General features: G+C 53.5%; 2 protein-coding genes across 10 annotated transcripts; one reads left to right on the top strand and one right to left on the bottom strand.

The window, feature by feature from the left end:
• Positions 1-1,332: 1,332 nt before the first annotated feature.
• On the top strand, positions 1,333-29,299 carry BRPF3 (bromodomain and PHD finger containing 3). Of its 7 annotated transcripts, none has more exons than XM_067310727.1 (13): positions 1,333-1,378; positions 5,851-7,253; positions 8,283-8,439; positions 9,952-10,083; positions 12,093-12,221; positions 12,598-12,910; positions 14,667-14,933; positions 15,579-16,079; positions 17,865-17,958; positions 20,007-20,104; positions 22,022-22,119; positions 24,007-24,161; positions 26,914-29,299. In XM_067310727.1, exons 2-13 carry the CDS (start codon positions 5,869-5,871, stop codon positions 27,095-27,097), a joined length of 3,513 nt encoding a protein of 1,170 aa, XP_067166828.1. In that variant the 5' UTR covers positions 1,333-1,378; positions 5,851-5,868; the 3' UTR covers positions 27,098-29,299. The 7 variants fall into 7 exon arrangements, with proteins under 7 accessions (XP_067166828.1, XP_067166827.1, XP_067166826.1 ...); XM_067310726.1 differs by lacking the exon at positions 1,333-1,378 and adding an exon at positions 1,430-1,541; XM_067310725.1 differs by lacking the exon at positions 1,333-1,378 and adding an exon at positions 4,717-5,079.
• Positions 29,300-30,617: 1,318 nt separating this feature from the next.
• Positions 30,618-53,074, bottom strand: TBC1D22B (TBC1 domain family member 22B). Of its 3 annotated transcripts, XM_067310628.1 has the most exons (13): positions 52,929-53,074; positions 47,724-47,780; positions 46,172-46,479; positions 45,173-45,352; positions 44,597-44,667; positions 44,011-44,139; positions 43,522-43,587; positions 42,409-42,523; positions 34,112-34,218; positions 33,660-33,735; positions 33,165-33,292; positions 32,835-32,930; positions 30,618-32,372 (listed from the first exon to the last, which is right to left on the bottom strand). In XM_067310628.1, exons 1-13 carry the CDS (start codon positions 52,982-52,984, stop codon positions 32,244-32,246), a joined length of 1,518 nt encoding a protein of 505 aa, XP_067166729.1. In that variant the 5' UTR covers positions 52,985-53,074; the 3' UTR covers positions 30,618-32,243. The 3 variants fall into 3 exon arrangements, with proteins under 3 accessions (XP_067166729.1, XP_067166730.1, XP_067166731.1); XM_067310629.1 differs by lacking the exon at positions 32,835-32,930; XM_067310630.1 differs by lacking the exons at positions 47,724-47,780; positions 52,929-53,074 and adding an exon at positions 46,830-47,004.
• Positions 53,075-59,024: the final 5,950 nt, after the last annotated feature.

Below are 59,024 nucleotides of genomic sequence, written 5' to 3'. Positions count from 1 at the left end.
ATGATAGATTATTTTTCATGCAGGACAAAGAATATGATTAATACACATTTTTTTTGACTTCTGATGTATTAGCACTAGCTTCTTTAAAAAGCATACGCTGAAAGGATTACTTAGAGGTTGACATGTTAAATCTGTTACATTCTCAACCTTCAGCATTAAGTAACATGTTTTCCCATGGTTTTAGAGCTTCAACAAGCTCCTGTCCAACTTGAGTACTTTGCAAAACTGACTTGTCACAGATTGCTTGGCTGCTCTCAGATTCCACAGTTAGCATACGTTAAAAGACAAAAATCTGTAGTTGGCCTGCAAATGAGGAAAGAAAATAACACAATTTTTTTTTTCCTTTGAAAACAATTCAGTTAGTTAATTCTACAAATTCAGGCAGCAATATTATGCAATACTCTGCATGATCATGAGTGGGAGGTGAAGTGTACATATGCACAAGTGTGTGGTACGCTCTATAAAAAACAAGTGTAGGAGCCTCTGCAGCTCCCGTCTCATCATTTATCGCAGTTGCAAACATAACTCCATCCTCGCTCAATCCTCTCGGTGCCTCTCGTGCTGTCCTTCCACCCCGCGACACCTACGCGTGTTAGGAGGCCATTTGTACGAGAAATGCCACGCGAGGAAAATAAATACGGCTTCTGCGGCTCTGGTCGCGTGCTTGATGCCGACGGTTTCGGGGAACGCGGGCACAGACGAGCCCCTGGGCTCCCTGGGGGTGCGGCCGGGATGGAGGCCGCGTTTTCGGGGACCCCCGGGGCTGCGAGTGCAAAAAAGGGGGTGCGCGGCCCCCTAACGAGCCCGGGACCAAGATCCAGGCCGCCAGGCGCAGGGCCCCCCCCCCCCCCGCCGTGCCCGAGCCCCCAAGGCGGGGGGGGGGGGGGCGACACCGTCCCCTCCGGCCGCGGGGCCATCGCGGAGGGACCCCCCCAGCCCCCGGGGGCCTCCCGCTCGGCGCGGCCCGGGGGTGGGAAGGGACCGGGGAGGGGCGGGCGGTCCCTGCCCGCGGGGGGGAGCGAAGCGCGGCAGCCCCCTCCCCCGCCTGCCCGCTGGCTGCCGCCTTCCCTCGCCGCTCGGCCGGGCTGCGCTGCCGCCGCCACCGCCGCCTCCATCTTGTGCGTGTGTCCCCTGCTTTCCCCCCCCCCCTTCTCCACACAGCACCGGGAGCGGCGGGGGCGCTGGAGCGAGCGGGGCCCCGGGCGCCGGGAGGGGGGGGGGGAGAGAAGGGTGGTGGGGGGCGAAGCGGCACCGGGGCCGGAGCGGCAGCGGCGGGAGCAGCGGCGGCAGCGGCATGAGGAGGCGGCGCTGAGGAGGCGGCGGTAGCCGGAGCGGACGGAGCCGACATCTTGTGCCCTCCCCTCCCGCCGCCGGCTGGGTGAGCCCGTCCGCCCTAAGGGGGAGGGGAGGGGAGGGGGGGGGGGGAAGGCGGAAAGATAGAACAGGGTTTAAAAAAAAAACAAAAAAAACACCCCCAAAAAACCAAAGGAGGCGGCGGCAACGGCGGAGACCCGCCGCGGCGGCGGCGCTGAGGCGGCCAGGTAAAGCGCTAAGCGGGAGGCCGCGACACCCTTCCCTCAGGGGGTCTCTCCTCCCTCGCACACCCCCGCTCCGGGGTCGCGGGAAGGTGACCGGGCGGGAGGGAAGGAGCCGGGGGTGGCCGGTGTGCGGTGCCTGCTGCCCCCCCCGCCCCCACCCGCGCACAGGCAGGGCCCCCGCACGGCGGGAACGGCCCGCGGCCCTTCGCCGAGGAGCGGCCGGCGGCGGCGGGCGCCTGGAGAAGGGGAACGGGCAGCACCGTATCAACCGGCCCCCCCCTTGTCGCCATCTTGGCCCCCCTCTTCACGGCCGCCCTGGGGGCCCCGCCCACCTTCTCCCGCGCTATTGGTCCAGGCGGGGCTGAGCGGTTCCCTCCCCTTTTTACCGGCAGGGGCCTTGCTTTGCTATTGGTGGTGGAGGTGGGATGGACGGCGGGGGCAGCCAATAGCCGCGGGGCACTGGCTGCACTCTCTCTCGCTCTCCCGTTCGGTCCCTCTCTCCTTGGGGACTTTTTTCGCTCCCCGGGGGGCGGGCGGCCCGGCTGATGCGCCGGAGCAGCGCCCCGTGCTGAGGGCTGGCACAACTCATCGCATGCACCCGCGGTACCTTCTCCGCCCCCAGGCGCTCCTTTATTTTTGGCTGGGTCCCTGCTGTGTCTTGACCCAGATCACTGGCTGCTCGGGGGGCTCCCCGCAGGGATCCTGTGGCCCTTGCTGCACACTGCTGCTCCCCTGAGAGGAGCTCCCAGCTGCCGCCTCACAGCTCGTGACATGCAGCGCTTCCCTCGGAGCGTTGCTGCTGAGGACTGGCACAGCTCGTGACATGCAGTGCTTCCCTCAGAGCATTGCTGCTGAGGGCTGACACAGATCATGACATGCAGTGCTTCCTTGCAGGTAGAGCTGCTGAGGGCTGACACAGCTCATGGCACGTACCATCTGTTGCTGAGTCCAGAGTTCATTTTAAACAGCATCCTGTTTGTTGCCTGCCAAAGCGCGTTGCATCCTCCCTGCTGCAGCAGGAGCGCCGCGCCTGAGGCCTGGCGCAATCATGGCACGTACCATAACTTCATTTGACCACAAAACGCTGTGGGATTGATAAAGATCTGTGCGTGCGTGGGGGCGAACCCAGGCTCTGCGGCACCCCGTGGTCCCTGCTGAGCACTGGCGCAGGTCGTTGTGTGCTCCGGTGCAGCCACGAGGAGTCTGAGCCTTGGGCGAGGCTTTTTCCCGATACCTGGATGCTGCCGGTTTCCTCAGCGGAGCCACAGGTCCCTTTGGAATGAGGTTAATTCTCCCGCCTCCGCGCTTGTTTTTCTTGGTCGCCTTTTGCAGACCCCAGGCGCCAGCGGGCGTAAAAGCTGCCGCTCGCAGGAACTGAGCCGTTGCTGAGCGGCCCCGCGGGGTGCGATGAAGTTAAGCTCCGGCGGCCGCGCACGTTGTAGCCGGGTTATTTGTTCGCTTGTGCTCTCTAGGAACCTGCTCCTGGCACAAATCCCAGCGGAAGCGGCTTGGGGGAGGTTGGGGAGAGCCGCGAGCGATGGGACGACCCTTTGCGCTTGCTGCTCTCCCATCAGCAACCTTTGGCCGTGGTGGGACAGAAAGAGCCGGGACCCAACTAGCATTTAACCCTGCAGCAGTCGAGTCTGATCAGTGTTTCAGCATGTGTGCCTGCCGTTTGCCGGGAGTTTCTTTTCCACGTGTGGCCGGGAGGTGTTTTCAAGCGCGCTAAGAAGATCAAAAAATTCCTACATTGCTCCTTAGAAGCGTCTCTTTGCAAACAAGGTCGCGGCGCTGAGCTCCATCTGTCTGAGCTCGCTTTGCCGCCGCTTCCAAGGCATTTTGGAGGTGGGTCGCCACGTCTCTCCTGGCACATCTTTTCCCGGGCGCTCGGCTCTCACCAGCAGCAACTTCCGTACCGCTTTCGACGCTTCTGCCTAGCGTTAAGTCATTGTACGCTGTACAAATGGGCTGTTTTATGGCAGTCGGTTGCTGTGGTGGAGAGCCCGCTTTGAGTAATTTTGCTAGGCAAGCTAGTGATTTCTTCGCTAAAGCAGCAAGAACACGGTACCCTCGTTTTCCCCATCGATTTTCCCGTCGACAGGTCAAATAACCTTTCCTGGAGTGCTCTGTTTCTCCGAAATTTGCCCGTTTCTCATCACTTTCAGCAGTGAGCGCCCTGTTTTTCCTGAACACCGTATTAATAATGCTTGTGGTCGGCTCACACTAATTACCTTATCCTCCAGTGTCTTTTTGTACTTATCTTTGCTTACATCAGCCTGAATTTTAAGAGGAGTTGTTTGTCATCAGGATTTTGGCATGTTTTCATTTGTTGATCAGGCTGCCTTCATACCCTTACTTTAAAATTCCTTTTTCCTGCTGATTGAAGCAGTCTCGGCCAGGATGAGAGCAGTCGGATGCTCCGCAAGCCGATGAGCAAGCGGCTCATTAGCGTTGTAAGACAAAGACACGGAAAATCACGGTCTCTTCATTTGCAAGTGGGAGTTGTTGCCCTGTATTTTGCCTCTGAAATTGAATTGTGCCCACAGGCTCCGTAGATACGGGGATGCTTATGGAAACCGGCACCTGTGACTTATTTCCAGGGATGCAAAGGGGACCTCGGAAACTTTTCCCAAATCCTGTTTGTTTCTGAGGATACAGCATCAGTCATTGCTTAATTTTGTGTTTCGTAGAGCCGGTACTTTCAAGAGAAAAGTGTCATTCCTGGAATTAGTTTTCTCCTCTCTGGAATAAGCCCCTGACTTCTTGTGGGTCCTGGTCCTGTAAGGTGCTGCTTGCTCTGACTCATGCGATTGAGGCTTTGTAGTGTTATGTCCATCACAGAGCAGAAATAAGGCAACAGCTTAAACACAATTTACATTTCTGCAGCGGTTTTCCATGTCTGCAGGTCCCATGGAAAGGGGCTGAAGGTGTGGAGCGCTCTGACCGTGGGTGAGGCACTGGGGCAGGCCCTTCTCGTGCCCTCTGCGGAGCAGCAGATAAGCCCTGGGCTCACGTATCTTCTCAGGGAGGTTTTGCATTTGCTTTTCTTCTTCTCCTCGCGCTCTTTCCTTGGGCTGTTTCTTCCTCAGCACGTCTCTTCCCGTAACTCGTGTTCCCGTCCCTGACGCTGCCCTTCTCTCTTGCGTTATTCACTGGGCCTCCTTCCCACTTTCCCTCCTTGCCGTTTCCCTCCCTCGCCCTCGGCTCGCCAGGCTGCCGCCGCCTTTCGTTCCTCCCCCCTAGCCGGCTCCGGGCTCCTGCTTCGCTCCCCCTTGATCGGCACCTCCTTAACGTCAGCAGCCGACTCGCAATCATCTGGGTTGCCGATTAGCCGTTTGCGAGGGCAGAGCTGGCTCAGGCGTTCAGTTAAGGCTCTGTGTGGATACAGTTGTACCGTTCCCAGGACGGCTTGGTCCAGGAGCCGCCTAGCTGCTTTCCTGCTAATTACGCCGTGGATCCCATGCGCAGACCCGGCTCGGATGCCCGAACACGGCATTCCCGCGATTGTAGCTCCAGGGGGGCTAATGCTGAGCCAGAGCTAGTAAGTCCACCTGGATCCATGCTGCTCGTTCCCAGCTACGCCTGTAAGAAAGAAGCTGGAGGACAGGTTTCATTGCAGCCACAGCTCCATTGCTTTGAGGATTTTTTGCATCCGTGGCATGGAAAAGGAGGAAGAGGCAGCGGCAGCCCTGAGGTGCGAAGCGACGTTTGGCAGGGCTGAGGGAGTACTGGTAGTTTTCTCGCATGGAGCTCAGCTACAAAAAAAAATTGGGAACTGCTTGCCATAGGGCAGGAACAGTGCTTTCCTTTAGGTCTGGAAAACATCCAGCACATTGTGTGCGCTACTGGGGATAAAAAAGAGTAGTTACAGGCAAAAGAACACGGAGGAAAATTCTTTCGCCTGTGTGAACTTAGTATGTGAGTTGTGAGCAGGTGTAATAAGTGTAACTTGATTTTCCAGGGATCTGAAAGGTTTGCTGAGACAAAGTCACGGTGGAGCGTTTAATTCAGTCTAAGATGCTATACAACTCATTTCAGCTCTTCTCGTCTGGTGGTATGGGGGTATATACATCTCCTGGCATGCAAATAGAGAAGGTTGGGGGGTGCTGTGCATTGCTGTGATATACACCACGAGAAACGGGTAATATGTCCAATACCTGTTTGTATCTAAGAAGGTGAAGGTGCTTCAGCAAGCCTGAGATTGACGGAGCCTTTAGTAGAAATGTTGCTATGCTGTGACACCGAGTAAGTTTTTGATTCCCTTTTGCCCGTCTCGCTGGCTTACGCTGTGGTCTGGCTTGCTTTGTTACAGGGTCTCTGGACTGCAGCGATGAGGAAGCCTCGGAGGAGGTCACGGCAGAACTTCGAGGGGAGGCGCTCGCCCTCGCCCTACAGTCTCAAGTGCTCCCCGACCCGGGAGACGCTCACGTACGCTCAGGCCCAGCGGATAGTGGAAGTAGATATTGATGGGCGGCTTCATCGCATCAGCATCTATGATCCCTTAAAAATCATCACCGAGGACGAGCTGACCGCCCAGGACATCACAGAATGCAACAGCAACAAGGAAAACAGTGAGCAGCCCCTTTTCCCTTCCAAATCCAAGAAAACACCTTCCAAAGGCAAGAAGAAGGAGTCATGCTCCAAACATGCGCCAGGGACATCTTTACACTTACCCCAGCCCAACTTCCGTGTAGTGGACTCCTTTAGCCAGCTGGATGCCCCTCCTCTCCCTGCTGCCTACTACCGATACTTTGAAAAGCCTCCTGAGGACCTCGATGTAGAGGTGGAGTATGACATGGATGAGGAGGATCTGGCTTGGCTAGAAATGGTCAATGAGAAGAGAAGGGACGATGGCTATGGGACAGTTTCTGCTGACACTTTTGAGCTGCTGGTGGACCGGCTGGAAAAGGAGTCATACCTCGAGAGCCGGAACAAAGGGGCTCAGCAGTCCCTGATCGATGAGGACGCCTTCTGCTGTGTCTGCATGGACGATGAGTGTCACAACAGCAATGTCATCCTGTTCTGTGATATCTGTAATTTGGCCGTGCACCAGGAGTGTTATGGAGTGCCCTACATCCCTGAAGGGCAGTGGCTTTGCCGCTGCTGCTTACAGTCCCCTTCTCGCCCTGTGGATTGTGTCCTTTGTCCGAACAAAGGTGGAGCCTTCAAGCAGACCAGCGACGGTCGCTGGGCTCATGTGGTTTGTGCCATCTGGATCCCAGAGGTCTGCTTTGCAAACACTGTGTTTCTGGAGCCCATTGAAGGTATAAATAACATCCCCCCTGCTCGCTGGAAGCTCACATGCTACATCTGCAAGCAGAAGGGCATGGGAGCTGCTATCCAATGCCACAAGGTGAACTGTTACACTGCCTTCCACGTCACCTGTGCCCAGCGGGCTGGTCTCTTCATGAAGATTGAACCCATGAGAGAGACCAGCATCAACGGCACGACGTTCACGGTGCGCAAAACTGCCTATTGTGAGAGTCATTCCCCACCTGGGACAGTGAAAAAAGGGTCTCTAGCTGCTGCCAGTGAGGGGGAGGAGGACATTGTGAAGGAGGACAGAGAGGAGGAAGCCAATTCTGGCCCTCCCAAAGGGTCCCTGAAAAAGAATAAAGTGAAATTGAAGCAGAAGATCAAAAAGGAGCCCGGTGATGTGACTGATGGGCGTTCGTCTGCGCCCATGGTGACAGTCACACAGATCCCTTCTTACAGGTGAGTGCTGTCGGTGCAGCGCGGCAGGAGCTGGGCAGCTGCACCAGGCAGGTTCTCTTTCGAGGACTCAGTCCCTCCCAGTGTTGAACTGGGCACCTGGAAACGCTGTCTTCACTCAAGACCTAGCAATAACCGTGTTCAAAGATTCATTCCTGACCAGTGTTCTTCCCCGTGAGTGTCGCTGGCACACTGTGGTTTCCCTGCTTTGCTTAGGAGTGTTCCCGAGCTGCAGCGTAATGCAGAATCAGTCCCTGGTGGTCCCTAACAGGCAAACACCCAGCTGTCATCTGAATTTACATAGATGGCTGTGAATGTGGTTTTAGAATACTTCAGGCATTACAAGTTGGCAGGTGACTAGGGGTCATCCTGCTATTAAAATTGTTTTTAATCTTCTCATTTCAGAGTTTCTTAACTCCTCCTCTTCTTACAGAGCATGTCAAACTCGTCAGTGTTGCAGGCAGCTTTGAATTTGCCTGTGTATTTTTTCTCCCAGCTGTCTCTCATGCAGAGGTAGGTTGCGCTGAGGTTTCATTTGGTACCTTAGGAGGTGTGGTGATGTGTCACCAGTGCTTTAACAGCTAAGCCTTGGCAAACCGCTGATAAGGCCCCGTATGTAACCTAATGAATGGCTTGAAAGGGTTAAAATAGATGCTATATTATTCTTGGTCTCCTGTCAAGTTAGTTTGCCAGACTCCAGCTTAATAACCTCAATCTTAAATGACCCCCAATAAAATTCTTGGTGATGAAATTAACTCTTGGAGCTGAAAGGATACTTTGACCGTGCTGTGGCTGGTGTTTGGGAAGAACCTCTGCCGAGCTGCTACTGGAATAGCGACATACTGTGCAAGGTAGACACGTGTGAAGAGGCCCCCAGGTTGCTCCGGGCTGATGCTGGTTGCACACGTAGGTCAGCGTGTGCATCGCCACAGCCCCGCAGAGCTTCAGCGGGAAACCCGGCCGTCCCACCAGGGTCACCAGAAGAACGGCTGCCTTGCGCTGTGCTCCACAGCACCTCCTTGTTTCCTTTAGGCTGAACAAAATCTGCAGTGGCCTCTCTCTCCAGAGGAAGAACCAGTTCATGCAGAGGCTCCACAACTACTGGCTGCTGAAGCGCCAGGCGAGGAACGGGGTGCCCCTGATCCGGCGCCTGCACTCGCACCTCCAGTCGCAGAGGAACGCGGAGCAGGTAGCGCTGCGGGCCTGGCTCCGGCCAGACCCGCACGGGAGGACAGAGGGGTGCATGCAACTCCCCGGAGAAGGGGAATTAGGGTGAAGTGAACAGAGGGTGACCCGATTGGTGCACTTGCAGGAGGGAACCAGCTAATGAGTCTGGAGTTTTAATTAGGATTGGGTAAATTCCTTAAAATAAGAGCCTTAACAGTGGAGAGAAATAGCTCTTTTTGAATCTCTTTTGGCCTCCCCTCGGTGTGCACGTTCCCTGAGAGCCCAGTTAGTGTGTCAGTGTGATGTCCATCATGCCACCAGCATTGGTGTTGATGAGCCAGCAGGTAGGAGTTTTCCATCTGAGTCAGGACCCCTGGGATTTTGCAAGGGTGTGATGAGCCATTGGTGGACCGATCTCCCAGATGAATCATAAAACCACGTTCCTCACTAGTGATTAAAGATCCCCTCCTCAAGAAAGTGGGTGTTAGCTGCAGAGCCCTGGCCAAATTCCAGTTTGGATCATTCTTCCTGCAGCTTGGATTTCTGACCCTCCCTTGCACATTCATATGTATGTTTATATATAAGCTTCAGCTCTAGACTTTTTTGCTTCCTCTTCTGAGCTGGCATCCAGAGTCACTCAGTGGTGTTGAGCAGCACTGCAGGTGGCAGTAGCATTCTCTCCCCTGTAACTTAGCCTTTTTAGTAGGTGTTGTTTATGTTGTTCACGTGTGTTTTTTGCTGTTGTAGGAGGAATTTGTGGGCTTTTGGGTTTGCATGAAGACTCCTCTGGATGATTAATAAAAAAAACATTTCCCGCTCCTCAGTCTGGAGCTTGGGGAAATGCAGAATTTCCTTGGTATGTTAAGTGGGGAATTTACCGTAAATAAGTTCATAAAAACAAACAGAAACCATCAAGATTTTGTGTAGCATCTGTCCTCTATTGGCAATCATGAGAAAGTACATACACTTCAGGTATAACCTCAAAACCATTTGAAAAGCTACAGATTTAGGAGAGGAAGGATGTTCGTGTTGTGAAGCCACTGAACTGTGGCTTGGAAGGTGTGAGCTCATCTCCCAGCCTTGGCTGTTCCTATGCGTTTCAGCAAATGTTTCTGTGGCTTGATTTCCTATTCATCACAGAAGATGACTCTTTCCTCGCATACTTTTGCTTGCTTTTACATTGTAAAGTCCTTGGGCCATCTCTTCTATGCACAGTAACTAGCAAAAAGAATTTCCAGCCTCTGTAATGAACATTGATATCAAAGCAGTGAGAGTGTAAGTGAGCCCCACCAAAGCGTGTTCCCAGAGCATAGCTGCAGTGTGGTTTAGGGCTAACATCACAGATAATAACATCCAAAAAGGCTGATGTTATACAGCTTGAGTGCAACCAGTTTTGTAGGAGGGAGGGGTCACAGTCTAAATAGAAGTAGAGAAGAGGAAGACTATGAGAGCAATGCATGGGGGATACCCAGAAAGAAGACAACACAGGGAACCAGTTGTGTTTTTCATCTCACCCCCCTGTTATGTGTTACAGAAAGAGCAAGATGAGAAGACCAGTGCAGTGAAGGAAGAACTGAAGTACTGGCAAAAACTGCGGCATGACTTGGAGCGGGCACGGTTGCTCATCGAGCTGATCCGTAAGAGGGAAAAACTCAAACGGGAGCAGGTAGGTAGGTTTGGTTTATCAAGCTGCTACACTTGGCTTCAGTTCCATGCAAGCACCCTGTGTTGCAGGAGGCAGAGGAAGAACACAGCAATCTTTCTTAAGCCTCCTGCTCTGTCCTAGACTTTTCCTAGGCTTCTGGCCATGCAGAGCAGCCGTATCTCCCTCGGCACCTTGGCCAGTGTGACCTGCTGCGGCTTGCACTGCTCAGCCTCTGCCCTCAGAACCAGCGCTGGGCTGTGAAGCACTGCAAAAATGTATTTGCATAACTAACTAACTGAATTTTAATCCTGACCTACAACACCCCTTCTATTTCTGTCCTGGGCCTGGACCAGATGTTTTGCAGACATCATAGCTCTGCATTTCTAAAGCTAAAACCGCCTGTGTTTTGCCCTCTGAGTACCTTTTTGAGAAGAAACATCTTCAAGACAGAGATCATTTACTAAATTTTCCAGTTTCCTCTTTGATCTGTATGCCATTCTTCAACATTGCACCAGTTAAAGTTGTTTCCCACGCTTACCAGCTTTGCCCGCTGAGGGTCCTTCCTAGCCATACCTGGCTGGATGGAGCAGCCACATCTGTACCATCTGGCACACGTATCTTTCAAGGCCAGCTTCGTGAAAGCCTCATTTGCCCTGCGCACAACGAGCCTGTACGCGTGGCCTCAGGCACTGCCTGAGCACTCACTCTGCTGCTGGGCACATGGGCTGTCTGCAAGGAGCCAGCACAGGGAAAGCAGAGTCCTCCATCATCCCAGCCCCTCTAGATGCTGCTCTTTGGTGGCCAGAGAAGGCCCACAGCTTTTTCTGTGGTTCTTTTTATGCCAGCACTGATTGACAACTAAAATCAGCTGGCCCTGATTTTTACAGCAGTGGCTCAGTCCTGCTTGCTGTGCAGACATATTTTGGGTAGCAGGATCAAAAAAAATTGCTCTTTGGCTTTGTTTCTCTTTGCTTTTGATATCTTGATATATTCACATCACAGCTGGCTAAATCCATAAAAGCTTGTTGAAACTCCAGTGTGCTTTAGAAAAGGATGAGGTATCACAGAAATACGTATCTAGCAGGAGCTGTCTGCCAGCCCAGCTGTTAGGTGAGTACAAGAGGATGCTGAGGAGCCCTAGCTGTTGATCTTTGTTCAGACTCTTTTATGTTTTGGGGGAATAGTGTGGTCATGCTGTTGATTTAAAGGACTTTCTGCCTCTTACTGATGCTGTATGCTGTCTTGTTGCTGAGCACACTAATTTGCTTTTGTGTAAATAGACCTGCTTTCCTTTGCTGCTGAAGTGGTTGATTTAATGACATAGTGAGGGATTATAAGATCAAAGAAATTAAGGTGTTAAAGGAGAAATAAATATCTCTATCCTATTCCATTCTCCATGGAGTAGAGTTTCAGTGCAGTAGATCATGCCAGTACTACACCTTGTTTGCTTGAAATCAGACAGCATTAGGTACTTTGTAAAGGGTGTGAGAAACTTCTAACCGCTATTGTTATGTTGTTATATGGCTTCTGCCTTGAAGTGTGAGAGCTTATATCTTAAAATTTGTCTATGCTATCTAGTGTAATTATGCATGTGGTTGTTCACATAAATGCCTACTTATTTTTAACTTTTTTTATATCATTGCTAATTGGCATAGTAATATCTTGAGGCAGGATAATTTGCTAGGCATGAAAAGCTTCTTCTTGTTTTCATTTTTAGTTGTATTCTCTTTTAATTTTATGGGTTTTCATCTTGTTTTGGCTCTATGAGACTGGATAAATAAGAGTTCCCCATACAGAAGGTTTAAACTCTGCAATTAGACTGCTGTCTGCTGATGTACATCCTGCACAGGGAGAGGACAAGCTCCTAACCAGAAATTCTTCAGCAGTGACTTTACCAGAGCAGATATGATGACCTAAGTTTTCCTCCAGCGAATAGAGCTGGTGTGATGATTCAAGAGAAACTGGGGGGAGACACCGCTCGCATATGTTGTTCTTGATAACTGTGTTCATCGCTGTTTCCCCGTTCCCAGGTCAAGGTTCAGCAGGCTGCTATGGAGCTACAGCTGACCCCTTTCAATGTGCTTCTGCGCACAACGCTGGACCTGCTGCAGGAGAAGGATGCTGCCCAGATCTTTGCCGAGCCCGTTAACCTGAACGAGGCAAGTCTCTTTCCTAGAGGTGTCTAATGGGCTGGAGATGAGGTATGACTGGGCAGAAGCTCATATGCTGTCATACCTGTGGAAGCACAAACCACCTTGTCCCAAGCTGCTGGTGGACTAAAGAGTATCTCAAAGAGGACTCACAAGGTGGGTCTCCTTCCAGGCCAAAACAGGGTATTGTTTTCTGGAAGCTTCAGCACGTCTCAGACAAGTAATGTTTTGCCAAAGCAGGATGTGTCTGGCTTGACTGGGTGACACAGAACAACTGCTGGCACTGCCCCTTGCAGGTGGAAAGGGCATTAAGAGTGCTTATGATGGATGCGCTCTAGTTGGCTAGTAAATGGTTTTTGTAATTGTACAGGTTTTATATGTTTAGGTTCCAGATTACCTGGAATTCATTTCCAACCCAATGGATTTTTCCACCATGAGGCGGAAGCTGGAGTCCCACCTGTACCGAACATTGGATGAGTTTGAGGAAGACTTTAACCTTATAGTTACCAACTGCATGAGGTATAATGCTAAAGACACGATTTTCCACCGAGCAGCTGTCCGGCTCAGAGACCTCGGAGGAGCGATATTGCGTCATGCACGGCGGCAGGCTGAAAACATCGGCTTTGACACTGATGTGGGGATTCACCTGCCCGAGTCACCCAAAACCGAGGACTTTTACCGCTTTTCTTGGGAGGATGGTGAGTGTTTATTAACCTTTATTTTCAGGATAGGAAATGACAGATCGTAACTCTGTTCTTTGTTTTGACCATGTTACTCAGCCTACCTGAAAGTCATAGCCATCATTCAAAATATAAGATTTTTCCTATCCATCTACTTATCAAAACATATATGTAACTCCTTTATAGCCTCAAAGAGCAGGATTTCAGGTGAGCCCAGCGCTCAGAGCTAGATGCAGCTTTCAGAAGATCCCAACTCTCCTCGTACGTCCGCCTCTTGGAAGAGCCTTGCGACTGCTGTGCCTATGGCACTGGGCGGGGGTGGCTGCTGCGCTCTCATGGAAAATCCAGCCTTCAGTTAGGTGTCTAAATGCAAGTCAAAGCCGCTAAGAAGCTGCTCCAGTTTGTGGGTGTTGATGTGTGAAAAGATGCCCAGGGACCCCTCCTAAATTGTGTATTCTCACCATGCCCCTTGGAGTCAGGGAAGTATTTTTAATCCCTGCTGTATGGTGAGAAATGGAGGCAAAGAAAGATTAAGCTCAGATTAGAGGGAATTACCGGTAGAACTGGATATCGAATCTTCCTATTCCAGTGCTTTTATCACAAGATCAAGCATTGCTGTTTGCTTTGTGCCATGGCTGTAATATAAACTTTGTATTTTAAAGAACAATGTGAAGGTGAATTGATGCTGGTTATCTTGTACTTGGATAATTGACCTGCAATGGTTTCCTTGTCTGCCTAATTTAGGAGGGTGGATCTAGGATTTTTTGCTCTGAGGGAAGATCATATATTTCATTGTAAATCAAAGTGATAATTAGCATGTACTTGTGGTTTGTTATAGAGCCGACTCTATTGTTCAGGGGCTGGGGTAAGACTGTGTTTTCCTTCTCAATTCTTGTATTTCCCTTGGTCACAACTGTGGCAAACAACCAAGGAGAACTGAATGGGAAAACTAACTTGATTTCACCCTTCTTCTAGGATTGCACAAGAAATGCAAAACCTTTCAGGGTGGGCAACAAATGGGCAAAGTACAAAGGAACTGAGTTAGATGGAGAACTGGAGCTGGGAGGGATGTTGCGGGGTGAAGGGGCTGGGACTCAAACAGTCCATCTAGGTGAGACCTTCCACGCACGTCAAGACCGCTTTGGTTCCCACAGCCACCTTGAGATGCAGCTCCAAAGCATTTGCTGGCAACAGTGTTGAATAACTTTGCTAAACTTAATACAAAAAGCTGCTGCCATCCAGCACGCAGAGCTGTGTGGTCTCGTGGTCAGCTCACAGTCTGCGGTCCCTTTCCCAAATATTGCAGCCCTCTCAGACACAGACGGACGGTCTCTTATGAAATTTGTGGTGGTGTACAATAGCACAGCCCTCAGCTGTCTGCCTTGCTCTGGCGGTTGCTGATCCTTCAGCAGAGCCGGCAGAATGGCATACGTGTTATTTTTTGGCCACCCCAGTTCACAGTCTGACTTAGTAGCTTCATGTGGCAATGAAACAGGTTTCTACTAAGAACCTGGACTGTGAGCTGGATCGTGCGGGGTGCGCGTTAAATCACAGCCGCTCTCTGCCCAGCGGAGGGACGTCCGAGCTCTAAGGTTAATGATTCCTCAATCCCCTAACCGAAGCAATTGGTTCATGAGTAGCATCGCCGGGAATGGGCTTGGCTGTGGTCGCAGATGGCGAGAGTGGAATTCCCTCCTCCGAGAAGCCTTGCTCCTTCCCGTCAGCCCTGCCTGGAAGGCGTCAGCAGTCACTGTCGCAATCTCTTTTGATGCAGTGGATAACATTCTCCTGCCTGAGAATCGGGCTCACCTCTCTTTGGAGGCGCAGCTGAAGGAGCTGCTAGAGAAGCTAGACATGGTGAGCACCATGCGGTCCAGCGGCGCCCGGACACGACGCATCCGCCTCCTGAGACGGGAGATCAACTCCCTTCGGCAGAAGCTGGCCCAGCAGCAGAACAAGACCATGCCCAACGGCGAGCCTGTGCCGCGGGAAGAGGGGCTGGATAAAACGTCGAGGGAAGGGGACGAGGAAGGGGAGAAAGGTGAGAGGTTGCGGGAGGGTTTTAGGGGGAGGCTGTGAGTCCTGCAGCGGCCTGAGCAGACAGGGGTGGCCAGGCCTGCTCGGTGGCTGCATCTCTCCTTTGCACTTGTACATGCTGAAGGGATGCTTAGCCTGAAAACTTAAATCTTGTTTCCAGCCGTATCAGGTGACTTAATACACGATACTGTCTCTCGCTGCAAACTGCCTTCCCCCAAGGAAGAGTGGGGTGTTAGTGCCTGTTCTCAGGGACGGTGGCTCTTTTCCAGGTGGGATCAAGCAGAGTTATATGCCCCTGTCACCTCTAGTCCCAGTTCTAGCGTGTTTCAGCCTGCATCCTCTTGCACTCACGGGCTTTTCTCCAAAGGGCTGGAGAGGACAGGTTGTAAGGACAGATGAGCCTTCCCGTGGGTTCTTTTTCCCTGTGCTGTTATGAAGTGTACAGAGAGCGACTGCAGATTTCAGAGACGGAAGCCAGTTCTAGTGCGAGGAAAAAAGGTTATTTTCAGCAGCCTGCCTTTCCCTGACAGTCGGCACCGGCTGTTTCCCATGCCTGTGGCCCTACTGAAGAGCCGGAGTGGCTGTTGGGAAGAGTTTTGGAAATCACTCTTCCTAAAATGTTCAAGCAGATTCTTTCTTCCTTCTGCAGATGACGCCAAGCCCCGGCACCCTCCCACCCTGGAGCCCACGGGACCTGCACCCTCGCTCTCGGAGCTGGACTCCCTGCAGGACCCTCCAACGCTCAAGCCCATCAGCGAAAGCAAGTCCTTGACCCCGCTGCCGAAGCGGGTGATGGCGGACAGGGAGCTCTTCGACAAGAAGGCGCTGCAGCGGGAGAGCCACGCTTTCCAGCGCTTGCTCAGCGACAACGGCCTGAACGGACTGGCCTTGCAGGCCCCGGACACCCCTGCCAGCCCCCCCTTCAGCGGCGTGGGCCGCCGGACATCCGTCCTTTTCAAAAAAGCCAAGAACGGGGTGAAGCTGCAAAGAAGCCTGGAGTGCTCCCTGGAGAACGGGGAGGAGCACGGTCAGAGCGGGCAGCTTTCGCCCTCCCGCCCGGAGACCGAGCGACACGGCCGGAAACGGCTGCAGAGCAGGAGCTGCAGCGAGAGCGACGGCGAGAAATCGCCCAGGCGGGCAGGCCAGAGAGGTGGGATTTCGCGGCCTTTTGCTTTCTGTATCTCGGGGTACTGCTGGGTAGGGCCACGGGGGTGGAAATCACGAGGCCAAGTACAGACATCTGCATCTGAACTGCTCAGGAGGAGACCTAGTTGCCGTAGCTGGAGGGGTCTAAGGAAAGCTTCGTCTCCTCTGCAGGTTTCTAAAATAGGGCAGACGAAACACGTCCGTAATGAATTGATGATTAAATTAAATAGAAATGAATTGAAATGATTTCCTCTGCTGACTATAAACGGAGTCTGTGATGACGAGTTCAGCTCTAGACACCTACGCTGTAGGTGTTAAAGGTGGCAAGATGAAACCTGGGCTGGGTCGCAAGTAACCCTTCCCTCTGCCAGCCAGCGGGGCTGTTTCTCTAAGAGATAATTTGCAGTTTTTTGCAGGGCAAGCCCTCGTGCTCAGCTGCTGGCAAGGGCGTAGATGGCCGGGTTGGAGACGGATGACGCTGTGCTCAGCCTCTAAAAGAGGCTGTTGGTACATCAGGGTGCCCAGGCGAGGTGGCCGTTGCGCTCTTGCAGCGTGCCAGGGTGCCATTGACTTGCGAGAGTGAACTTTCTCTTGAGCCCACAACGGCTGCGGTGGACCAGTAACACAAAACCTGTGTAAGATGAGCTGCACCTGGTTAAATATTCCTATTAAGTCCAACCATAGCCTCAGTCCTGGGGTTCAGATGAAATTAGTGGGAGTACTGAGCAGATTCCTTTTCAGATTAGAATTACAAGCAGGACTAAGCAGCTGAGATCAAGTTTAGAAAGGCACAAGGTGAGATGTGGGGTGAGATTTGAGTGATGGCAGTGTGATTGCTTTTTAATTGTGTGCTAACAAGCACGGGACGAATTCCCATGTGTAAGGCTTGACTTAGCCCATACCTCAAATAATATCTTAAAGTTATTTGGCTGTCAGGAGGTCATTAACAAACTGGAGAGTGGGAGGAAAGCACTCGAACGCTGGGATTGACTTACCAGGGCAGGTTAAAGGAAACACAGAGAGCTTCTCCAGAGGCTGCTAGTTGAAGGACTCACAGTCATCATCTGCCAGTAATTAAAGGAGGGAGAAGTTGCCCATAATGGATAAAGCTAAGAATGATGTGTTGAAATTAAGAAAGGAAAAATAAAGGCAGAGTGCTGGAAAATCCCTGACAGCTAGGCGGGGATATTTTTTCCTCTGCTGAAGAGGCACTGATGTTTTTTCCTGAGTTGCAGCACTGCTTTTGTGATTCAGCTCCTTCCACAATTCCCAACACAGTTGATTTCCCCTAACCGAAGGGATTGTCTGGTATGCCGAATTTGTGTTACCGCCGCAGCAGGTCAGCGTGATCGGGGTTGTTAGAAGGAGGTGTTTCCCGAAACATGCTCCTTCTGGCAGTTCTGTATTTACAGCTGGAGAAATAATAGTGGCCATGGCATGAATTCACCCTTCTTAGGGTCAACGAGCTTTTACAGCTGCCAGAAATTTGCAAACCCAGGAACCTGCTCTGGTCCTCTGTGTGTGGCGCTGGGTTGGCGCTCGGCCTCAGGGATGCACTGGGCATGGGAATGGCCTTGGGGATCATTCCTTGTGCATCCCAGCCTGTCCTGCAGTGGGTTGATTTTGGGATCTTGTCTGAGCTCGGAGATGATCCCCCGTCTCCGTGTAGGTGTCCCTCCATGTGGACTGCACTTTGCCCAGGCAGAGCAGCACCTCCAGGGTGCTTGCGTGCGTCCTGCAGCCTGTGCAGAAGGGAATGAGTAAAGGACTCTGTTTTTCTCCATGGCAGGAGTGACCAACGGCTTTGGGAAGCATGCGGAAAGTGGCTCGGACTCTGAGTGCAGCTCTGGCCTGGGCACCGGCCTGGCATTTGAAGCCTGCAGGTAGGCTCCCCATGCCAAACCATTCCTCAGCACGCCTTGTTCTCTGGATTAATCTGCCTGTCTCTATAATCCAACCTCATTGCTTAAAACCCAGCTCAGACTGTTACTCATTTTGTGTGTTGACTCTAAAGACAAAAAGCTTCTCAGCTTCCATCCTTTTCTCTTAAGCTGTAGGTCCCGAAGCAGTGCTTGATTTTTCAAACAAATGGTTATGTATTACCCTTCCGTCTCTCAACACACACACGTGTTCGCTGCTGATGTATACCTTGTTACAGGTCCCGAGAGCCAAAGTTAGAAACATATATTCTCTCAAATGTCCAGCCTGGCACCACAGGCGAAGTCGAAGTTCTACCACCTTGCTGCTTTCTTCCTTTCAGAGGTTTAAAAGCAGAACTGAGTACCTCAGACAGGAATGCATAGACTTAGACATCTGCCTGCCTTTTGGTCAGATGCAGTAGGATGCATAGGAACCGTAGGAACCGTATCCATCTTCTGGTTTTATCTAGCTATCCAGCCCTCCTAACATTGCCTCGGTTTGTCAGCCTTGTGACCCTGCTTTGAGGCAGTCGTTCCCAAGCCCTTCCACTGCACTGTAAAACCTGTATCGTAACGGTGTTGTGCCGGTATCATGTGTGTGCGTGTTGTGAATGGCAGGCTGAGAATAAATGACCTTGATGCTCAACATCACCCAGGAGAGGCAGAAGCAAACCTTTCTTGGTTGAGGTTGTCACCACTGTCTTCAGTGCCTTGAACATGTCATTGTCTTTCCACTTGTCTTTTATGGTCCTGATGGTGACAGCCCATCACTAGGGAAATATTCAGCCGTTTTTCCTTCCGATGGATATGCTCATTGAGTCCTGCAAGACCTCAAGCTTGCAACGTTATTTGGGTGCTTAAAAGCATAAGGTTCCCCATGCGCACCCTTCCTCAGGACAGAGGCTACAGTCTAAGACCAATCGCTTGGTAACAAATTATGCTGCAGCAGGGCTGGATCCCGGGAGCATTTTCTAAATGAAAACTTCGCTCCGCTATGCAGAGCGATCCTAAATGTTAGCTGTCAAAAGACATGTATAACTTTGCAGTCGTAGCTAAGGTTTGACTTGCGTTTCAGTAGGGGTTTGTTGTCGTCTCCTTTCCTGACATTGCTCAAGGTCTCCGTTGTGTCCCCGTGCAAAGGGCCAAGGTTACCTCAGTTTCCCCGTCTATAAGAGGAGGAGACAAATCTGAACTCACAGGGGAGTGTGGGGATTTGTTAGTTGATGTTTGTAAAGTACTTTGAAGATGAAAAGTGGCATGCAAGTGCTTATTATAATAATTGCAAGCAATTCACAGAGCAAAAATTACATTGGAGCTATGTGACACCCACAAAACAAGGAATTAAAAACGAGCTGATGTCTCATGGATAACTTAGGCAATTATTCTATTTAGGAACAGTTCTGTTTACTGCTTTGTCTCTGCTCTTTCTTTCTCAGCACCAAATTCACTCCAAGTGAGCTGGTTATTAGAAAAGTATTATGGTGTAAAAAAAAAAAATGACCGCTAGGTATTTGCAAGTCAAAAAATATGATTGCTTGAGATGGAGATGGTCTGTTTTCCAAAGTGGTTATAGTAGTGAAATAAAAGGATGTTCAGGATTTAGGCTGATAGAGCCTAATTGGTATATATTAGAATAATATTGGAGGGCTGCTCCATCGGCTTTTGAAGTCTATACGCAGCTGGGTGAACTCACGCTAGCTCCAAACATCGCTGCATCAGCTCTTCAGCATGAATTCTTTTGTTTTTTGTTCCTCGTGTTTCTAGCTAGGTTTTCATTAGGTCCATTTCATTGCTCCCGGAAAAAGCAGGATGATGTCCAGTGTACTCGCACCAGAACAGACATATTGATAACGTTCTGCTCAAGTCTTCAGTGCTTTTTTCATGTCAAGGATGCATCAGGCCAGTAATCTTCTGGCATTTGAAGCAGAGCCGGGGAACGCATTTACTTGGCTGTGTTTTCTAGGGTAACGTGTTTTCTCCTAATACCGTCTTTTTCCATTTCTTTGTAACAGTGGTTTGATGCCCCCCAAGCGAAGTCGAGGGAAGCCAGCTCTTTCTCGGGTGCCCTTCTTGGAAGGCGTGAATGGCGACTCCGATTACAGCGGCTCGGGTGAGGAAGGCTGCGCAGCAGCCCCTTTGGGGAGCACCCCGCTTTGGTCCCGCGCTACCGTGGGGCTGACATCCCGCCTGAACCGGGGCAAGCGGATCCCAGTGCTCCTGTCTTGCATGAGCTCCCACGATTGCAAGATCAGGCTGCTGAACTGCCCATGCGCTATCACCTGCTTTGTTACAAAGTTGGGTTATTGCATAAAAGGTTTTTCCTCCTTTCACTTTTGCTGGTTGCCTGTGCCCTGGAGGTGCCTGTTTTCTTCTCGGATGGGTTCAGGACTAGTTCTTTTTAATGACACTGCAATACAAACAGTAAATCATAATTGTAAGAGGGGTCTCTCTGGAGATGACTTCATAGCTGTTCCCTCTTGTATTACTATCATTGCTTTCAAGGTCTTTGTAACGAAGTCGTCTTTGTCAGACTGTGTTACGCTTCAGTATAATTAAGTCATATTCTCCTAATACTACCCAAGGCAATACACCTGCTGCACTCGTGTGACCAGATTCTCGCCTTGGTTACAGCGTGTTATTGATAGAGTTATTGCAGGTTTATGCTGGTGTTGCTGAAATCAGAATTCAGCTGTGACTGCCTGGTACGCCTGTGCCCTTCCGTGCAGCTCCCGTGCTCTGGGAACCATGACTACCTGGGACCCTGCGTGCTCAGCAGTCTGCTCTGGAGATAAGCTTACCGAGAGGGGCCACTTCCAGGGGGAATTAGGAGCAGGGGCAGAGTTTTGTGTGCTTTAACATCATTTCATTAATGGAAGAAGAAAGTTGGAATGCAGTAGCGAAGAGACGCATCTGATATTTCTTGGCAGCGCTCTCATTTGGGCTGTCTTCTGCATTTCCTAGATTCAGTCTGACTTTCGGTAAACTCAGTGTGTTGGCTGTGCCTTGCAAATAGAGATTCTCTTGCACTGCTGCTGTAAAGGTCACGTAAATGAGGATTCCTCCTTTCCCAGAGCCAGGAGCTAGCAGACATGAATTTGTGTCTTGAATGGACCTTTGCAACACTTTTAATGTAGATTTGAAAAAATTAATAGCTAATAAATTTCTGTCAATGAAAACCAGCCATTTCCTGCGGGGATCAAATGGCCCCGAAGTATGTGACATCGGAATAGTCTGGATATTTGTATTTAGGAGGAATAAAAGGAACTCTGTAAACAATGGTCCAAATTAATCTCGGATACAGCTTCATCAGTTCCATTGAGGATGGATTTGGCTTGGTGGAACCTAATGGACCAGATGCCTCGCTTGCATAACCAGGCTGATTTCAGTGATGTAGCAGCCATTCACCCCAGAACTGAATCTGATGAATATTTCCATATTAAAGAATTCATCCTAATGCTACATGCATGCATTGGCTTAGATGCTGGACCCATGAATTAGGAGATTGTGGCTTTATCTTAATATAGAACATGACTGTACTGGCAAAGCGTAAAAAAAAGGCTGGACTTTCACCATGGCCAAAACAGATCCCATTGCATACTAAATTTTAGCATAAACTTCCTGCATATGCGATGCTTATCTTGTCACCCGTGGGTGTGGATACCAAGTATAATGCATATGGTTACAAACAATAAGTGGCTTTTCACTTTGCTCTGGATCTTAATTAGGAGGAACGGTCTGGAATTACACACATGTGCACACATTAGTGATTAAATATATGTTTTTATGGGACAAAAAGCTGGGCGAATGCAGGTTTATTCTGAACAAAGTGAAATTCCAGCTTTGTGCTTGCTGCGAAAGCAAAGAGGTTAAAAGATACAAATATTGTCGGTATATTTTAACTACGGCAGTAGTTCATCTGACGTAGCTGATTGCTGCTGAGACTGTACGGGCCGTTGTGTCTGGGTTACTACAACGCCCTTGCTGGTGCTCAGACCCTCCTAAGCCGTGTCTCCTTGTGACCCCTTAGGCAGGACTCTCCTGATGTCCTTTGAGAGTCAGGCTGAGCTGGAGCCCTTGGAGCTCGTGTGGGCCAAGTGCCGCGGCTATCCCTCCTATCCGGCCTTGGTAAGTACCTGCGGCTCTCGCAGTCGGTAGCAGCAACGCAGGTAGCCCAGAACAGAGCACTAGCGTGCGATATAGCCAGAGACAGAAGGAAAACTTCCCCAAAGCATGCAAGACATATTTTCTCCTTTACACAGGTAATTTTGCCTGTACTCGTTGTTTCAGACCATTGGAGAGGATTCATAAAACATTGATCCCTTGGTGCCAGGGAAAGGAGATCTTTCCTCTCCTCTCCTGTTCGCTCTGCAGGTGTGGGGAAAGCTATTGGTACTGTTGGCGTGAGAAGACCTAAATTTTGTAAAGGCAGGAACCCGATGCCACTGGTGTCTAACTGCCTATCCGTGTTCCTATATAGTGACTGCAATTGCATATGTAGGTGCCCAGCTGGCCTTGTGCTATATATATATATATAGCCCCTTGCAATAATCGTATGTTTGATTAGCATATGAGAATATACGCATGTTTTTTTCACCTAGTCCTTTGAACAATATTTCCGTAATACTTTTCCCTCTTTGGATAGTTGACTATTGCTATGAAATCCATAAATTTGGCTTCAAAGAGCACCATGCTCAGTTCCAAAATAAGACATTACATGCAGCTATTGCAAGGAAGTGCCCTTAGCACTGCAGGCTTTTATGTGCTTGTTAAGTTATCAACAGAGAGAGATTGCTGAGATTTGTATGTAAGTAAGAATATGAGGCAGTCTGGCTCTGTTTTGTTGTTTCTGCGGCTTTTAAATGTTTGCATTGAGAGGTGGATCTTCCTGCCATCTCTGCTCCGCGTAATTTCATGGAAATGGCAAAGGTCTCTACCTCCGCGCAGCGGAGCTCTGAAACCCTGCGCAAGCTGACGCAGCATTCACGCTCGGCCGTGGCCAAGCAGCATTTTATGCTGTCGGAAAAGGCAGACTCCGCTAGAGGAGCGAGCCGAATCCGTGCTCGTCCTCTAGCTGGAAGCCCAGCGGAGAGCGCCGTTACTGATCTGCTGTCCGTGCTGGCCAGCCAAAACGTTTTGAGATTCCCATGTGGCCGCAGCCAAAGCTACGTCGTGCTTTAGCATGGTTTTAAGCAGTGAGATTGCTGTAAACGGTGCCTTATTTTTGGACTATCTGTTGTGGTGGTGAAGCAGCCTAATAAATTCCTACAGCTGGCCAGTGTGAAAGCCAAGCTGCTGCTTCAAGCCAGCAGGAGCCAAGGTCAGGAGGCAGAGAAGACTAAACCCAGTATTGTATCTGCTTTTTGCTGTTTCATCCTCCTCCTGTGATCTGAGAGCACCAATGTTGGATGCTTTGATGTTTCTGCTTCGCGTGAGGAGAACTGATGCCTCTGTCGCTACATCTGCCCCCAGCGGCTGCGGGCTGCGTTCCCCTGGCCTGGCGGTGCTGGTCAACGCTCTCAAAATATTGGGCCTGATTCTGATCTCGTAACAGTGTGAATCTGAGCAATGCCGCTGAGGTCAATCGGATCACACCAGATTGAAGCTGTTGTGAAATTGCGTTAAGCCTGCTGAGTGCAGCAGTGGTGTTACATTTATGGTACGAGTTTGGGCTGAGGGAGGGAGATCCTCTCCTGAACAAGAAATACTGGGTCTGTACACAATTACCAATTAACGTAAATGTATCTCCATTCGTGCAGAACCACGTGTTTATGTCCTTTCCCTTTCAAGATCAGGTACTTGGCTCTTACTGGCTTCCGCTCCACATTGCCAGTGCCTTGAGGGCAAGAAAACTCTTTAAAAAGAGCCTCTGAGATGGAGCGGGCAATTTTCCTGACCCGTCTTGAGTGCTCTTAATTGTCGGGCTTGTGGAGACTGCAAGAGGAGGAAAAACTTTGCGCTCTCCGCTGCTCTTGAAGGGTTTTGTGCTTAACTATCCTTTCCCCGTGTCGCTAGATAATCGATCCCAAGATGCCGCGTGAGGGCCTGCTCCACAACGGCGTGCCCATCCCCGTCCCCCCCATGGACGTGCTGAAGCTGGGGGAGCAGAGGCAGACGGAGGTGGGCGAGAAGCTCTTCCTCGTCCTCTTCTTTGACAACAAGAGAACCTGGTGAGTGTGTGCGGACAGGCTGGCGCCTGTGGCGAGTGGCAGAAGAGGAAGATTTAACGACATCTTTGGTATACGGGAGCGTGCAGGGATGATTATTATGTTGCATGTAAATTGGTGGATTTAAATATGCAGCAGTCAGAGTCTGAATGAGGAAGCCAGCCTGCTTCTCCCTGGCCCAAGAGCATGACATCCGAACGCCCCACTTACATGACGACTGGCACAACGTCCTTCACCCAGGGTCACATCACCATAAAAATACCAAGGCAGGTAAAGAACCAATTTAATAGGCAAAATCTGCAGCAAATTAGAGAGAGCCTTTGACTTTAAAACACGAGCAGACTGAGCAGCCAGCTCCACTGCTGCAGAAGAGATTCACCAAAAATCTCCAGGGTAACATTTTCAAAACGTTAGGTTTATTCCGTATTTAGACCTAAACTAGCAGCCTGATTTTTTCAGAGGTGCCAAGTACCTGCATTTTTCAAATCAAGCTATTTGTTTTAAAAGGTGGAAAAATGTAGGTGTAAGCACCTGGTTCAGGGCAAGTGAGATATCTCAATGATTGTTATCATTCTGTCTCGGACGGACTAAATCTGCTGATTTTAGTATCAGTGGCTGACCAGACTCATGCAGTAACAAAAACCCAGCCAGATATAACAAGCCACAAACCGGCGAAATGCCTTAAAAATGAGCAATAAGGCTTTGAGATCGATATGTGAAACCACGGGAAGCTTGTAAAATTGGAGCGCTGCGCTGGAAGAGGTGAGTCCCCGTGATGAGACAGGCAGCCGCGCTCCCAGCGAGCTGGATGCTCGAACCAGCAGATGCCACATGGGGACAGGAACCGAGCACATAAATTGTCACACAGGAGGTGACGTCTGTGCGCAGCTGGGATCGCAGCTCCGGAGAGCTCGTCCTGCGGACAAAGCTGGTGTTGGGTGGTCGGGGCACACACGGGAACGGAGGACGCAGTGGAGTCACCTCTTTTGCTGCTGCCTCTATGGAATAAGATGCCTCTATGGAATAAGATGCCAAGAGTTTGGAAGGAGCCTCCTGGTCCTCTGTGAGCCCTTCTCCTCCGTAGTCTCCTGCAGAAGGCTGCTGCCTGCCTCTCTGGAAGGGATTCAACTGAGGTTGCGGTCAGGCAGCCCTGGCAGAGCCTTTCCCAAGAGGGCTGGAGCAGGGGGAGGGCTGGAGGAAGGAGGTGAACGTTGCCCGGAAGCTGGGTCGCTGCCAGAGGGAAGGTGCATCACGGGGAGAAAGCAGAGCCAAGAAAAAAGTGGCAAAAAAAGCAAGGTGGAGCGTTGTTTCCTGCGCTTCTGTGCTGCTGCAGTGTTTTCTGCTGTTAAACAGCTGGAGGCAAGGTTGCAACACAGGCAGAGGAGAAGTGCGTGCTGTCTTCTCAGCGAGCTGAGAAGTTTGCAGCACTTGATGATGAGTATTTTTGCATCCTCTGGGGAAAAGAGAGATGCCAAGGACACGCTCCTGTAGCTTTTCATTAGTAGGCTGCGTTGTTTCAGTTTCTCTGATTGCCAGAAGCGCTTGGTACAGCGCACGTTCTTCAAAGCGGTCCTAATGATTTTTAGCTGGAAATCAATGGCGGCGCCACGCTTCCTCTTGCTGTAGTCATCAGTTTTGAAAAATCTCGGTGCGAGCTTGTAATTGAAACTACCTTCCCAATAAAAATCAGCGTTTCCTCCGCTTTGCCCGACTCGTGTTGAAGCCAGGGCTTTGGAGGATGTGTGCATTTTTAGGTGGCCGCTGCTTAGATCGCCAACTGCAATTTGTAGGAAGCTAGATCTTCGCAGGAAAGTCATAAAACCCTTCTTGGTGCCAGATCCAAATTCTGCTGACTTCAGTGAAGCTGCAGAAACGTCACAAGAACAGAACTTGGCCACTGATCCTTGTGACGAAGATGAGTTGAGCCACCCTGGGCGGTTGGCGCGGGCCGGCTAGGGGATACGTTGAACTGAGCAAGCAGTGCCGGAGGTTTAACGCCCAGGGGCTGGACTTCGCTAGGAGAGACGGCGTGTTTCCGAACGTGCTAGCTGATCTGTGCTAGTGCCCACACGATAACAGCTTGGTATGGACAAGGCACTTGCAATTTAAGTCATCGGTTGGTTGGAGTCAACCTGGGCTTGGGACTTGTCTCCTGGAAACTGCCTGTTTCTGGAGGACGCTCAGGTAGTTGTGCTTACCCAAATCCTGGTGCCTGCAGCCTGCTGGAACAAGGCAGAGCTTTCCTGGTGCGGAAAACTTCCTTTCCGCCATGGAAGTGCCCGTTTTTGCTGCTCGGTGGGACGCAGGAGTTTCCACGTTTCCCCTGGAGGCTTGTGTGAACACAGTGGAGAGAAATCTGTGCTCATGTAGGAAGGCGTTTTGGCTGCAGACATTAACTTCCATGTATTCTGGTCAAACGCCGGCATTTAAGCATTTGTAGCATCATTGGGGGGAGTTTAAACAAATAAATCACGCGAACGTAACGGCTCCCCTGGAGGAGATGCCAACCAGATACTAATGGGGAGAGGTGGAGGAGTCGGAGGACGTGGCCACATCTTGGGAACTCTTGGGATGAGCTCCTTTCCCTCTGGCGGCTGTGCAAGTCGTCAGAGCCAGGAAGATCCGAGCGGTCGCCTCCTGCAGCGAGCCCAGGCGTCACGCCAAGGGGCAGGAGGCCTCCGGGTGCTTGCTCTGCTTTCCAGGTGCCTCTCCCGCGTCTCTCTGACGGGCTCTCGTGCTCTCCTTTGCCTTGCAGGCAGTGGCTTCCGCGTGACAAGGTCTACCCCCTCGGCGTGGACGACACGGTGGACAAGCTGAAGATGATGGAAGGCCGCAAAACCAGCATCCGCAAGTCTGTCCAGGTGGCCTACGACCGAGCCATGATCCACCTGAGCCGCGTGCGGGGAGATCATCCCTTCGTCACGTCCAACTATCTGTAGGGACGAGGAGCGGAATTGCCTGGCGTTGCCAGCGGCCGTCAGTGCTCCTCGAAACACCCTGCTATGTGCCAAAAAAAGCCTGTCCAGCTTCTTTCTGAATGTGTGTCGCCGAAGAGCTGGCAGCAGCCTGAAACGTCCAGTGCCCCGGGGCCGGGAGCGAGACGGTAGGAAAAGCTGCCGGGGGATGGCGGCGCTTGGGCGCACGGACCTCGCGCCCTCACCCCTGCTTCCCCTGGGCCTGGGCGATTTCGGTCATTCCCGGGAGCCCGGCGCCGCCGTAAATGAACCGGGATCCCTTAGTGAATCTCCACCTGGACTTTCTCGTGCCAAATTTACCCTGACCGTCATGGGCCTTTTGATTTTATTTTTTTAAATGACATTGCGTGTCCCACCACCTTGCGAGACCCGGAGCCGGGCGTGCGCGTGACACTTCCCTGCCTGCCTGCACGGCGGTTTCGTGTCACCTTTCTCGCGCTGCCTTTAGAGCAGACGAGATATTTTGGTAACCTTCCCCTCCGCTGCACACACTTACTCACATGCACAGAGCTTTAAATATGAAAAACAAATCACCTGATTTTTTTTTTTTCGTGTGTGTGTGTGTGTGTGTGTGTGTGTGTGTGTGTGTGTGTCCGTCCTAGAAATTTATTTGCTAGTTTTGCGTTTAAATCCTGATTTCTGTGACGATGCTTGGTCCAGTAACATTTCATATCATGGTTTAGTGCAGTATTGAGTCCAAGCAAAGATTAAAAAAAACAAAGTTAAGAAACAAAACTAACTTTGGAGGTGTCTGAGGAGCTGGAGCAGCTTTGCAGGTGCTGAGGTTGATCAGGGTTGGAGGGAGATGCATCTTTTGTGTCGTTTTATGCACATTTGGTGTAAGGCTCCTCTTCCTTTCTTCCCTTTTCTTTTTTTTCCTGTCTCTTTTAACGTTTTCCTCTGGCTCGGTTTGGGTTGAAACCAAGCGCTACCTAGAGCACACAACCATTTTGCCTTTCTTCCTTCTCCCACGCACGTGTATCCCTATATCCCGTCCCTAGTGTGTGGGTCTCCAGCTTTGTCATCCATTAAAAAGCAAACAAATCCAGCTCTGCAGATAATCCCTGGGGTTTGGGGGGGGTTTGCATTGCAAAAACAGGGACAACTGAGGTTGGGAAACCGATGACAAAAGCTTTTCTATTAGCCAAGGACTTAGAATTTCTCGGATCTCTTCTGTTGCGTCTCCCTCTTTGCTTTTCCATTTTAAGAACCAAAGGTGCAGAGCAAGATTGTAGATTGAATATCATCATTTCACTTTTTAACTCAGTATTTTTTTATTATTTTAACTTTTTCATACTGAAGAGAATGTGGGGGGTCAAAATAATAATAATAATTAATAATAATAATAATGAATAGTGGGGAGTAATCACTGCCATTTCTACTTGGTCTACTTTTTTAAAATACCACTTCTTATACGTTGGGACATGGAACCACACTTTAAGGATGATACCTGTAACATATAGAGATGGGGCATAGGATTTTGTAAAAATAATAATAATAATAATAATGCCTATGGAGTGTGGCTAGGGAAGGACGTTGTGTACATAGTTGTAAAATATTGTTCTAAATTATTTAGACCTATTGTCACCATTCTTGAAGTCCTCAGTTGTGTTGCTGGGTCTTTTATATGCACACAGTGTAATTTATTTAAAGGAACATACCCTTTTCCAGGTGGTAGCTCAGCTGTGGACTTGTGACCTGTGTATATGTTTTAAGATCTTGGGATTTGGGGTTTTGGGTTTTTTTTTGGTTCTTTTTGTTTTTTAAATGACATTTTAGAATTTGAATTGGCTAATATCCTGCTGTTGCTACGGGACCTAAACGTTACTGTCAGTCTGCTGTAAAGCACAGATTGCTCTATTTATTGTAGAAAGTGAGTTTATTTGCTTTCTAGAATTGTTTATATCAGATGGTATAAGAGAGGTAATAAGAAAATCTATGCTTGTAAAGAAAAAAAATTGCTAATTTTACCTACTATAATCTGACTGTCTGAGACTATATTTTCTCTCTGAGAAATAAATGTTCTAATGTAAAAAAAAAAAACAAAACCCAAAACGCAAGAGCGGTCGTAGTGGTGGCGTCCTGATGTCCCGGAGCCTCTGTCGCTCGCTCCGGCGGCGCGGGATGTGCGCGGGCGTCCCGGCAAGCGCCGCTTCGTCCTCCGCCTCTTCCCCTTCCCGGGACTCTGTGGTGTGCAAAGTGGATCCTGCCCCCCCCCCCCCACCCCGGTGCAGGTCCCGGCTCCCCCCCCCCGGTGCAGGTCCTGATCCACCCACCCCCCGGTGCTGAGCTCCAGCAGAAATGCGGCCACAGATGAGACTGCAGATGGCCGGAAAACAGCAGCATCCCGGCGGAGCAGGGAGCGGGGCTCCCCCAGGAGAGACCTCCTGTGCCCTTCTGCCCTGCGCGGGGATAAGGACTAGAAGATGTTGGAGGAAATCGAGCCATCGGCCATCGATTATAACAAAGCACAGGCAATAAATGCAGGTAATTAAGCTCCCCCCAAAGTAATTACATTTGTTCCACTCCATTGGCCATTTAATAGTAATTAAGGGCAGGGGTGGGAAGAGATTTGGAGTGGGTCAAAACTTTGTTGGGAGCAGCATGGTCGGCAGGGAGGTGGAAGGAGACTTGTCCTCCTGCCCGCGATCAGCAGTGAAGTCGGAGGGGCTGCCGAGCTGAGGTTCCCGGCTTGGGCATCATCCAGGAGAGGCGCTGAGGACTTGCCCAGCCCCACGCTCCTTTGGCTGCTGATCCTTTAAGGTCCTCGAGGGCTCGTGAGGTTGATGTACTTGCTGAGGAGGACAACCACGCGCTCTGCACAGCCGGAAACGGCTCACGCAGCCAAGTGGAAGCTGCTGAAATGACCTGTCAAAGGGTTTCTCCTTCTACAAGGCCTCGGACCGACGCGTGGTACAAGCCCTGCAGCGGCTGGCAGGGCCCTGGATGAGACACGGGGCCTCTCAAGCCTTTGAGAAACCAGAGTCAAACCCAGGTCGTAGCAGGGAAGGCCAAAAGAAATCACCACCATTAGCAGCAGGATGATGACGAGGGGTCCTCGCTCCGGGCATCGCAACCTGCCTCGGGCCACGCTCGTCCCACCATCATGCTCTGCCGACACCGAGGTCCCGGGTGCCAGCCTTGGCCTTCTTGGGCTGCGCCGCCCAAAAAGCAGCAGCCGTTTGGCACCCAAAAGAAACGGCTACAACGCAGCTGGGCTCGGAGAAGAGCTTGTAGAGCCGCTCGTCACCCCGCGCGGGTCGCGCTGGCTGGTAGAGCTGCAGCCAGGCCCTGGGGGCTGTTCCTCTCTCTTAATAAATAAATGCTTTCCCCGGCCGATGGCAACACGTGTCGCCAAGAGGAGAACGTCCTTCTCCTTGGACGGATGGGAAAACCAAGGGACCACTTGCCCAAAGCCTCGCCGGAGGCCAAACGAGGATTCATCGCCCGCAACCCCGCCACAAAGAGTATCCAGACCACACGGTTCGGTTGTTGGTTTGGAGTTTGGGTGGGGTTTTTTTGTTTTTTTTAATTAGTCATGTTAAGCTAACGACCACCAGGTCCGTTTCTCTCAGAGAAAACAACAAAAGGCACACACAAAAATAAAGTAAAAGTCCAAATGCCTGAGAAAGAACAACTCTGGCTTAGAAAAGCGATTTCTCGAGACACTGCTTGGAGTTTTCTTGGCAACGGGGCTCTGCCTTGTGCGCGCTCAGCCCCAGCCCCTCGCCTCTTCCCAAGGGGAACAGCAACAAAAAGTGGAGGAAGTGGGAGCCTCCAGGGCCTGCCGAGACAGCCGAGACCACCGCGCCCACCCGCAGCAAGCAAACAGCTCCTTAAAACATTCACAGCTAGTTCGATTTAAAAGCAGGCACGTCCAGGTGCCGAGGTGCCCGGATACCCTGTGCTTCCTCAACCCGGCTCTCCCAACCCTTCAAATTCCCAAACCCTCTTTGTAGGGGAGGCCTTGGAACACAGATGTCTAACGCACGTCTTGCTGACAAGTCCAACACTCTGAAAATAGGTGAGAGAAGAAATGGCCGTGGCTCCGATCCCCTCACCTCCGGCGGGGTCCGAAGCCCTACTACACCGTACCCAGGCAGCCTTCACAGGCGGGGAAAGGAGGGGGAGAACAAGGGATGCACATTATAAATATAAAATCATATCTGCTACAAACAGAAGACGTATATTGTACATCTTTGACCCATATACACAAGAACACAATATACACAGAACGTCTCGGAGGAACAGGTGCCTAGCCGGGGGGGTCGGGAGCCGCTGCCCCCCCCCCGCCAGCCCCGCGCCTCGGCCCACGCCGGCAGGGGCTGTGCTGACAGCACATTGGTCACAGGAGGAGTCTCATCACGTTGACGTGTGGCATTCAACCCCCATGTGGATAGCTTGGTCCCCCCACCGTGCCAAACGCATGGCCCGCCACCTACACGGGGGAGGCAGAAGAGGGGGGAGATGGAGAGAGGGCAGGCGTGAGCGGCTCTCATTGACCCGCAAAGTGCTTGGGGTCTTCAGACACTCGGAGCAAAGCTCGGCCCGAGAGAAACTTCTTGCCCTGCTGCCCTTGAGGGAAGGTTCCCGGGCAGGCAGGTCTCTGATAAGGCATTTTCAAGGGGGAGTTGGATCAAATTTGGTGTCTGAAGAACAAATGGACCAGATGGGACAGCGCACACCTGCGTGTATCCGTGAGCACGTGTGTGGCGGTGGGGTAACGTGGGGCGGCAAAGCCAAGGCAGTCACACCTGGACGAGGCCAGGGCAGGGGGAGGCAGAGGACAGGAGGGTTTCGTCCTTGGCTCAGTTTCTCTGTAAAGCTGCTCTGTGTCCCCCCAGCCCCTTTCACGCCTCTCTGGCTCAGGCCACTGGCACGGCCTGAAATACTGACGGTCGTTGGAGTGGCACATCCAGGCGCATGGAGTGGCAGACAGGCACACGTAAGAGTTAAGACAACAGTCGATGTGAGCTTTGTACAGTGAGGAGCAGCTCCCGGCTGGAGTGTCCGAGGACTAGGATGACAAAATGCCACAGTGATTAGATCGGGCCAGGACGAGGGGTGGGCGCAAGGTGGAGGGGAAGAGGAGGAAGTCAAGTCCTGGCACCTATCGGCGGTAATGATTGGGGGCATCTGCAAACATGTACTTGAGTCTGTAGGCTTCGGCGAGCAGCAGTCCAATCTCTTCGTTGCCCCAGTGTATCGTCGGTAGATTTTGTAACAACATTAGAAGGCCCTGGAAGAGGGGAAGGCACTTAGCTGGGGCAGTCGAAGACAGAGGGCACCTCCAGAGCAGGCTCAGGGCTGGCACGAACAGAGGCAGCAGCATGAACTAACTCTCCCTCACTGCTCTCGCAGGCCCAAAAGGCTAAGACAGCACTGAGACGTGCTCGCGTCCAGCTCTGAATCAGCACAGCACCTCAAGACTTCCCTGAGCCTCTTGGTGAGAGGGTGCTGCCACCCCATGTTTCAGCTGGACACCAGAAGGCAGGTGTGAAGGGACTTGCCGTGACCAAAGCTCGAGTCTGTCTGTGCTGAGCACCAAGGCTCAGAAGTTACTTGTGGGCAGAGATCCCGAGACTGGAAGATCTCGGAGCCAGTTTTGAGATGGTCGTTGACTGCATCTACGCTGGGCTACCATCCGGGGCAATCCCCTCCCCTCTTCCCTAAGGGAATCGACTCTGCCCCAGGGACTTACTTGGAAGTCTTCCTCGTCTAGAATCTCCTTCCGCCACTTGATCAAGAAGGCGGCGCAGACATACAGGTGGAAATGAGAGAACCCTTCTGGCTCCGACTGCGGACAACAAACTCTGCGTCAGCTCCCACAGCTCAGCTGCAGTTTGGCTCCCCCGGTACACGGCCGCTCTGCTGGGACACCCTTACACCCCGCTGGCTACAAACGCTCCAGGGGCCACGCTACTTCGCTTCTCCCACCTCCCCAGCTGCACAGTACTGCCAAAAGACCTCCTTCCCAGCGTACGGAGAATTGGCTCCGGAGCCAAGGAGGGAGGCACGGGGGCCTGCATACCTGGTAGGTGTCCCAGAGGCGGATGGTGCAGCGAAGAGGCAATTCTCTCATCAGAAGATTGTTCATCCAGCGAAAGGCAAACTGCAGGTATTCGACCTCGTACTTCCTAAAGTGATTATGTACCTGCTCTGAAACAGCACATTTCACTTACACACCTGGGGATCACGGTGCCCCGGCTCCTGCACAGCGTCCGGCCCCCAACACAACCGCTGTCACGCACTTTCAGACTGAGACCTTATTCATTCTCCCAAGCCTCTGACCCTCGCCTTGTGCTACCCAGCCAGGCAAACCCTGCCCTCATGAGCCCTCCGGCTAACTGCACCCTGCCCCGCTGCCCTCCCTCCTGCCTTGTAACCAAGCCCCTACACGCTGCTGTGCTCCTGCACATGCCCCGCTTCATGCCAGCACGTGCCCTGATGCCTCCCACCTCCCTGAACTCCAGCCACCTGCGGCTGTCCTCTGCCCCTGCCCTGCTCAGGTCCCTTTGTCTCCTACCATCGATCCGGCTGACTAGCTCCTCCAGGGCTTTAACTTTCTTCTGGATTCCTGGCTGTGCAAAGGTGTAGTTATCCTGTGGGGAGAGGCCATGAGTCAGAGGCACCAGCTGTAACAACAGCTAGAAATCATCAAAGAGAGTCTTCTACTCAGAGTTGAGTCTGCTACAAGCCAAAGAGATGGCTCTTGTGTGCCAGGATCATCTGCTCTGGCGTGAAGTCGGGAAATCTCCCTCACGCTAAGACAGATACCTGTTCCAGGAACAGAGTAAGATGACAAACATCTAGGCATAGACTCCCTAAGCTCTAAATGCTAGGAGCACTGCAGGTCTGCTGGGCTTCTCTAGTTGGCCGTGCTCAGGATGCAGAGCTCTCGCCTTGATACAGAGAGGAGAAGGCTGTGCTGCTCCCGCAGTGAGCGCAAGGTAAATCTCTACGGCCCCAGAGGCTCACCTGTATCCCATCCAGCAGCTTGCTCATGCACCAGAAACTATCGGCTTCGATGCTCCGTAAAACATCCTGCGACAGGTTCGTCACATCAAAGTTTTCCACGTCCTCTTCTGCAAAACGGACAGGGAAGAGAGTCAGGAGGAAGGGAGACACCAGATGGCTCAGGTGAGCACTGGGAGTCTTTAGCAAAGCCTTCAGTGCAAGCCCTGGGGAAGTGGCTGCTTGGAGGCAAGTGAGCTGGCGCAGGGAGCAGTGGGTAAGAGGAAGGCAGGCAGCTAATAGAGGGTCTCTTCACTGCACGTTATCAGGAGTCATCTGCAATCCCCCTCCACCGCTGGGGCTGGCAGGACAGCCCCTCCTCTCGCCCCCAAAGATACAAAACTCAAGATCTTTCAAGAAGGAGATGTGAAGCCCAGGAGTGGGGTAGGGATACAGACAGCATCGTCAGCATCTCCCAGCCTTTCCCTCGGTGGAAAACCTGCAGCTTCCTTTCCCTGGCAGCTGCCTCGAGCAGCTTCTCCCAGGCTTCAGCAAGCCTCAGAAAGCTGCCAAGCTCCTCGCTTTCTACACTGACCGCCCTGCTAACAGGCCTTGGAGTCAGCGAGAGGGGCACGTGCTCCCGCTCAGGGCCGCGCGTGCTGCCAAGGCCGGGCAGGAGGCTCCCTGCACGCAGCCACCGACGGAGCGAGCGGCCGGCCTGGCGCAGCCCGCGCCACCGGTGCGCTGACCTACTTCTCCGAACCAGGCTAGCAGCGGGCGGAGGGCTGCGGGGCCCAGAAGACTCGGTGGCAGCGATCCAAACGCAGCCCCGATCCTCCAGGGACCGCAAGAAGGATCCTACAGCAGTGCTGCTGCTGTTGCTAACTCTGCGGTTAGCCCTCGACACATGCGACCGCCCCTGCTGGAGCTCAAACCTTCCTGGGCGAGGGCAGGTCTCTGCCAGCACCGCAGGGAGAACCGGGAGAGACGAATCCTTCCTTGCAGCCAGCAAATGGAAGCAAACACTGCTCTCCGTCCTGGGCAGCACGAGGAGCTGGGCTCCCACTCCCCATGCAGTAAAGAGAGGATTTATCAGTGCCAGCCCAGGGCTGGAGCGCAGCGGAGAGAAGCAGCCGTGCCTGCCTTCCCCGGGAAGCAGAACAGGATGCAGATGAGGCACCTAATTCCCCTAGGACTCGGCAATCTGATTAAAGGACTGAACTCACAGCAGGGGAACTCCCCTGGGCTAACCACCCTCGAGGACTGCCTCCCCCCTTCCCCTCCAACCCCACACTCTGGCTTCAGAGGGATGAGAAGGAGCCGGGCAGCAGGACACAGGTGCTGGAAAAGCGGCCGCCGGCTGCGAGGACACATCAGAAACAACTGCCAAAGCCTCATAAACTGCAATGGGAGAGCGGGGCTCTCGGGCACAGTTGCAAGGGCCCCCAAATCCTCAAAATGTCTTCCTGGCCAGCAAAAGTCAGAGTTAAATTCTGCATGGAGCTGTGACTGCCTGACAGTGGTGCTGTGCAGCAGCGGGACTGCTCAGCCTCGCAAAGCCTCTCCTCCTCCCCGAGCTGCAGTGAACAGCAGCAGCCCCGCGCGTGAAAGAGCCTGGCTGCGGGGGAAGCAGAGATTTGTACGAGCTCATTTTTCAAACCCGGCTAATTAGGGTCTCCGTGCGCAGCGCCTGGCGGCAGCTCCGTCCCCAAAGGGCGCTTCCAGAGGGCAAAGGGCTGCGCTCACTTTTAAATGGGCTCGCAAGCCGCCAGGGAGGGAGGAGAGGCTTTGAGAGCAGCACGGTGCTGATGCTGGCCGGGTTTGGAGCGCAATCACCTGCTCCAGGCCAGGCTCACCTTCGCCCGGAGACTGTACGAGGGCAGCAGGCAGGTAAAGACAGCAGCAGCCGCCCTCCCAGCTCAGAGGAGCTGCAGGGCGGCTGTCGCAGGCTGCCAGCGCTACGAGAACCGACAGTAGCGGATCGTCCCCGCAGGAGGATGTGAAGTGTCAAGAGTGGGCGACTCCAGCGCTGTTCCTACCTCTGCTCCTCCTCCCGGACAGCGCTCAGCTCGGGAGCAGACTGCCGCACGGAGCCTTTAGGGACAAGCACAGGCTTAAGCTTGCTTTAATCTGGCAATCTTCTACTGCGGAAAGAGCAGCAAAGTTGTTCTCCAGCTGTAGGGCAGCACCCCAAATCATCAGTCACTTCCCCAGCTTCTCCACAGCTGCCCTCAAGTGTTCCAGATAATAAGAGGGGTTTGCCTGTTTAATACCCATTGCCTTTGCCAGATAACTTCCCCTACAGAGGGAAGGGTGCTATGCAGAGGCCTGGGTTGATACTAGAAGACAGCAGGTGACAGACTAAAAGGGGACAGGACAACACGAAGCCCAGAGATAAGAAGAGGAGCAGGCAGTCAGGAGAAAGAGAGGTGTGAAGAGGATGGACAGGTAAGGAGCAGGACAAAGCCACGTGCATCCAGCCAGGGCTGGTGGAGGAGGCAGGCTCAGCCACACAGGAACCAGCCTTAGGCAGAAGACTTCCCCCTACAGCTCCAGAGGTGGGAAGTCTAGCAGAAAGACCCCAGAGGAGGAGAGGATGCAGTGACAAGCCCAGGTGACAGAGAACAGCCTGCTGCTTGCATTGCTACGGGAGCAAGAACAGCAACCCCACCAGCACCCCAGCAGAGGAAACCAGTGCTAGGAGATCCCCAGCACAAGCCAACACACATGGCAAGGAGCTTTGAAAAACCCCGGGCTCCAGAGTATACGGCTCAGCACAAACATCTGCTCACGGCATCATAAAAGGGCCCCCAGAAAGGAGGGAGATACTCAACACATGGCTCTGACAGGAACTGAAAGGGAGCCAGAGGCTTGGTGACATCCAGCTGTGGCAGGGCTGGGGCAGTGGTGATACCGCTACCAGAGTCACAGGATGCCCGAGGGCAGAGGAGAAGGGAAAGTCAAGCTGCCCTGAGTGACATTTCAACGGGGCTCAGGGCTGACACAGGAGAAGGGGGATCGTGGTCCTACTTGAACCCTTGCCTCAAATTCCAGGCAGGGCTCCAGCCTGCCACATCTCTGCTTTCTGCAGGGGAGGTTGATGTCTCTTCTCCCATACTCTGTGCCAGCTGGGGCCCAGGGGCAGGACAAGATAGCGGAGAACAGTTAAACCAAGACTCTCGCTCCACAGCTCTGCAGAGCAGCGCATAGTTTGCGCTGCATATTGTGAGCGACGGGTCAGATCGACATTCGTGGTTCAGCTGCTCTAGGACAAAAACGGAGCTGAGAACAAGCCTGACATCACGTCCTGACCTGAGCTAGCCACAGCGTGACTGGTAACACCAAGGTACAAGGCTCTCCTTCCCTTCATCCAAGCTCCACCTGCAACATCTGGCTATTACTCTCATCCTGCCTACAGGGAAACGGTCTTAATTTAATCATAAATCATTTAATCATTAGGATTTAGCAACAAAGCCAGTTACGAGCGAGCAAGATCGAGCAAAGCTTTCCAAGGCACCGCTCCCCTCTACAGACTTGCTGAGACACCAAACAGGTCCCAAGCCAGGACAATCCTTTAAACAGGCCTTGAACCAGGGACAGAAAGGGCCTCATATATTAAGATGAGCGAAGAGCACTGGGACAGGGCGCAGGGGCCAGTACCGGTACCATTTGGGGGTGCCAATCTCATTTCTCAAGGGCAGTGCAGTCCCCTCCTCTGTCACTGCCATTTTTAATGGCAAAAAAAAAAAAAGGCCAGGGGATCCGGGAGTGCGATCCACTGACTCAGTACAGGGGAAGCATGAGACTTGAGCCAAGAGGAGCAGTTTTAGCAGGACCGATCAGCTCACATCCCTGCGCTCGCTAGGCCCCCTCCGACGGCGCTGCGGGCTGGTGCCGGGGCCAGCCCAGGGAAGTTAAGGACACGGGGAGCTCTGCAAACCCGTTATCAGCATCGCCTAGAGAAACGGGCGGGCGGTTTCCTCTGGCAGGAGCCGAGATGAGCTACCTGCCCCAGCTCCTCAGATGTCAGATTGCTTCTCCCTCCTCATCGCTCGGCTCTGCCTCTCCTGTCCCATCCGAAGGGCGACAACAGCAGGCTCAGCCGCTCCCGCAGCCTCAGCAGGAGCTTGAGCTCCTCCTCAAGACAGCACCAGCTGAAAGCCAGCAGTGCTCAGTCATCTGTGGCAGAAGCCAGAGATCAGCCGGGAGCAGGAATGGCTCCGGCTGAGGATCTGACAGTGGCAGGGGCCCAGAGCACCCTGCTTGCTGCCGAGCAGCCGTGTCCGTGCAGGAGGCAGGTAGAACATCTCAGGAGAAGGTGGACCAGCTTGCCACGCTGGGGTAAAAGGGGAAACATAGCAGGTAAATCCAGCCCATCTGCCAAGGGCTCGCAGCAGTCTGGATGGGGACAGGGAGGGGGAAATTGTTTTCCAGCCCATTCACAACTGGGGGAAGTGAACAGGTACAGGTATGGGGGGCACAGAATTTGTGAGCTCTGGTTTGACATGTCTTCATGAGCTCTTGCAAGCAGAGAGCATCAGAGCAGGAAGGGGAGAGCTGGTGTTTGGTGAGTTATGCCACTCTTAACAGCCGCCCAGCACAGGAGCCCAGAGACCCTAGGGAAGGGCACTTGCAGGATCTAGCCAGCCTCCTCCTGACCAGCACCTGCAAAGTCAATGGAAAGTTTTGCATCCAGACTGGGTGCAAGAACAGGAAAAGCAATAGGTCCTGAAGGGCACTGGAGAAGGGAGCAGAGTCCAGCCACAGGGACTGGAAGCTCTCAGAAAGAGTTGCTTCTCACTGTTTTAACTTAATTGGTATTTTCTAAAGCTCAAAGGCACTCACCGGACTCAAGGCACTGCAGAGAAAGAAGGAAGCAACATCAGCAGGGCCCTTTCAGAAACACACCAAGGCTGGGGAGATGCAAGTTAATACGGGGTCATCCAGTTCCCTGAACATCAGAGCACAGCTACAAGAAATATCTTGCCATGAATATTTTACACTCCCTGCTCTGTTCACCTTCTTCAGGACCCTGAGTGGCATACATGCTTCCTCCCCACACCTTCTGCAGGGAGGAAGAAAAACCACCACATCCCACAGACACAACAGTATGGCCCTGCTCCTAAATCCAGCCAAACTGCTCTAACTACTCCCCTGAGTAAGCTGGGTTTAATCCCTCTGCGCACAAGGCCCCAGGAGTTTGCTAGGTTACTGTCGACCATTGCTTCATTACTCACATGAACTTCAATGCAAGGAAGCTGCCAAATTGGCCGCTGAATGTGTCTGATAAGCTACAGACCAGCCTCTACTCAAGAGCATCCACCTTTCCTAGAGCCCTGGACACGTTCTGGCCCTTGGTGGGAAGCCAGTCAAGCCCTCCGAGCGATGCTATTTGTTTTAAGCCTTGCTCTAGCACTTGATATACAGCGGAGACATCAATCAACCAGAGACATTAATCAGCTGATGAGCACGAAGGAGAGGTTTTAATTGATCTGTAAAAAAGCCTGTTTGTTGTCTGGGAATTCAATACTTGCCCAAGCATGGGATGGGTTAAAAAGCCCAGTCAACTTGGACGCAGGGGCCAGACTGTTATTGGAGGAGAGACTGCTATGCAAGAAGCCAATAAGTCGGACAGTAAGAGGAGGCAGTGCGAGCCTGGCCTTGTGTTGAACAGCTAACCGAAGTCAACAGCTTGTGAACTCCCACCTCTGCCTGCCAGCTCCGGCTGAATCACATACGCTCCCCGGAGAGCCGTGCTGGTCTTGTTAAGTCAGCCAGCCCCAGATCCTGCTACCGCAGGAGGCAGCCCTTCAAAAGCTCTAATGCAAACCTCCAGGGAAAGGTGGTGGGCAGCTCAGCAGAGGAGCCAGCTGGCAGCAGAGTTGGTCTCTTCTAGCCTGAGGCTTTGCGTCCCGCAGTCAACAAAATTCCTACTCTCAAAGAGTAGGGGCGGGAAAGCCAAGAGGTTTGAGGATGGAGCTCCGAAAAGGACTCCGTCTCCTGCAGTAGGGCCTGAGATACAGGTCCACACCTCCTAGAAGGTCAGGCCAAAAACCACCCATGGTCCTGGGCACCCCTCCTTCTGGTAGGGGACAGGAACCTAAGCAGGGCTAGGGCAAGTGCTGGTGCCGATTCCCAGAGGCAGCTTCCCAGGAAAGGGAAGGCAAACTTTGCCAGGCTAGCTGCACACATACTCCAACACACCTTTGAATGTGGAAATGCCCCGAGATGACCCATAGGTGTCCGAGGCCCTCAGGGGCTCTGTGGGCAGTTGTCGTCTGTGCCATAAAGATTGTTCCCCTTTCCGGGGACAAAGGGCCTGAAGAGCATGAGCAGAACTTCCCTTTGAATGAGAGACTCCCCACGGAAAGGGGAGCTCTCCCTTGGCACACGCTGCCCAAGGATTAAACTGCGCAAGGCCCCTTTCGGCTCACCTGCTGCAAAAACTTGAATGTTGTAAAGACTTGGCCAATCCAGGGATGCTGAGAATTAGCGATCCAACACGGAGAGCCTCCGGAGCAGCCCCGCCAGTGCGCAGCACCAGCTGTTTGGGAGCCTGCCAAAGGCAGTTGTACAGAAGAGCCAGTGCTCCAAACCAGCAAGTGGATTAACTTAAATCCTACTGCAACAGGGTTTATGGGGCACTGAGCGGTGCCACTTCTTTCCCACATACATTCAACAGAATTATCTATCTCACCCTTATACTTAGCCTGCCTCACAGTCAGATCAAGGGGCAGTTAACCACTGAGAGAGAGGAACACGGTGCTTCTGACTTAAAGGCTGGCTTCGAATCCCTGGCTCTGGAGACAGAAGGGGACGCACATGTTGCTAAGCTAAATTCAACTCGATGCGTCTCATGCACTTGAGTTTTTCCTCCAATGCAACTTGCAGAGGCAGCTGGAAACAAGAAGGCCACATTTGGCGAGAACGTTTCAGTCAGAGGAGAAAACAGGCCTGGAAGACTGCGAGAAGCACAGCCCTGGCGAGACAGGTCTGACACAGCATGAGCTCCACAGTCACGAGCAGACGGAGTTGAGCACCGACACCCAACATGGCAAGTGACCGCAAGAAGTCAGAGCGATACCTGCAGGCAGCTCCGACACTCCAGACCAGCTCTTTTCTTGCATAGACAGCTCACTGCGCACAGCGCTTTCTAACCCAGCAGATCAATCTTGAGCAGCCAGCCTCCACCGAGGCTCAGTGCCATTAATGTCTCTCAAGCAGTAAGGCCCAGGAGGGGCCACCCAGGAGGAGCCTGCTCAGTTCCTTACCACACAGTTTTTTTCTTTATCTCTCAGGAAAGAAAATTCACTCAAGGTGAGGAGGAAAAAAAACCCCTACCACTTTGCTTTGGAAGCAAAGCCTCATTTTGTGCTTTCTCCTTCAGACTATAAGCAGCACCGACACTTCTTAGGGATCAATACCGACCACTTTTGGCTGCCACAGGGGAAACTGGAGTGGCTTTTCTCTTCGCAGCATCCTCAAAAGACAGATCAGTATGCGTTTACAAAGCCTTAGCTAGACAGTGGATGGCATCCAATGACTTCAAGAAGCTTTGGATGAGACTCTAAAAATACTTCTGTCAAGCAGAATTTCTCTGCCACTAGTAAGGTCTTATAAACTCCTTTTTCCTTCTCTTAAGGTGAAAAATAAGAGCCTTTAGGAATAGGGATTATGGCCTCCCAGTGTTAATGTAAACTGCAAAACACAGCTAGAGCTGGAGAAAGAATAAAAATTCTATGGGCAAAAACGACTTGATCTCTGAGTAAAAGTGACTGGCTAATAACAAAGCCAAAAGCAGCAGGGAGAAGTAAATTTGCTTTCTGAAAGCTCTCAGCTTGACAGACACACCTGTACTAGCAGCATAGGGCAGGAATATTTAAGTAGTTTATTTTAAATTCTCAACAGGGTCTCTTTATAGTTCACTCATTCCTTGTAGAGCAAGAACTAGCTCCAAATTCAAGCTTTGAGAGCAAGATTTCAACCCCCTCCCAACTCTGTAGTTCAGGGCTTTGCTTCAACTCCCTCAGTGCCTAAAAGATTATTTTCTTCAAAGCTACAACTACATTAAGGACATTCAAATGAAAATCCACCCTTAGCACTTCAACTTCTGTGGAGCTCAGCAAGGCTATGAAGCTAAAGTCAATTCAACCAGGCAGCAAAGACACAGAAAGAGGTCAAGATGCATCTTTAGCATGGCACAGGAGCCTAGAGACAGACTCCCCTCCAGCAAGGCAAGCTTTTCTGATGCCAGCACTTCACGTTGCAAACACTGTGGTCGAGAGGCAGCACCGTGCCTTCAAGCAGCCAGTGTCACTTACCAACATATTCCGAGAGGAACACAACAAAGAATGGAGTGACCAGGTCATTGATTCCCTGTACATAGCCGCTGGCTGGGTGTCGAATGGCCCAGATAAACAGGATTCTTTCAAAGATCTAGGGGAAGAAGGAAGGAAAGCAGGTACCTGTGTTAGCCGTGCGCAAAGGAAAGGCAGAAAAGCACTACTGCTAAGCTCAGGGAGCGGAGGTCATGCACTGGCAGGCCCCTCTACAGCAATACTTGTTAGATAAGAAGCATACAAGTTGGAGGGTATTCTCTTGTACGATCCACAGATCCCACCCCCACAGGCCAGCCCACACTTCCCAGAATAAGGCAGCCCCCAGTCTCCTCACCAAAGCTTCAGCTTGAAGAAAAGTAGAGGTCAGCTTTCCAAGATCCAGGCGACTTAAGACCCTTTCATCCACAGGGCAGAGCTGCCTCTTACCAGAGCTACACACCTTGCTGAATGTCACATGAACAGCTCAGGCTGTTATCTGTGCTCTTTAGCCATCAACTATCAGCTATCAGCACAGTATTCCCAGCTCCACATCACAGGTCAGGATAATTCCCAATAGAGCAGCCCCTCCAGACAACCAAACTATGTGCTATTTCCAGCCAGACCCAGCCCAGGCCCCAGGACACAACATGCTCTGACATCCTACATATACATGCTGAGCTTGTTTCCAAAGACAACACACGCCTGCACCTCCTGGCCACCTCTCAAACCCATCACTGCCCAAGATTCTCACATACTGCTTCACCCAGCAGAGGTTTCATAGCCAAGCACAACTGGTGTCCTGTGCTCGTTCCAAACAGGAACTTCAGGTCTCTTACTAATCCTTGGCTATGCTTTGCCAGAGACAGTCATGTCGCACAGAACTGATCTCATAGTCCATGAGCTCCAGGACTGACATCTTTTGGAAACATGGGACAAGACCAGACAGTTTAAGCAGGTATTTGCTGATCAGTTGTAGAAGGCGTCAGGAGTTGTCAGCCTGGGAAGTACAAAGCTAACCTGCAAAGCTAACTCAGTCCAACGGTAGTGCTGGTCTAACTCCACACACAATCAGCCCGACTCACCGCAACGCAGCGAGAAGCCTCATCCCCTCCTTACCTCTTGGACAAGCGGCTGCTGGAAAAGGGGAATGAGTGGGTTGGTCCTTGGAATGTCAATGTGGATCTGGAAGAGAGCGCAGGTTACACACATCAGCCTTGCTTTTCAGGGGCACAATAACTCACACAGGCCAATGGAAGGGAATCCATCCTCCCAGTGTCCCCAAGGGAGAGTTGCTCTTGCTAGTGAGCACGGCCAGGGCTACAGGTAGCAGCCACATTGAGAAAAAAAAGCATCTGCAGTTACATCTCCAGTCTCCTTTGCTCAGAGCTGGGCTGGGAGAGAGTTGGGGTCTGAAATCTAGTTTGGTAGCAATTTAGGGAAGGCTTAATCCAGTGCTCTGAAGGAGATGGACAGAGGCATGGTGCCTGCCCCCAAGGAGAAGACTCAATAGCTAGTATGACCCCAGCTGCAGGGGCAAGCAGCAACAAGAGAGAGGCAAGGAATACACCAATGCAGAAAGCCAGGCAACAGGCAGAGGGCTTGTACCTGCCGGTAGGTATCCTGATGGTGTTCCTCATTCCGGGAATCATAATACTGCTGGATGAAACCAAAGTATTCCTCTCGCTTGCGCTGCAAAGTCAGCTTTCGCCGCTCCATGTTTGCAGGGAGATAACCCTGCAGCAGGAAAACAGATGTCAGGGCAGACCCTCTTGCCCCACTTCTCCTGGCCACTGACCATCCCCTGAAATCCTGCCAAGCAGCTGTACACCCAGAAGTCCTGTCAGATACAGAGACTTGGGAACTGCAGAAAGTTCTCATGGGTTTTGGCTTTACCAGTCCCGACATCTTTTCTGATCTTGGGGCAACCTAACTTCATGGGATTCAGCAGCTTGTTTCCCAAGCAGAGCTAACCACATTCCCAGCACCAGTCTGGGCTTTGGGCTCAAAGACGACATAGCTATTACATTCCCTGATTTCAAACTACAGCTCATTTGTAGGCTGGGCACAGACATGACATGAACAAACCTGGTTATGGGACACACGAAGGTCTAGGAGTGTGTGTCCCTGGGTCTGCACAGGCTGTCAAATTCCCCCCACCCATGCTCCTGGGGTCACAGCTCTAAGTACTCACTGACAGGAGACGCCACGTCACGGGCCGGACCTCTCTGGGCACACCAGGCCAGCTGCATTTCCTCAGCTCATCTGCAAACGGACAGTGGTGGCAATGGATTAGATCCTAGGCACGTCCAGGCACCACTACACCTAGAAGGAGAGGAAAGCCCAGTCTGCTCCTGCAGGCTCTGGAGACATTGAGCCTCCAGGAAGGCTCCACATTAGCAATGACTGGGGATGTGGGTCTAGGGCAAGGGGAGTAGAGACGCTTTCTACTCAGCCTGGGCACAGAACTGCTGGCTGCAGGGGCTCTGACCCACCAGTCCCCTCTCAGCAGCATTCAGTCCTCAAGCAGAGCCCAACGAATCCCAGCGATCACAACCATCATCTGTGTGATGGGGAAAGACTGGAAACAGACAGGCAGCCCCCAAACGGCACTGCTGGTGGAAGAGGTTATCACCTGGAATGATCCCACTTGGAGCAGCTATAGGTAGTAACTTTTTCCACCTTGGAGCAGATGCGACTGCAACCTGAACCACATTTCACTGAGGCAACATGCCCCCTCTGCCTTCCCCTTCCCACTTGCAGGACTCACCCAGGTCCGTGTTGTGGCTGGAAAGAAGCTGCCGAAACTTCTCCAGGCGTGTTTTCTCCCTCACTGTCATGGGGGGAGCACCCGAAGCATTTTGGTCAGAGATCCGGGCGACGAGTGGAATGACAGGCCGAAGGGGGAGGGACTGTTGCTTCGGAAGGGGGGTCCGCACACAGGCATCCTCTGCAAGGAGCAGACAACACAGTGAAGGAGACAGCACCTCTCCAGCCCCACCTTGCCCCACTAGCCACCATCAGAGATCTGCCACTGCAAGTTTCACCTGTCTCTTCCCTAGCCTCAGCCCACAGAGCATCACTGGCCCACTAACAGATCAGCACTTCAAACTGGTTCACAGGAGTCTATTGTTGCTCTTCCATCACTTCTCCCCCAATTCGCCTCCCTCTTCTTCCAATACTCATTCCTTCCTCCTGCCTCTAGGCACCTGGCTACCAACAGATCAGACTTCCGCCATCAGGTAATGGAAGGAATGTGGCAGGACAACATGAGACAGAGGCACAAGGAGCGTGCGGGAATCCCAGAGGAACTGACCTTCAGATCTGCCCTGCTTGTCTCTGATCTAAATAATAATCAAGCTAATTGCCAGTGCAGAGAGGAGGTGATGAGCCACCAATGCCACCTGCTGGCAGCAGGGACTTGCTAGGTTATTCCAGCAGCACACTGGGCCACAGAACAAGCAGAGGGTGAGCAAGCCCAAACAAGAACTTAACAGATCTCCAAAATCTCCTAGTGCCCAAAACAGGGACCCTACAGGGCAGACACGTCCGTATGTAGGATATCCAGCAGTAGAGGAGACTGAAGCATTAGCTTCAGGTCTTCTAACAGGGCTCCTTGGAGTGCAGGACAGTAGAAGGAGGCAAGAGGCTCTGTCAGGCACATGGGCTGTGCTGTGGCCTCTTACCCATAATATGTGGGTAGCAGCAGGAGGTTGGGCTCAACAGTCAATTAGAAGAGCACTAGACTGTGCCTGAAAATGGCTCTTACCAGACGTCCTGGAGAGCTGGGCCTCGCTGCTGGACTTGATGACCTTGCAGTTGGTGGGCATGTCACTGAGAGCAGACTGGGCCCGCTCGGGTTTTGCCCGCAGCTTACTGTGGTTCTCCAGCACCTGGGCTGCTGTGGCCTTGGCCACTTTAGAGTTCAGAGTTTGGGCAGAGGAAGAAGAGAATTCCTCATCTTCATCATCACCGATGTCCCAGGCATCACTGGTGTTGCGGGCAAACTCATGAAAGCTGGAGGCTTTCTTGCTTTTCATAGGCAACGCGTTGGCCTTGGAGCGGTCCTTGATGAAACTGGGAGCCAGAGAGAAACAGTATCAGAGCCCTGGTGTTAGCCAAGTCCGTTTTCTTCCCCTCCCTACGCACTTGTTCCAATCCGCTAGCCTCTTCCTTACCCAATTGCCCTGCCCCTCCTCCCAAACACAAGGAATGTGTTAAGTCTCTCCGGGCTGCTTGCTGCCAGGAGGCAGAGCCTGAGCCCGTATGATCTCAGGGCATGGAAGGCCATAGTGCCAGCAAACAGCTGGCGAGGTGCCAGGCTTATGAGCCCAAAAGGGCAAATGAGAGAGACATACAACTTCTCCAGCTCCACCTCCACCCACCCTACAGAAAACAGGAAGATTAACACAAAAACCCCTTGCAACCTGGGGAGAGGCATGTCAGAGCCTGGAGAGAGCCGATCGGCGCTCGCAGACGCTCCTGATGCAGCTGTAATCGCTCCCAGCGCACAGGCACCGGCCTGTTTCTGTTCTCAGGCACAGGAGGAGCCTTCGCATTTACCCTTAAGCTGCAGGAGTCAAAGTCCACCAGCTGAAGCGTGGCAGAAAAGGGGGAACCTTCACCGCTACACAGCACGAGACAGGGATAAGGAGGCAGTTCAGGAGATCAGCTCTGCCTTTTCCTGCGAGGAAGGGCGCTGCGATTCTGCAGCCCCACAGCCGCAGGGCTGCCGATCCACCGTGCTGCCAGGCGGCTTTACCTCCCCCCTTCCCTTAATTCTTCCCTCTGATGGGGAGCGAAGGGCTCAGACACCACTGCTCAAGAATGCTCCCATCTCCTTTGATGTGTCCGACATGATATAGATTTCTGGCCATAAAGGGCGCCGGCAGATAAGCTACCCCGGCAAGCTTTCACAGAGCTCGAGACAGCACAGCACCCCATTGCTGCCCTTCTCTCCCGGAGGCAGATGGGAACACGTGCCCGAAGCTCAGCCACGCCAGAGCTGGAGCTTAAGCTGCAGATGGCAGAGGGTACACGCTGGCCTGGACGCTGCAAGTAGGTGCACACTCCAGTGGGCACTGCCACGACGTAACCTACAGCACTTAGGCAGCAACTTCAGAAACCCCCTCAGGAGTTTGCTCCGGAAACGCAAATGTAGCTGCTGGGTCATTTCTACATTCCCAGCTACATGGGCCAGTCTGATCAGGAAAATGTGGAATACCACAACACCAGGGCATGCTGGAGACCCCCAGGTACTGCAGGACTGAGCCCAAAAACTCCAAAGTAGTCTGTGTCTCCAGGAGATAAATAAAACTTACTTTTTGGTGAGCCGGGGATCCAGTGGGGGATGCTGTGCTCCATAGACAGGCTGAATGCTGCAGGGAGGAGAAGAAAATAAAAGAAAAGTGGCAAAAGCCACAGAGGACCCATGAACAGTCTCCTCAGCCTAGGCTGGGGTCATACTTCTTGCTTGCTGTCAGGAGTCAAATGCCAGCCAAAAGCAACTTCAATAAGCTTCTGACCTCAAAGATCAGAAGTGCCACATTCAGCTGAAGTGAATTTGCAGTTCTTTGCAGCAGAAAAGACCCTTTTTGAACCACTTGGCTCTCTCCAGCCTGCTTGAGCAAGGAGCAGAGCTCTGGTCTTTGCTGCACTGCCGATTCACTCTGAGTAACCACGTGCCTCAGTTTCCTCCAGACTTATAAACTGAAGTCCATTCTCTTTCCCATCAAAGGGCTTCCCAGGTTTGGGGATTTACACTTCTGAGCCCTCAGGGACAGGGAAGGACTCCAGGCAGCAGTACTGGGACTCCTCAGCGAGGCATTTGAGAGTTTGAACCCCATGCTGGCTCTCAGGCTCACAGCCAATGCTACAGCGAGGCAGGATCCGGTACGGTACACAGTTCAACTCCGGTCCAAACACCAGCTTTATCAGCTCCTTCCGACGTGGCCTGAAGTGAGTCACTACGTCTCAGCACCCCGGCGTCCCTCCCTGAGGAGGGGGACCAGTGCTCCAGGGGACGGGGAGCTTCAGGGCTCCAGGCGCTCCATGATGAGCGTCGCTTTGAAGAGGAGCTATTAGAGGAGTGCTCATCACTAGGTCTACAGGCTTTAGAAATGAAATGGGGATCTTGAGTTATTAGCTCCATTTGGGCAACTAGTCACAACCTGCCCACCCTAAAAGCTACACTTGCATCTCTAGAAAACAAGTCCTCCCCATCTCCTGGTACACAGCATAGCCCTGTGTCCAACCGCGAAGACAAGGGCCCATTCAGAGCTGGCACACAAGGGACGGCTCCTCTTGGGTCCAGGGAGTTGGCCTGGTTTCCAGGAGCCGCAGATGGAGCCCGGCAGTAAAACAAGCAGAGCCTGGCAGTGTAGGAGGGGGGCTGCAGCTTGGTGCAGCTGCGAAGCACATTGAGAAAAGGTTGCTGCGACGCTGGGGAGGCGACAGCGGCAGGCCCAGCTGGCAGAGGAAGGACGCAGAAACGCAGGGCAGAGGCTGGAAACAACCGTAGCACAGAAAGACCCCGGTGCCGAAACCCGGCGAGGGGTGGCCTCACCGCTACGGCAGCAGCCCTTCGGGGCTGGAAGCGCTCAAAAGGCTCACTGTGTTTACCCACCAGCGATCCGGGCCAGGAAAGAGTTTGCCGACTAATTAGCAGAGGAGTCAGGACAGCTATTAAACAGAAGCGCCCCCGTGGGTGCCCATAACAAGCAGTTTAACAGGAGTAAAAGGAAAAAAAAAAGAAAAAAAAGAAAAAAAAGAAAAAAACCCAACCCCTCCAGATCAGTGCTGCTTCCAAATGACTTACAGCAGCTCCGTTCGGAAGAGGAGCCAGCGGAGCCTCCCGAAAACCCAGCACCCAGCTCGCACCATCCTGTGACAGCCGTCACAACACGGCTCTTCCCTGCACAGGGATCAACATCACCGGGGAAAACCCACATGCGCCAGACAGGCAAACGCTCCCAAGCGCACGCAAAGGAACAGCAGCTACCTTTTGGTCTGCTGGCCTCAAGTTCACAAGCCAAACGAGTGACACGTGTTGGAGACAGAGGAGGGGATGTGGCAGCCGCTCTGGATGAAGAAACCCCTTCCTGGTGCTCTGAAGCAATCGGCCGATGCCTTCGCTATCCACCAACGGCTGATACAATAGCAGAGGGTCCCACCTCCTGAGCGGCTCTTTTTAAAGAATTTGAGCCTAACCTCCCACAAACGCAGCATCCCGAGCTGCTCTAGCAGCCCAGCCCACCAGCTTGTGCTTCCACACAGCCAGCTGAAGGTGACAGTCACCTCTCCGGCAGCCTACAGAGAGGCAGGGCTGAACCCCAGCATCCGGCGTCGCTGAGCTCCAACTGCTGCACGAAGCAGGTTCTCTCCGTGCTTTTTTTTCCCCCATCTTTGATTTTGCTGAACGATTCTCTCCCCTACCCTCCGCGCAGAGGATAGAAGCCGGGTGGGAACGAGCGCAGACGCTCAGAGACATGCAACAGGTGACTTTAAAATATGCAAACACACGCACAACTGCCAGATGGCAAGTTTGCGCTGTAGCGTCTGTGGTACCCTTGATGCCTGATCCCGCTCCTTCAGCTCATGTCCCTGTAACCGACTCTCAGCAGATCCTAAAGCTCCACACAAAGGTGAATTAGCACATCCCTGCTTCTACAACTGAGAAAACCGAGGCGGGGGAGCGATGCCACCAAGTGATGCTCTGTAAACATTTATTTATTCATTCTTATCTGTTTCTCCCCCCCCCAATGCAGCTCAAATCTGCTAGATGAATTGACTGTCCCCAAGCTGAACTTTGTCTCTAGCTGTTTGCATCCGACTGTCGCGCAGATGGAAAGCTCAGCGCAGACACTACATTTCAGCAAACCCCCCACTGGGTCAGGAGTTGAGACCTAAACTGTGTTCTTAAGCCTGTGCCACTAAACTGGCTGGACAAGTCAGTCGATTGCTCTCTTCTGTCCTATTTTAGCTTATGCTCTTTGGGACGAGGCATTTCTCATTAGCTGTACCTTCAGCGCCCAGGACAACAGGCTCCCGATCTCTGCTGCGGTATCTGCTTTACACTGCTCATAACAGTGTTTGGGTTGTTGACACTACAGCAGAAAGCATATCCATGAAACCTCGGTGCCATTTCAGAGACAGAACATATTTTATTCCCAGCGGAATCTGCATCTCCCCTTTTAAAACAGCAATTAAATAAAACTCCCTGGTGTCTTGCTGCCCATCTCGCTAAAAAGCAGGGAATAAGCAGAATGCATCACACAGGATAACATGCTAAGCCAACCTGACAAAGCACTCCCCAAAATTTACTGAAGTGAGAATTCCCTTGGTAAGAACATAAGATGATACTGGCAACATGAAACAGCATTTGCTATTAGTGCCACAACACTAAATCTACAGAGAAAACGCACTAAGTAAAAGCTAATAAAACTAAGCAACCAAATTCACAAAATATCACAGAAAAGGAACCTAGTGCGGTCTCCGAATCTTCACAAAGTCCTCCTCTGCCAGCTTGTCAGGGCAAAGAATGGAAACAGCCAAGAATCTGTATGGAAAGATCCCTCAAAGTTCAGACCAAAATTTGGAAAAGGAGCGTCGCCTCTAGTGACCATGGACACAGCACGTCCCACCTCCACCCCGTGCAGTCGCGTTGTCCATTAGGAATGCAGTCTTCGAGATCCCTGTTAGTAACTGCCCCCGGGAAGGACGGGTACACAGGATGTTTAAAGGTGGCAACCAGCCTGCCTGACACCAGAGGTCAGGATAATCGCAAATTAGCCTGTTAGGAGCGGGGAAGAACTTTGCCAAACATTTGACGTTGGAGCTCACTGTCTAGGCACGACTGACTGCCTCCCAAACCGGTTCACCTAGTCTGAGCTTTCCAAGCTGAAGCCTGAAGTCATCAGCTATGGAAGAGATATGCTGCTGTAGAGACCACTAGCTAGAAGCACAGGTGGGACCTCCAGAGAAGGGAGGTTGGCAACAGGGAGAAGACCCACAGATGGCACAGCGTTTTCTCCCCCCATGAAGAAAAGAAGAACGTGTTACGCTTACTGCTTGCCCTTTGCTTGCCACGGATCTGGACTGTCCCACCAACCTGCGAGAGCTAGAGCAGCGACAAAGACTAAGAGTGAAAGCACACTGGAAAGAGAACTAACTGGCCTAGCAGGATTTACAGCCAACTAAGCATTTCATGCTGCACATCAGGAGGGGACAGCAGGGCTCAGACAAGGCAAACGGGAGCGTGAATATAGTAGAAAGCCTGAGTGCCACCAGACTGAAATGTAACATGTGAAAGCCTCCTCAGAGAGGTGGGTGCCCTCTCCTCAGCCTCCCTGGAGGCTGGCTCCACATGGCAACCTTGCTCTCAAGGCCACGTAGGAAGCATCTCCCTCATTGCCACCAGCCCCTTCCTCCCAAACTCTGCTTGAACAAGACATTTTACTCGTTTCCCTCTCCCACCCCCAGGTGAACACAGATGCCTCAACAGAAAACAGGACACCACACCCAGAGGAAATGAAGCAGGGGAGGTGCACACAGAGATGCCCCACAGGCCCAAACAACCGAGGGACCCTCAAAAATAGCAGGGTATCAAGTAGAGGTGGACCAGGAGTGACACCCCACGGAGCAGAGGATAAGGAGGGGGGCACCTGTTTGGGACAGGGGAGCTACCGCCCAAGGAGACACCTCTAAGGGCTTCGGGAAGGGAGGAGGCTTCTTCAACATCTGTGGAGAGGAGCGCGTTTCAGCCCTGGCTCCGGGGCTGCCCTGGGGGCGGCCCAGCTACCGGAGGAGCCTTGCAAGGCCCTGACACCCTCTGCAACGCTCTCCATGGGGCAGGGGTGCAGGCTGGGGTCCCTATAGCCCCCCCCAGACTCCCTTACCCCACAGATGAAGAAACAATCCCAACACCCCCTTTCTAGCAGGGGGCCTCCCCCAGTCCAAATCCCCCCATAGCCAGCAGGGCTGCCCCCAGCACCCCCTCCCATTGCAGGGGGGTGCCCCAATAGGCTCCCCTGCCCCATAGCCAAGGGGCTGTCAGGGGCATTCCCAGTGCAAGGAGCTGCTTCAGGTCCCTCAGCCCAACTTCTCCTGCCCCATAGCGGGGAGGGGAATGTCCTGACACCCCCTCCCATTGCAGGGGGTCCCCCAGGCCCCCAACAGACTCCCCTGCCCCATAACCAGGGGGTTGCCCCTTTCATGCCCTTCTCGGCGCAGGGGGCTTTTCCAGGGCCCCCAACTAATCCCCCCCGCCCCACAGCCGAGGGGGCTGCCCCGGCCCCCCCCCATTGCAGGGGGCTACGCTGCCCCCCCCCCCACGACGAAGCCACCCGCCCCACAGCCCGGGGGGAGGGACACGGCCCCTGGCACCCCCTGCCCCTCCTCACGGCCCCGGGGCCGCCCCGGCCCCCCAGCCGGGAGGACACGGCCCCCCCCGGGCCTGCGGGGAGGGGGCCGCTGCCACCCGCCGCCCCAGCCGGAGGGGGCGGCCCGGCCCGGGCCCCCGCACTCACCTGCCCGGCAGTTTGGCGCTCCGCTTCCAGAACTGCCGGCCGCTCTCGGCCGCCATGGCGGAGGGGCGGGCCCCGGCCGGCCAGCGAGCGAGCGAGCCCACCGGCCGGCCGGCCCCGCGGCGGGAGCGGCGGAGCGCGGAGGAACGCGGCGGCCCCCCGCAGGCCGCCTCACCGCCGCCCTCCTGCAGCCCCCGGCGGCGCCATCTTGGATCCGGGCGGGGGAAGCGCCGCCATTGGCCGCTTCGCTCAAGGCGCTGCGGCTCAGCCAATCGCGAGCGGGAGGGGGACGTGACGCGCGGGTAGAGGCGGGGCGAGCAGGAGTTGGGGCGGAGCTGCAAAAGGCGGGAGAGACCATATGCGGGGCAGGAGGGGATAAACCATCTCCGCCCCGGGCGGGGGGGAGGATGGAGCGAACCATTCGCACTGAGGGGAATGGAGGGGGCCCAAAATCGGCTGTGAGGCTGAGCTGCCTCCCTGGGTTAGGGAACACGGAGAAACCATCCGCCCTGGAGAGGGGAGGACGGGCGGATAGGGTTAAACGTCACACTGGGCAAGGGGACAAACCATTTCTGCTGCGGAGGGGGGGGACCGGGCGGACTCGTCCAGCCTCCTGCGCGGAGGGGTGGGTGGGCGAAACCATCGGCGGAGGGCGGGGGGTGGCACAGAGGAGAGGCGGGTAAACGGCCGGCCGGGGGGAGGGAGCGGGTTAAACCATCCACGGGGCGGGGGGGGGGGTTGGCTGCTGCTGGACCAAACCATGCGGGGTGTAGGGGGGGAGCCTGTCAGGGCTGGGCCGTGACAGGATCCCTGTGCCGCCTCGGGGCGGCCGGCCCAGCGCGATGGTTTTTGTGGCGCCCTCAAGGATGTGAGGCCGCTTGGGGCCATTTCCAACTGCTTGGCTGTGCCCCAGCAACCCGCTGTCAGGGTGTCCCCTGATAAGGACAAGCAGGGTGAGGGGAGTGGCCATCATGGGGCAAGGCGCGAGGTACCGGCCTCCAAATGCCGCTCGGCTTCGTCTCTCCTCCGTCTGATCCGTCTGCCAGAGGCGGGAGCGGGGCCTCGCTCGCGCCATTTTCCCCACGGGCCGCCTCATGCTTGTTTTTGCCTCATGGCAGCATCGCCCTGACCAGCCCAGAAACTGCCTCTGCATTTGTCCCTGCTGCCTGCCCCGGGGTAAAACATTCACCCCTGAGGGTGCTCGTATTCCCGAGGGCGCCAGGAAGCAGACAGCTGCCCTCCGCGATCCTGGCATTAAAGGGCAGCCGCCTGGCCGCACGTCGCACCCCCGGCGCGGCCATGCCCCTTTGATGGCGAGTGAGTCAATGCCTCAGTTTCCCCAACCTGTGCCAAGGGCAGCCTGCCCCCCAGCAGCGGCGGCCCGGGGAGTCCTTCGGGGATGAGGTCGGGACGCTCGGAGGAAAGGGCACCGCTGGAAAAGCACAGTTGTTACCCGGAGAGCGCCTCTCCGGAAGTGAAAGGGTGCTCAAAAAGAAAAATTAAAAAAAAAGAAGGAACATTTCTGCATCTTTTCCCCCCTTATTCCGGGAGGACGGCGGCTGACGGCAGAGGGCGGCACAGGCCCGCGGCTGGCGGCGCTGCCCGGCCGGGCCTGGCACCTGGGTGCCTCGCCACGACCCGGGTATGGCTCTTCCCCTGTCCCTCGGGGGCTGGGGAGAGCTCTGTGAGGGGAAGCGAGCCCCGAGCGTGGCCCAAGGGCGCCGGCAGCTTTCGATTCTGCACAAGAACGAAAGGCCGGAGCGAAGAATCGGTTCCCTTTCCCATGCTGAGGCTCAAGCGGAGAAGGGAAACTCATAGCTAGCAAAAAACAGCGCGTTGCAAGGCTCCCGGCTGCAGGGAGATCGTAGCCCTCCTGCTCCGGAGCTGGTGCATTGGATGAACAAAGGTCCCAGAAGGGATCTGGTCCAAATGTGCGGGTATCCAGGGTGGAAAAGTCACTCCTTCAACCCGGAGTTTGTGCATGGTTGAAAAACGCCAGACCAACAGGGTTACTGCAAATCATTTCATCCCGTAGCATGACCCACCAGGGGACCCATCCCTGGGAGATCAGGTCTCATCCCTCTCCGCAGAGCGAGCCGGGCAGGGAGGCCTCGCTCCCGACATTTCTGCAAGGGATTGGCCCTGACATGGGATGCGGTTGGGGCTGGGGCTCGGCAGGGCTCATTTGCACGAGCCCCTTTTCAGCGTCCCCATGTCCCTGGAAAACCTTCGGTTTTCCGCGCTCGCCTCCGTCCAGGCTGGGTGGGTTGGTTTTGCTGTCACCCGCCTGAGGGACAGGTGCTTGGTGGAAGAGTTTTACCTCCCGCTTTTCTGCTGCAATCCACAGATCATCTTCCCACGCTTCACCTTTTGCCTTTATCCAAGACTTTGCTTGGAAACAGGAGAGTGTCCCCTCCGCCCTGGCAGGGGGAGGTGGCTCCTGGTCCTGCTCTGCGCACATCCCTGTCCTCTCCCCAAACGCAGAGCAGCAGAGAAAATCCACCCAGGGGATGGCGGCAGGGATGCCACGGACTCAAATCAAATCCTTGTCATCCCCAGCAGAGTACTGAGTGCTGTCAGGTCTCAGCTGGCAGCTGCAGTCGCCAAGCTGGGCCAAACCGAACCAGACCCACGTGGGTGGGTTTTTTTTTGGGGGGGGGGGGGGAAATGCGTGGACCGAAGCGCCCATGCACCCGCGTGTACGCGTGCGCACACGTGCACCAGGAGGGTTGCACAGAGCAAGCTGCCGCGCGCAGCAGCCCGGTACGGAGCTGACGGCTGTCGCGGCACATCAGCGCCGCGCGGCCGGGAGCGCGGGGGCGATTTCCGCCGGGGCAGGTAACGCCGGCTCAGGAGGCCGGGTGCAGCGGGGGGCCCGGCCTCGCTGCGAGGGCTGGCGGCACTGCGCGGCCTCCCGCTCTCCTGCCGCGGCCAGGCGAAGCGGGGCGGGGAAGAGTTTCGGCGCGGCTTGACCTGAAATGACATTTCGCTGCTGCGGCTGCTGCTGCTGCTGCTGCTGCTGCTGCTGCTGTTCTCACGGCTTTCGCGGCGGGGCGAGCGCCTTCCCCGCAGCCCGCTCTCTCCTTCAAACACACGCGCGCGCATGCACGAGCCTCTGTGTCGTTTCAGGTTAACTGAAATGGCTGCTTCGGTTTGAAACCAGAGCTTTTGTTTCATTTTTCGGGTCGCTTAACCCCCTCCTAACCGCAATAAACATAGTGATTAAGGACATGAGAATATTACCTGGGAGGAAGGGGACAAAAAGCCTGGGAAAAGGTGAAAGAAACACTTTGATTCCCCCCCCCTTCCAAAAATATCTTTTTATAGCTGAAGTTGCTAATTTGACTCAACTTTACGCAGTGGAAAGGCGGGGTTTTTTGTTTTTTGTTTTTTTCAAACGTCAATGAAGTGTTTTTTCCTCATGCAAAACCCCAGCAACCCTAGGGACAAGCGATGCCGTTTCAGCATGTCGCCGATCCTGCTCTCGGGAAGGTCAGTGTAAAATCCCCCCGGCTTTACCAAGCCGAAACACGAGACGCGGTCTCGAGCAGGGCTCCAGGTGCCTGAAACCAGCACCTGGCCCCACTCGCCTCTGCAGCCCAGGGCTTTCGGTGGCTGTTGGGGACGGGACCCCCGATGCAGACCAAAAGCACACAGGGGCTAAGCCACACCGGGAGCTCAGCCGAGGCTCTCCCACTCTGTGCAAAGAGCCCGGACACCCCTAAAAAAACCCGGGAAGCGCTCACTTTTGCTGGGTGTTTGCGCTTTCTCTAGGCTATCTATCATTTAATTGGCGGGAGCGATAGGGCAGGCCTGATCCCTGCTCCTAAGCTCAGCCGCAAAAGGTCTCCAGCAAGTCGGGATGCCGTGCCTCAGTTTCCCCACGTGCCCTGCGGAGATAATGCTGTTGCCACATGGGCCGGCTGGAAAGCACTCGGAGACTGGCTTCCGCGAGGCTTCGTTCCCGGGGAGCTGAAGCCATGGGACACCTGGTTTGCCGATAATCCACCTCATCCCGAGGCAGGCGTCTAAAATAGCTCGTGTGACTCACGGTGCCGAGAAGGGCTCCGGCCAAAGGGTTTCGGCTGCTGCCTTGGGGGCAGCTGGATGTTTTCCCCGTGACAGGATGCAGGGCAAACTCCCTGGGAGTCTCCTGCCTCTCCGGAGGTGACCCAGTTACACGGTCCCCGCGATGAGCCTGGCCCGCTCCCCAGGCAGCTTTTCTGCTCGCTGCTCACGCGCTGTTTTTCAGCTGTGTCGGGCGTTTGGCTGTTGTTGATCTTCAGTCCCCAGAAAAACGTGGAAAATAAACGTCCCGTTTGCTCTGCCTCCCCGAGTGACTCCAGGCTTCCCTGGCTAGTCCTTTCCAAGCGGCCGAGCAGCTTCCGCTGGGGACAGATGTTCACAGCTGTAGCTGGTAGCCCCATCCATTGCCCAAGGAAGCCAGAGGTGTGATGAGTGCTGGCCCTTCACAAGTCCTCAATGCTCCTTGCGACTCCAGCACTCCCAGAACAGGAGGCCAAAGGGCCTGAAATCTCATCCTGGTCCTGTTTCATCCTTTTTTTTGCTTTCCAAAGGGAAGGGGGCTATAGGGAAGGACCAACCTCTTGTCCCCTCTTGGGGTGGCTGACGGCCCCGAAGGGCAGCAAACGACTGAGTCCTTGCCGGGAGGAGGAACCGAACTGTCCTGCACCAGGTCCCTCCCTACGGATGCTTCCCAACGGTGCCATCCCACGTAGACCCTCATCCCTGAGCTTATTGAAATCAATATTTAAGTGTAGCCCCCCGACATACATATGTGTGTGTTGGGGGTGGCTAAAAGGGCCTTTTCCTCTTCTCCAGCCCCCTGCACCCGCTGCCGGGTTTGGTGGCAGCTGGCCAGCAGGTTCAGGACTTGCTGGCCAGGGAGTGGACGCAGGTGGCAGAAGCGCTGTTTCCCGAGGGCCTCTCGCTCCTTACAGACACAGTGAAGGAAAAATGAGAGACAGGGAGGGCCAAGAGAAAAAAAGAGAGAGGAAGAAAGGTGAAGGGAACGGGGAGAGCCCAGCCCCGGCTCACGCTTTGAGCGTGCAAAGGACACTTGCTGCTGGAGGGGAGACAGGAAAATACCCCAACGCTGCAGACCAGCCGGGGGGGTTGGGGGTGATTTAACCTTTCCGGACACCCGAGTCTCCAGCAACCATCACCCCGGCTCAAATGCAATGAGAGCAGCTAGAGAAGGCAAAACCGAAGCGGCTATCGGTGCCGCAGCCCCTGTGCAGCTCGGCGCGCCGGACCCGCTCGGCCGCGGGTTTTCCAAGAAAGGCGGCAGCAGTTAGCGAGTGTTTACGGGAAGGGTGGGCCGTGCTCGGCCCGGAGCAGGGGCGGCTGCGATAGCGACGCCCGCCGAGGTCCGGAGGCCCCAGCACGGGCGGGGGGGGACACAGGATGGGACAACAGCCACAGTGCCAGGGCTTGGGGCTCCTCTCCAGGCCAGGCAGCGCCGCGGAGAGTTTTGCTTTCGTGTAAGAGCGACTTCCCGGATGGTCCAGAGGGAAAGAGAGAGAGGAGGTTAAATGCAAACCACAGCTCAAAATAGGCCTGAAAACTTTGAAGCCGTTTGGAGCTGCGCTTCCTGCTTCTAGCAGCCCCGAGGAAGAGATGAAAGATGCAGCTGAGAGTGAGCAAAGCAAAACAAACCAGCCCAGTTAACGCTTTCCTCCAAGGGCAGCGACGCAGCGGGCGTCAGGTCACCCCACGAGGCTCCGAGGTGTCGCAGGGGGCAAAGGCAGGGGGCCCCCGAAAGGGCGCCTGGGTTTTCCAACGAGAAACCCGCGGGGCAAAGAGAGGCGCAGCCAGGAAGGACGGTCCCGGTGCTCGGGGTCAGACCTGGCTGGGAGGTTTGCGACGTGACCTGCAGGGAGGGAAACAGGCTCCAAAGATGCACGAGCCCGGATGACTGCCGAACCGGAGACCTCCCAACGCTTCGGGGCGGCTGCAGGTGCTCCCCAGTACAACCGAAGGGGAAGAGACCGAGGCCAGGGAAGTGAGAGCAAGGCTTTAAAATTAGGCTCATTAAAACACACGAGCAAAACAACCGACACCCCCGAAACTCAAAGC

Source organism: Apteryx mantelli, chromosome 25 (genome assembly GCF_036417845.1).
Source record: "Apteryx mantelli isolate bAptMan1 chromosome 25, bAptMan1.hap1, whole genome shotgun sequence".
NCBI classification, from domain to species: Eukaryota; Metazoa; Chordata; class Aves; order Apterygiformes; family Apterygidae; genus Apteryx; species Apteryx mantelli.
The sequence above is the reverse complement of the archived record's forward strand: the minus strand, read 5'-3'. Positions and strand labels throughout refer to the sequence as shown.

Bases quoted from the DNA above. Each gene is read 5' to 3' on its own strand.
- TBC1D22B (XM_067310628.1), bottom strand. From the start codon at position 52,984: ATGGCGGCCGAGAGCGGCCGGCAGTTCTGGAAGCGGAGCGCCAAACTG. The intron at 45,353-46,171 runs GTAAGAGCCATT...TGCTCCTTGCAG, and splicing joins CCAGCTCTCCAGGACGTCTG to AGGATGCCTGTGTGCGGACC. The intron at 42,524-43,521 runs GTAAGGAGGGGA...TTCTTCCCCTAG, and splicing joins AGCAGCCGCTTGTCCAAGAG to ATCTTTGAAAGAATCCTGTT.
- BRPF3 (XM_067310724.1), top strand. From the start codon at position 4,999: ATGCGCAGACCCGGCTCGGATGCCCGAACACGGCATTCCCGCGATTGT. The intron at 8,440-9,951 runs GTAGCGCTGCGG...TATGTGTTACAG, and splicing joins CGCAGAGGAACGCGGAGCAG to AAAGAGCAAGATGAGAAGAC. The intron at 24,162-26,913 runs GTGAGTGTGTGC...TTTGCCTTGCAG, and splicing joins TTTGACAACAAGAGAACCTG to GCAGTGGCTTCCGCGTGACA.